Source organism: Zalophus californianus, chromosome 2 (genome assembly GCF_009762305.2).
Source record: "Zalophus californianus isolate mZalCal1 chromosome 2, mZalCal1.pri.v2, whole genome shotgun sequence".
Classification (NCBI taxonomy): domain Eukaryota; kingdom Metazoa; phylum Chordata; class Mammalia; order Carnivora; family Otariidae; genus Zalophus; species Zalophus californianus.
Genome location: NC_045596.1, coordinates 197,371,202 through 197,443,290, shown reverse-complemented (window position 1 = coordinate 197,443,290; position 72,089 = coordinate 197,371,202).

Below are 72,089 nucleotides of genomic sequence, written 5' to 3'. Positions count from 1 at the left end.
AGAGTGCCCTAGTGTACTAAAAAAAAAAAAAAAAATGAATGAATGAAACATTCACAAGTGCCTAACAGTATCCTAGAGAGTTATGTTCACAGAGTGGGCATCCAAATCATTATGATGCTCTGGGACCTTACATAAGATCTGCTTCAGACCTCAGTTGCCCTGTTCTAAAATGAGGGCTTGGAACAAAGATCTCTGAGGACTGCTAAAACTCTAACATTCTATGATTCATTATGCTTTTCTCCTTAATGTATTTTTCCCTTTCTTTTTTCATTAAAGTTCTATATCCCAAACTATTACTTCTGTTTAGAGATCTATTTTTAAAGTCACAATGCCTTGTCCTTCTCTCAAGAAATACTGGAAAATTTAATTAACTTCCATTAACTATTTTGGTAGGAATTTAGGCAATTTGCACTACTGTTATTACAGTATTGAACTGCACTTATAACAGGTGCAGTTCAATGTGGCTGGTGTGGGGGTGTTGGCTTACAAGGCTTCCCGCCCTTTATGAAAGTGATCAACCTCTAAAATGTAGGGCTCTCAGACTTTACTCTTTGCTCTCAGCTGTTACATAATGCATGAGAATATCATATTAATAGGACTGATTTGGTAAGTCTAATAAAAAAAGGAAATGTACTTAATCCTAAGAATACTTGCAATTCAGCTATATTTTTCATAAATGCCAAAATGCTTATGTGTATTTTGGGTTTGTACAAAATAGATTGATTGTACTCCTGATGCACTCTTAAAATCTTATTTATGTACTGTTCTTAGAAAGGAGGAAGAAAATAGGGGGAGACTATGATTAAAGAGTAAGAGGAAAAGCAGAAAAGGCAAGGGCAAGAGAATTAAATGATTTGCCAGACAGCATGTGATTCCATTTTCCAGCCCAAAAAATGTGGGGTGGGTGGGTGGCATATACAAACTGTATACACCTGTAGAGGTAACAAAAGTATCAAAATTAAAAACTTCTATCATATTTAGACTTCAGTGCAAATACAGAGCTGACACAAGGATCTCATAATATTTGTGTTCAAAGTAGACACCAGAAAGGACTGTCTACAAGGAAATTTGGCAAAGGAGAGTCTGAGATTTCCCATCTAACTCTCTGTGCCCTTTCAAATCCCAAATTATAAGTGCCTTGTGACTCTTCATCACCTTCTAGTTAACACTGCCTACCTTAGAGACCCATAAGAGATTCTTTCCAATTTCCTCTCTTGAAGATATTGAATACTTCAAAAATGCTTCTCATTCCCCTGCTCCAATAGAGCCCACATTCCCTGAGGGCATGAATCATGTCTCCTAGGCCTAAGTAACTGAGAGGTGTATGCATTTCCAAAAGAAACATGGTTTGGGCAATAGAATCCTGATGAAAGGTGCAAGTTCACATGGGAACAGTGGGGAATTCTCTGTGGTATTACCTTCTGAAACATCAGCCCCTGATTTAGACTGATCTTGTTAGAGTTTCCATATGTCCACTTCAGAAGGCATTTAATGTGAGCTCATTATGGATAAATGGATTCTCAGATCAATGCAAGGTTTAATCAAAATTGATCTTCCAGTTTTCAGCACTGGACTGAAATGAGACGCACTACTCTCAATTTCTCAGCTCATACCATTGTCTTCATTGCTTCCATCGTGCGTTCATTTCAGAGACCAGAACTAACCAAGGGACCAACCAGGGAGGTGGATTGAATTGTAACTGGATTTTAATTTACAGAAACCGAACAAAAACGGAGGTTGATAAGCAAGAGAAAGGCTGGTTCCTAGAAGTGTGAACACGAGATCGGAGGAAATATTCCAAGAAACCCAGGAATGTTTTAAGAGATGAGCTTTTACAGTCTGTTTCTTGTTGAATTTCCTGACCAAAACCAGACATGAAAGAAACTTTTCCTTCTTTCCATACTTAACAGGTTCATCTCAAGCACTATGAACCAGGGAGGACCTCCTTTCCTTCTCCTGTCTGTCCCTAAGGACTGGGGGACCCCAATCACATCACTGTCATCTGGGTCCCAGAAATGAGAGAACAGAGGCAGTCACCAAAGGACTTCCTCCACAGCTGCTTTGCATTTGCCCACCTGCTGATTAGTCTACATTACCATATTTTAAATGCAGATGTGTCTCAAAGTTCCAGAAGTTCTCTATGCTATCCGGTCAGTCACCTGTGGCCATGGTTCAGTCATGCCATGCATTCTCAAATGGGTGTCTTTTAACTCAAAATCGAAAACTCAGACCCAGCATCTCCAGAGCTGCCTAGCTATCTGCCTCCTACGTTTGCTTTTCAGAGGTTGAAAGCATCTCCCTGGTTAGAAAATGGAGTCAAGTTTTCCCATTCATTCCTCATTGCCCATATTCAACCTGTCAACAGTTTTCATGATCCTGCAGCTACATTCTCTCACTTCTGTCTGGTTCTTTTCATACCTGAGGATGATGTGCTAGTTCAGACTCCCTTTATCTCAGCCCTGAGCTGCCTGACCAGTGTCCTACATCCTAGCTACTCAGAGTACATTAGCAGCCCCTGGATAGCCTGTTAAAAATGCAGACTCCCAGGCCCCACCGAATCAGATCTGCATCTTAGCAGGACTCCCAGGTGTTTCCTGCATGCACAAAACTTTGAGAAAATTGCTGAAGCAGGAGAGCTAGATTCTTATCTCATGGAGTCAAAGAATGAATCTTGCAGACAAAGCAGTGAGTAAAGCGATAGAGTTTTATTAAGCAAGGATACAGAAAAAGCTCTCAGGAGAGAGAAGGGTGCAGACAGGGTTACCACTGAGGGCTTTTAGGGTTGGTCTTTTATTGAAGGCTAAGCAGGGAACGTAAATCTTTTTGACTTCTCTACTGACAGCACCTCTGATTAAGGACTAGTGATAACATCTCTAACAGCTTACTTCTTTTTAGGATCTGTTTATTTTCCCTTGACCACAGGAGACTGTCATAAATAGGATTCCCCCTCAAACACTTCCAGATTTCTGGGATTTCTGTGAGCCTGATCATGTAGCCCCCTATCTACCTCTCCCTACCTAGCCCCACCTGTCCCTTTCTACCTGAGTGACCCTCTGTCTTTCTCCCTCACACTGCTGTCACTTACAGTTTTAAACACATGTCACTTCTAAGCTCTAAAATGTTCAAACCTGGGACGCCTGAGTGGCTCAGTTGGTTAAGCATTTGCCCTCTACTCAGGTCATGATCCCAGGGTCCTAGAATTGAGTCCCGCCTCCAACTCTGCTCAGTGGGGAGCCTGCTTCTGCCTCTGCCTGATGCTCCCCCTGCTTCTGCTCTCTCTCTCTCTCTGACAAATAAATAAAATCTTTAAAATAAATAAATAAAATGGTCAAACCAGACTTCTGTCATAAGCATGACCGCACACACCATGGTAGCTAAAAGCACGGAGGCTTGAGCCAGACCATCTCGGTTCATTTGGTCCTGCTCCATTTACCAGCTAAGTGCAAATCACCTCCCCTGTGCCTGTTTCCTTATCTGTGAAGTAGAGATAGCTGGGCTCAGCTCACAGGGTGCCGTGAGGACGACATGCGTGGAACATGGTGTAGAGGAGAATTTGTCACGTGCACTCTTACCACCACCCCTGCTACTGCACCCGCCTCTTTCAATACCGTGTTCCACCTGCGCCTTAGACAAATGCCGTCAGGACAATGGGCAGAAAGATAAGCTCAGCTTTCAGCTATACTGGGAGACAGGCATATGCAAGGCCCGCCAAAAGTCACGGAGGTGCAGCCGAAGCCCAGTCCTGTTGGTTGAAGGAAAGATGCTCAGTTTCCAGGGGTGACATCGGAAACGACAGCGTGCTCGCAGAAGCTGCAATCTTTACTGCGACGATTACTATGGGACTAGGGCGAGGCAGACCAGCAGGGTGGTTCTCAGGGATTCACCTTGGTTCAGAGAAGAACAAAGGAGAGGCTAACAGACACAGAGGAGACTGGAAGGAATTGGTCCTTCTCTTCCCCCTGGAGGAAGGATAGACCCTCGGCTGGGAAGCCATCTAAGCTGCCCTGGTCCTGCCCTCCAGGGACTTCTGCGAATGGCTGGTCAGGAAAAGACTAAAACAGAAAAGTAGATATATTCATTAAAATTTTTCAAGTACTAAAAAAGATGACAATTCTGTCAACAGATGGACAAATATTCTTACAAAGATGATGTCATACCACAATTAAAAATTAGGAGAAAAATTTTTCTGCCTTTCAAAAAATAATCTTAAATGTAGCAATCACTATCACAAAGCACAAACACAATAACTCTGTGAAGAGATGATGAAGCCCCAGGAGAGGATAAAACCTGAGCTTGCAGAACTGAGAAGAGAAGAAAAACTTACCAGAATTTAAGACAAAACTGGTGAGATCCTAAGGGGGAATCCAAATACTGCAAGAAACACAGTGGCCAACAGAGAAAAGAGGAATGCAGAAAAAAAAAATGAGGGGCGCCTGGGTGGCTCAGTCATTAAGCGTCTCCTTCGGCTCAGGTCATGGTCCCGGGGTCCTGGGATCGAGTCCCACGTCGGGCTCCCTGCTCAGCGGGAAGCCTGCTTCTCCCTCTCCCACTCCCCCTGCTTGTGTTCCTGCTCTCGCTGTGTCTCTGTCAAATAAATAAAATCTTAAAAAAAAAAAAAAAAGAAATGGAAACTCACAGGAAATCATATTGATTAGAATGAAAACAGAAGATGTATTAAAAACACAAAACCCAAACCAGGTGAGGTGATGTCCCTATAAACACCCTGGGGGCCGGAATCGGTATTGTGTTCCATCCATCCATGTCTCCTCCTGTGGGCTTCCACCCTGTGGCATTATCCCGGGTGCTTGAAGATACATTTTTTTTTTATGTGATAAGGTATTTCCCTTCATTTACTTTATTTTCATTTTCCTTTTCATCTTTCATTTTTGAGTGTTTCCTTGGATTTTGTGACTTTTACCTTTTACCTTTCCTTCTGCAGGATATCGAGACCCAGCTAATTTTAAAAATCTGGTTGTATGTGTCAGTCTGGTGTTACATTTATTATTTTATGGAGAGGGACCTGCCATCTCTTCTGGGTGCCTGATTAAAGGTGGCTGCAACCTGATCGAGAAAAGGTGGATTATTAAGAAACAGTCTGTTTGGCAACTAACTAGAGGTATCAGAAAGTGACCTGTGTTATCCCACATTTTACATCAGATTAACTAAAGAGGATCAAAGTTTAAGAGTCGATATTAAATAAAAGCCTGAAAATTTTAGAATGGTAGAATGCATGTAGAATGCTGGAAAAGTACAAGCCCTTCTAACCACTAAGCCAAGTGTATGAGGGCAAGACAAACAAGATGCCATGCACAAAGTCAAACAGCAAACAATCTATTAGGAAAAATACTATTTTCCATTCATGTGATCTTTAAGGGTTTCTTATATTATATTATATTATATATATATTATATATATTATATTATAATAAATACCTTTGAACTTACAAGAACGCTGACTCAGTAAGATGAGACCAAAATGGTGCATAGTGAGTTTACTGACAATAAGCACAGCAAAAATCTCAACATCCAAAATGATGCTCAAATTCACTCTTAAAAACACACGTGGTTATTAAACTATCGCAAGATTACTTTATTTCACCAATCAGAATCTAAAAGATGGGTAGTGTGCTGTTGGTAATGCTATCACATGAGAAGCTCCACGTAGAATATAAATTAACATAAGTCCAGAAATGATAAGTGTTGATAATGATCAAAATTAGAAATTCAGTATCTTTTGAACTCAACAGTCCTGGTTCTTACAATTTATTCCGGAGGTATCCTTGCTACATGCAAACTGATGATTTTACATGGTAACAGTGAAAGATTAAAACCATCCAAACGTCAGTAGGAGACTAATAAATACATGACACAGCATAATACATACTTGCATAGCATTCAGCTTTGACAAAAGTACAAAAAATCTCCAGGATGCATATTATAAGGGAAAAGAGCAAAGTAGCAAAAGGAATGGTGCTACCTTTTGTGTAAAAGGAGGGAAAAATAATGTACATTTCTAGTTGCATAAAGAGCCTATGGGAGGATACACATAAAAACAAATAAAAATGGTTATCTGTGGATGTTGGAGGTGGAGCTGGGTGCTGGGCAGGTGGAAGAGATATACAGTATGTACTTTTTAACACTATGAATATATGCATTATTCGATAATTCTACAGAAGCATTTTTTTAAAGTCTATTTAAAGTCTAAAGTCCTATTACTATAGGACAAAGAGCCAACTTCTGCACTAAATATTCAACTCAAGCCCAATAGTTCTTCCTACCTCTCACCGCCCAGCGTCGCTAAACCAGATGTCACTCCACTGACATGCTCTGTGCATGCCCTTCCATGCTATTACTTAGCCACCATTCTTACTCCGAAACGCACTTCCACTCCTCCTAACAGCCTGATGGAACCCATTTATGTCCCAATACCATCTTGTCTTCCTTGACCGGCCCCTACTAAGGAAGCCGCTTCCTCGGCACTCACCTAAAATCCGCTCTATTTCACATGCTAGATTCATTACACTCTGCCTTACCTAATAATCCTATTGTTCCACTTATATTATTAAAACAAAGGCATTTTTACTATCAATGTGTTGATGACAAATGCGTGAAGAATCTGCAAACAGGAGCAAACTACAGTTATATAAGGAAATAATTTCACAATACAATGAATGATCACAGTCAAAAAAATCCTGAGATGGAGTGGAACTGAGCAGTTTAGATTCACTCACAGCAACAGTGCTCTAGCCCCTTGGATTTTGGAAACCATCATCTACCTTCAGCTCTTGGGCTAAGGGTTTCTACAGCTTAAGAGTAGGTTTAGACTTTTTATTCTTTAATTTTTTATTGTTATGTTAATCACCATACATTACATCATTAGTTCTTGATGTAGTGTTCAATGATTCATTGTTTGCGTATAACACCCAGTGCTACACGCAGAACGTGCCCTCTTTAATACCCATCACCAGGCTAACCCATCCCCCACCCCCTTCCCCTCTAGAACCCTCAGTTTGTTTTTCAGAGTCCATCGTCTCTCATGGTTCATCTCCCCCTCCGATTTACTCACTTTCATTCTTCCCCTCCTGCTATCTTTTTTTTCTTAACATATATTGCATTGTTTGCTTCAGAGGTACAGATCTGTGATTCAACAGTCTTGCACAATTCACAGCACTCACCATAGCACATACCCTCCCCAATGTCTATCACCCAGCCACCCCCTCCCTCCCACCCCAACACCACCGGGCAACACTCAGTTTGTTTCCTGAGATGAAGAATTCCTCATATCAGTGAGGTCATATGATACATGTCTTTCTCGATTGACTTATTTCACTCAGCATAATACTCTCCAGTTCCATCCACATCATTGCAAATGGCAAGATCTCATTCCTTTCGATGGCTGCATAATATCCTGTTGTGTATATATACCACATCTTCTTTATCCATACATCTGTCGATGGACATCTTGGCTCTTTCCACAGGTTGGCTATTGTGGATATTGCTGCTATAAACATTGGGGTGCATGTACCCCTTCAGATTCCTACATTTGTATCTTTGGGGTAAATACCCAGTAGTGCAAATACTGGAGCCTATGGTAGCTCTATTTTCAACCTTTTGAGGAACCTCCATACTGTTTTCCAGAGTGGTTGCACCAGCTTGCATTCCCACCAACAGTGTAGGAGGGTTCCCCTTTCTCCGCATCCCCGCCAACATCTATCGTTTCCTGACTTGTTTAATTTTAGCCATTCTGACTGGTGTGAGGTGGTATATCATTGAGGTTTTGATTTGGACTTCCCTGATGCCAGGTGATGTTGAGCACTTTTTCATGTGTCTGTTGGCCATTTGGATGTCTTCTTTGGAAAAATGTCTGTTCATGTCTTCTGCCCATTTCTTGATTGGATTATTTGTTCTTTGGCTGTTGAGTTTGATAAGTTCTTTATAGATTTTGGATACCAGCCCTTTATCTGACATGTCATTTGCAAATATTTTCTCCCATTCTGTCGGTTGTCTTTAGGTTTTGTTGACTGGCTCCTTTGCTGTGCAAAAGCTTTTTATCTTGATGAAATCCCAATAGTTCATTTTTCCCCTTGCTTCCTTTGCCTTTGGCGAAGTTTCTAGGAAGAAGTTGCTACAGCTGAGGTCGAAGAGGTTGCTGCCTGTGTTCTCCTTTAGGATTTTGATGGACTCCTGTCTCACGTTTAGGTCTTTCAACAATTTGGAGTCTATTTTTGTGTGTGGTGTAAGGAAATGGTCCACTTTCACTCTTCTGCATGTGGCTGTCCAATTTTCCCAACACCATTTGTTGAAGAGACTGTCTTTTTTCCATCGGACATTTTTCCCTGCTTTGTCAAAGATGAGTTGACCATAGAGTTGAGGGTTAATTTCAGGCCTCTCTATTCTATTCCATTGACCTATGTGTCTGTTTTTGTGCCAGAACCATACTGTCTTGATGATGACAGCTTGGTAATAGAGCTTGAAGTCCGGAATTGTGATGCCACCATCTTTGCTTTTCTTTTTCAAATTCTTCTGGCTATTCGGGGTCTCTTCTTGTTCCATAAAAAATGTAGAATTATTTGTTCCATTACTTTGAAAAAAGTGGATGGTATTTTGATGGGAATTGCGTTGAATGTGTAGATTGCTCTAGGTAGCATTGATATCTTCACAATGTTTGTTCTTCCAATCCATGAGCACGGAATGTTTTTCCATTTCTTTGTGTCTTCCTCAATTTATTTCATGAGTATTTTATAGTTTTCTGAGTACAGATGCTTTGCCTCTTTGGTTAGATTTATTCCTAGGTATCTTATGGTTTTGGGTGCAATTGTAAATGGGATCGACTCCTTGATTTCTCTCGCTTCTGTCTTGTTGGTGTATAGGAATGCCACTGATTTCTGTGCATTGATTTTATATCCTGCCACTTTACTGAACTCCTGTATGAGTTCTAGCAGTCTTGGGGTGGAGTCTTTTGGGTTTTCCACATGAAGTATCATATCATCTGCAAAGAGTGAGAGTTTGACTTCCTCTTTGCTAATTTGGATACCTTTGATTACTTTTTGTTGTCTGATTGCTGTGGCTAGGACTTCTAATAATATGTTGAATAGCAGTGGTGATAGTGGACATCCCTGCCGCATTCCTGACCTTTGGGGGAAAGCTCTAAGGTTTTCCCCATTGAGAATGATATTCAATGTGGGTTTTTCATAGATGGCTTTTATGATACTGAGATATGTACCCTCTATCCCTATACTCTGAAGAGTTTTGATCAAGAAAGGATGCTGTACTTTGTCAAATGCTTTTTCTGCATCTATTGAGGGGATCATATGATTCTTGCTCTTTCTTTTGTTAATGTATTGTATCAAATTGATTGATTTGCGGATGTTGAACCAACCTTGCAGCCCAGGGATAAATCCCACTTGGTCATGGTGAATAATCCTTTTAATGTAGTGTTGGATCCTATTGGCTGGTATTTTGGTGAGAATGTTTGCATCCATGTTCATCAAGGATATTGGTCTGTAATTCTCCTTTTTGATGGGGTCCTTGTCTGGTTTTGACCTCAAGGAAATGGTGGCCTCATAAAATGGGTTTGGAAGTTTTCCTTCCATTTCTATTTTTTGGAACCGTTTCAGAAGAATAGGTATCAATTCTTCTTGAAATGTTTGGTAGAATTCCCCTGGGAAGCCATCTGGCCCTGGGCTTTTGTTTGTTGGGAGATTTTAGATGACTGCTTCAATTACCTTAGTGGTTATAGGTCTGTTCAGGTTTTCTATTTCTTCCTGGTTCAATTTTGGTAGTTGATACACATCTAGGAATGCATCCATTGTTTCCAGGTTATCTAATTTGCTGGCATAGAGTTGCTCATAATATGTTCTTATAATTGTTTGTATTTCTTTGGTGTTGCTTGTGATCTCTCCTCTTTCATTCATGATTTTGTTGATTTGGGTCATTTCTCTTTTCTTTTTGATCAGTCTGGCCAGGGGGTTATCAATCTTAATTCTTTCAAAGAACCAGCTCCTAGTTTCGTTGATCTGTTCTACTGTTCTTTTGGTTTCTAGTTCATTGATTTCTGCTCTGATCTTTGTTATTTCTCTTTTCCTGCTGGGTTTAGGCTTTATTTGCTGTTTTTTTTCTCTAGCTCCTTTAGGTGTAGGGTTAGGTTGTGTAATTGATACCTTTCTTGTTTCTTGAGAAAGGCATGTATTGCTATATACTTTCCTCTTAGGACTGCCTTTGCTGCATCCCAAAGATTTTGAACAGTTGTGTTTTCATTTTCATTGGTTTCCATGAATTTTCTTTTATTCTTCTTTAATTTCCTGGTTGAACCATTCATTCTTTTGTAGGATGCTCTTTAGCCTCCATGTATTTGAGTTCTTTCCAACTTTCCTCTTGTGATTGAGTTCTAGTTTCAATGCACTGTGGCCTGAAAATATGCAGGGAATGATCCCAATCTTTGGTACCAGTTGAGACCTGATTTGTGACCTAGGATGTGATCTATTCTGGAGAATGTTCCATGGGCACTAGAGAAGAATGTGTATTCCGTTGCTTTGGGATGGAATGTTCTGAATATGACTGTGAAGTCCATTTGGTCCAGTGTGTCATTTAAAGTCTTTATTTCCTTGTTGATCTTTTGCTTCGATGATCTGTCCATTTCAGTGAGGGGGGCGTTAAAGTCCCCCACTATTATTGTATTGTTGTCAATGTGTTTCTTTGCTTTTGTTATTAATTGCCTTATACAAGTGGCTGCTCCGATGTTAGGGGCATAGATATTTACAATTGTTAGATCTTCTTGTTGGATAGACCCTTTAAGTAGGATATAGTGTCCTTCCTCATCTCCTATTACAGTCTTTGGTTTAAAATCCAGTGTGTCTGATATAAGGATTGCCACCCCAGCTTTCTTTTGGTGTCCGTTAGCATGGTAAATGATTTTCCACCCCCTCACTTTCAATGTGGGGGTGTCTTTGGGTCCAAAATGATTCCCTTGCAGAGAGCATATCGATGGGTCTTGTTTTTTCATCCAATCTGATAGCCTGTGTCTTTTGATTTGGGCATTTTGCCCATTTACATTCAGGGTAACTATAGAAAGATATGAATTTAGTGCCATTGAATTGCCTGTAAGGTGACTGTTACTGTGTATTGTCTGTGTTCCTTTCTTGTCTATGTTACTTTTAGGCTATCTCTTTGCTTAGAGGACCCCTTTCAATATTTCTTGTAGGGCTGGTTTCGTGTTTGCAAATTCCTTTAGTTTTTGTTTGTTCTGGAAGCTTTTTATCTCTGTTTCTATTTTCAATGACAGCCTAGCTGGATATAGTATTCTTAGCTGCATATTTTTCTCATTTAGTGCTCTAAAGATATCATGCCAGTCCTTTATGGTTGCCAGGTCTCTGTGGATAGGTCTGTTGCCAATCTAATATTTCTACCATTGTAGGTTACATATCTCTTCTCCTAAGCTGCTTTCAAGATTTTCTCTTTGTCTCTGAGACTCGTAAGTTTTACTATTAGATGTCTGGGTGTTGACCTATTTTTATCGATTTTGAGAGGGGTTCTCTGTGCCTCCTGGATTTTGATGCCTGTTTCCTTCCCCACATTAGGGAAGTTCTCTGTTATTATTTGCTCCCATATACCTTCTGCCCCTCTCTTTCTTCTTCTTCTGGGATCCCAATTATTCTAATGTTGTTTCGTCTTATCATATTGCTTATCTCTCGAATTCTGCCCTCGTGATCCAGTAGTTGTTTATCTCTCTTTTTCTCAGCTTCTTTATTTTCCATCATTTGGTTTTCTATATTGCTGATTCTCTCTTCTACCTCATTTATCCTAGCAGTTAGTGCCCCCATTTTTGACTGCACCTCATTAATAGCCTTTTTGATTTCGACTTGGTTAGCTTTTAGTTCCTTTATTTCTCCAGGAAGGGTTTCTCTAAGAACTTCCATGCTTTTTTCAAACCTACCTAGTATCTTTAAAATCATGATTCTGAACTCTAGGTCCAACATCATACTAATGTCCATATTGAGTAGGTCCCTGGCAGACGGTACTACCTCTTGTTCTTTCTACTGAGGTGATTTCTTTCGTCTTGTCATTTTGTCCAGAGGAGAATAGATGAATGAGAGAACAAAATGCTAACAGGTTAACAACGTCCCCAGAAAATATACTCTATACAAATCAGAAAAGACCTGAAACCAGGGGAAAAGAAAGGGAAAGAAAGAAAAAAGAAAGAGAAAAAAAAGAAAAAGATAAAAACAAACAAAAACAGAACAAAACAAAAAAAAAAACAGAATATGATCAAATATGATCAGGCTAGTGCATAAATCAGTGCCTCACACTACATTTTGGGTGTATTTTGCTCTGTTAGAAGAAAGAGCCTCCAAAAATTTTAAAGAAAGAAAGACATATATGTACAAAATAAGGGTTGATACAATGAAGGAATGGAATATGACTGTGAAGATGAAAATTATAAAAAATTTTAAAAAAGGAATTGATAAGGTGCTTGAAAAAAGATAGAAGAGGATTTAAAAAAAAGAAAAAACAAGGAGAGAGAATGTGATCAGGTAGATTAGAATAAAGCCATCCACTAGAGATTTAGGGTATATTTTGATATGTTAGAAGAAACTGTATCTCAAAATTTTAAAGAGATAACAACTTACATATATATGCCAAAAATAAGGGTAACTACTATGAAGGGATAGAATGTGACTCTAAAAATGAAAAATAAAAATGTTTTTTTTTTAAAAGGGAATGATAAGATGTTGGTTGAAAAAGGAAAAAAGAAAAATTAAAAAAAAGAGTTAAAAATATTAACTTTGAAAGACTAATGAATCATGGTAAAAAAGCCATGAATTCTATGTGCAGTATTCCCCTAGTGCTGGAGTTCTCCCGTTCTCATTGATCAGTAAACTTGGTCTTGGCTTGCTGGCTGTTCGTGCTGATCTTCTGGGGGAGGGGCCTGTTGCCGTGTTTTCCAAATGTCTTTGCCGGAGGCAGAGTTGCCCTGCCCTTGTTGGTCGGGCTAAGCAAACTGCTCGGGTTTGCTCTCCGGAGCTTTTGTTCCCTGCAAGCTTTCCCTACAGTTTTGGAGGATGAGAGTGAAAATGGCAGCCTCACAATCTCTGCCCGGGAGGAGCCGAGAACTCGGGGCCCCGCTCCTCAGTGCGCCCCCAGAGAAAATCAGTCACTCCCGTCTCCCTGGTCTCTGGCCGCACTCCATGCTCACCCGGCCCATGACCGAGCGTTTCTATCTCTGGCACCCGACCCCGTGTGGAGTCTCCAAACCCAGCAGATCCCTGCGGTGCGCTCCCGCGCCACTCCTCCCGGGGGAGGAAGGGGAGTCTCCCCGGCTCTGCTGCTTGTTGGGTCCCTGCTGCAGGAGCAGTGGCCCGACTGGGCCGTGGATCACATTTTATGGCAACCCCGAGCTGAGAGCCCACGCCTTGGCTCTGTCTCTGCAGCCGGCTTCCCCCGCTCCGATCCCTGGGAGCTCTGCTGCACTCAGGCACCCCCGGTCTTTCTGTGACCCCGAGGGTCCTGAGACCACACTGTCCCGCGAGGGCTCCACCCCCCGCTTAGCCACTGGAGCGACGTCCCTCAGCAGAGCCGACTTCTAAAAGGTCCGATTTTGTGCTCCGCGGCTCTAGCACTTGCCAGAAGCGGCCGACGGAGGCCCCCTCCCCCGCCGTCTGTCCTCCGGAATATCGCCTCGGATTCACTTCTCCACATGTCCTACCTTCCAGTAAGTGGTCGTTTTTCTGTTCAGAGTGTTGTTGCTATTCTTTTCTTTGCTCTCCTGTTGAGTTTGTAGGTGTTCAGAATGGTTTGATCCCTATTCAGCTGAATTCTCGAGACCAGACGAAATCCAGGTCTCCTACTCCTCCGCCATCTCAGGTTTAGACTTTAAACACTGCACGCAGGTATTTTTTTTTTTCACATTTTTATCCCTTCTATCTTCATTTTGGTTTAGTCACCCTTCACAGTCTCTTTCCACCCAGAAACAGCAGGAAGGTTTCACCAGAAGGCAGGAGGTTTATACTAGGTCAAGAAGAAAGCACACTACTCTCACTTCTCAGGGTAACATGCCAACATCGCAGGGCTGCTTATTTCTCTAGCAGCTTAGCACGTTCCGATAGCTTTATAAATTCATGTCTCATTCTTGTGTTTCCTCTTTTTGCTGCATCTCCTTATCTTTAAGACCCTAAGTCTGAAATAATCTCTTGAGCTTATTGATTTAAAAGCTTAGAAAATGATGTTTTGTCCTCCCTGGCATATCTTTTACCCACCTCTCTGTGTCTCCTTCCCTCAACCCAGTTTGACATTCTTTAAGGTTCTTTGTCTTACACTCACACTATCTGATAATCTCCATTGTTAAACTCTGACATGCTCCCTGGCCCACGTCTAAGCCATCAGGACAACTGTCTAATTTTCCTACATGCCCTGGAGCTAACCATATGGCTCCACGAGCAAGGGGTACTTGTCTTAGCATTGTTTTCTCATGTTTTCTTTCTCTTCTATCATGCATTTAACCAAGTGCTGAGTTTTCTGGAGCCCTAAAAATATTTGACAATCAATTTTCCACATCACCATTTAAGGTCCCAGAGGAAGCTGGAACTGAAACCACCTTTGGGAAGGAGACTTGCTCCAAGTTCCTGTCTGAATAACCATCTCAGACCCACCTTTCCCTGCCTAACCCAAGGGCATTTATAACGGATGTTTCTGTGCTAGCTCATGATGTGGTTCCAATTTTCCAATAAGAGGAATCTCTTCCTCAGTGATAAAAGCCCCATACAAATTGCATGGTCCTTTCTTAACTTTCTAAAACACTGAATGCTTGTTTTATGTATATATAGAATTCATACAATTAACATGAGCTATTACTATTGTCATCTTTATTTTTCTACTTGAACACTGATGTTCTACGTCTTCTAATTCCCATAGTAATTTTGATGGAAGTTTCCAATTTCTACAATATAGTGAAATAGATTTTTTTCTACAAAAAAAAAAAAAACACATACTGCATTTAAATATCAGATGATGTTTTCTATGCCACTAGCAGTCACTAACCCCATTTGGAGAAACACCAGAGCAGGTCTGTATTAGTCAGGGCCTCCAGAGAAACAGGACCAATCATGAAGGCTGAAGAGTCCCATGATCTGCCATCTGTAAGCTGAGGACCCAGAAAGCCAATGGTGTCATTTTAGGGACTCAGAGGCGAATAGCAAATCCACCCTCCTCTGCATTTTTGTTCTATTCAGTCCCTCAGTGAATTGGATGGTGTCCATCCACACTGGGGAGGGCCATCTGCTTTACTAAGCCCACCCTTGAAAACTACTTCAGATGCTAACCTCTTTTAGAAACACCCTCACACGCACACCTGATATGACGCTTAACCAGCTATCTGGGCATCCATGGCCCAGTCAAGCTGACACATAAAGTTAACCATCATAGGGTCTCAGCTTATTTATTTCTCTATCTACCACAGATTCTGACCCATGACCACACACAGCAGATGTCCTACAAAAGTAGAAAAAAATGAATGATAAATGGGTGTCAATCAAATCACCCACCGGCCATTTTTCTGTCATTCAGATGACTAACCACCTATTTACCATCACACACCAAGTACCAATCCAAAAATATATATACATTTTTTCCAGAAAAAAAAAATACTCTTTTATCGGTATTTCAACACTCTCTCAAGTTGATTTTTCGCTTTCAGGGGAAATTTTTCTTCCTAGAAAATGTGAAACACAGGCACACCTTAAAAAGATTCTCTCAAATCTGAAAAACTTTGAAGAAGAATTTTCTTGGAAGGGGTGGATGCTGGGATACCCTGGGTGAGACACAACGAAATGGGACCGCATCCTCTCTTTGGCCCCATCAAGGGAGGTGGATTTTAATTTGCTGAATGGGAATCCATACCAAGTCCTCCCTAGTCAGTGTCATGCTGTCTTCCCCGCGTGGAGAGTGAGAGGCTGATATCTCACCTGCCGCTCAGTCATCGTGAGAAGAAATTTCAATTCCAACCTCGGCAGGAGCAGGGCAACATGGTTTGGAAGTCTCCATCTTGGTGGTCCGCACACACAAAAAAGAAAATTCCTTACAAAGGGTGAGATTTCGATTTCTCATTACAGATGGGCTTGCTTTTGATGATTCTACAATGCTGAACAAAGATCCCATAGAGTTTAAGTTTTAGAAACAGAAAAGCAGATTTTCCTCTCTTTAAAGAAAGCATCTCCTAAGACGTATAAAGGATTTTTCTCTTTCTATTGTTAAATGTTTTCCTCTTTCAATAAGCCTTATTTCTCCCCTACCTTTGTCTCCGAGCCAGTTTTCTTTTTTTTTTTTTAAGATTTTATTTATTTGACAGAGAGAGACACAGCGAGAGAGGGAACACAAGCAGGGGGAGTGGGAGAGGGAGAAGCAGGCCTCCCACTTAGTGGGGAGCCCAATGTAGGGCTCGATTCCAGGACCCTGGGATCATGACCTGAGCCTAAGGCAGACGTTTAACAACTGAGCCACCCACGTGCCCCCTGATTTTCATTTTAAGAGGAGAAACAAAAATGTGTCTCAAAGCCAACAAAGAGGCTTAGCACATATATAGCTTTATTCTAACAGGTGTGCTTTACCTCAAAGTATAAGAAAAACAGCATTATGATATACTGTCGGTGAAAATCCAACTCTGTGCAACATCTCTAAAATAAGGATATTCCCCTGCAGCCACTTTCACCATATGAAGGAAGCTTTATTTGGTGTTTGTCATTACAGTGGGGCACTCAGTGAGTTTCATAATCAAAAAGGAAAAAATAAAATCACTGCTGGTTACAAGAAAGCATTAAATTGTTTCGTGCACTCAGCCGTCTACATGAGGGAGGCATTTCTTTCTTTTTTCTTTTCTATTGGACAGTCCTCAGAATTAAGTGAGCCTATGGACAAATCGTTCGTTCCCCAATCAATGGCCCACATATTGGCCTGCTGAGTAATGATGGGTACTTAGAAAAGAAATATTAAATCCAAGGACCTTGCGAGGCTCTCCAAGTTCATAAGAGATATAACTGCTAAGCAAAGTTGGAAAAAACACAACACAAAATATCGTTCCTCTTTCTGGCTTACAAATAATGAGACTTTTTTCCGGGGAAGTCTCCTGGATGTCATCTTATACAACATCTATGAAGTTTTAACGGACCTGCCAAATAAGCTTATTTTTCTTCTCACTACAGACAATTCCCATGGCTTGGTAACCACTACCCAACAATACCTGCTGGGAAAACAAAGACCAGTCCACCTTTAAAACTAAAAGTTGTGTGTTGTGGTTTGATGCATTTACCCGCAGCTGTGTGTCTAGGCTATATGACAGAGCAGACTCATGGTCATCAGTTGAGAGGAGCAAAGTGCAAAGGGAAGGTCATGGGTGGGCGGAGGTCAGATTCCAGTAAGATCTGGGGGGACACTGACTTGCACAATAAAGAGATGGGGAAGGAAGGCCAAAGTCAGATGTGGATATAGCAGGAGGCTTCCCATTTGAACAGACTGAGAAAGGACTTGGAGTCTATGATCACACTGGGGTCAAATCTAGCAGAGGGTGACTAGGAGGAGAGGTCTGGGAATCCGAGTGAGAAGTGCCTCCATCCACTGCAGTGGGTTCTGCTTGGAGGAAGGCCAGTGTCTCTGGGCTGGCCCAGCTGCCTTCAGAGCCTGGTCCTTTGGACCTTCTCCCACCAGCAGGAACTGTGTCAACTACACATTCTCTTTTGAATGAATATGGTAGTGTTTCAAACCTACATACCCTGGATCTAGGAGAGATAATATTCAATCACCCACAATAGTAACACACAATTAAGAAATATATCTACACTACGAGCTGAAAATCACCTCAATAGTTGGTGAGCACTGAAACAGGGTGTCATAAATAAGGCTGGTAGTTTAGTGTTTACAATACATTACACTTCAGAGTCTGTCCAAAGCAATCATTACTCAATGAATGAATTGCCATTTGCATTCTTTACTGTCCACCAAAGAGTACTTCTGTGAGCATTCTGTGACAGTAATCCGCCAAAAACACTACTTGGTAGCTAAAAGCAAGGGTCTCTGGTTCCCAAACAGTACTGCGTCTCTCTCAGGGAGCTCACTACATTATATTAGTGGATTCTTCATTGCAATATTCCACCTGATAATACTGACAATTATTATCTCTAATATGCTGCAAATAGCTCTTAAATAATACACTGCAATAAATGGAGCTGACAGTGTTTGTGGGCTAAATCAGTCTCACTCTCTTGTTAATAAACATTTGAATGGGCAATTGTACTCTTTAGGGAAGGGATCTTAATGGATGGCCAGCCACCAATCAGAATGGGAAGCATCAAATTATGCATCAATAAAACAACTCTGCGGAACAAAACACATCATTCCCTGATCCCCACAGCAGCTATATAGTGTTCTCTGATGCCCAGTTCAAAATGGGACTTAAATGAGAAGGTTTTAATGGGTAGGTTTATTTTATTTCATGTTTTTGCAAATTAACCTACCACAGGAAGCATCTGTTATGGTGCAATCAAAGCCATCAGAAGTGTCCTTGTGCTCAGAAGCAAGCACTGAGTTCCATCACCCTTGTTTCTTTGTTTTTGCAATTCCCCAGGCCAAATATTTCTGTCTGTCTTACTGCAATAGATAAGTGTGTTTGTCTGCTCCTATTGAGCTTTTCTGTCTAGAATCAGTGGATTAAGATGTTAATAATAATGGTGTTTCTGGAATCAGTGGTACAAGATTTGGAGCAATTTGTCCCAACATTCTGTTGCAGCAAAGTCACTTTTTATAAAAGGGAGCTCTCTGAAAAGGGAGTAAACATTTCTCTAATGCACATAATAAAGTTACAGAGCAAAAAGGAATTCCGTACTCAAAACTGACTATGAAAAATTGTAGAATTTAGCTTTATGGATGATAAAGACAAGAATGTTGCAATATAAGCTAATATTCTCATTCCTATAATATATCTATAAAAAATGCCCATCCATAGCACGTTGTAATCGTGTATCCATCAGTTTAAAAAGGAGTGCTTTCATCGCTATAAAATTCCAGTGATTCAATCTAGACCTGCAAGCTGACATGAGCTTCGAACCTGCATGTATGTTAGGAGGGGAGAAAAAAGGATCAGTGTCAGTATCCCACCAGAATAACAGCTCATATCTAATTCTTCAATGAACAGTCACCACAATTCAGTGTATTAATTATTAAGACAGGTTATGTTGCCTGCATTCCTCACTGACATCAGCCATCGAATTGGCCATCTGGTGGAGTTTCTTTCGATAAGTCACATGGACGGTTTCCTCGAGGTAGACCAGAACTTAATATCTAGTCATCATCCCACCACCTACCCCTTCCTCCAGTGTCTGTGCATTTGACCTACCGTCTCTTGCCTCTTAGCACGGGTACTGACGGCTACTATCCACCTACCATCTCTTACCATCCTGAAGATTTACAAAGCCTGAAACACTGCAATTTTTTATGTTGTTAATACTCAGCACACATGGGAGGAGCAAGATGGCGGAGGAGTAGGAGACCTAAATTTCATCTGGTTCCAAGAATTCAGCTAGACGAGGATCAAACCATTCTGAACACCTACGAACTCAACAGAGATTGAAGAAAAGAATAGCAGCAACGCTCTGAACAGAAAAGCAACCACTTTCTGGAAGGTAGGACATGAGGAGAAGTGAATCCGAGGCGATATTCGGGAGGAGAGACAGTGGGGGAGGGGGCCACTGCCGGCCGCTTCTAGCAAGTGATAGAGCCGCGGAGCACAAAACTGGAACTTTTAGAAATCTGCTCCGCTGAGGGACGTCGCTCCAGTGGCTAAGCGGGGGGTGGAACCTTTGTGGGACAGAAAGACCGGGGGTGCCTGAGTGCGGCAGAGCTCCCAGCATTACCCTCATCCCAAATTCAGACAAAGACCCCATCAAAAGGGGAATTACAGACCAATATCCTTGATGAACATGGATGCAAACATTCTCACCAAAATACTAGCCCATAGGATCCAACACTACATTAAAAGGATTATTTACCACGACCAAGTGGGATTTATCCCTGGGCTGCAAGGTTGGTTCAACATCCGCAAATCAATCAATGTGACACAATATATTCATAAAAGAAAGAACAAGAATCATATGATCCTCTCAATAGATGCAGAAAAAGCATTTGACAAAGTACAGCATCCTTTCTTGATCAAAACTCTTCAGAGTATAGGGATAGAGGGTACAAACCTCAATATCATAAAAGCCATCTACAAAAAACCTACAGCGAATATCATTCTCAATGGGGAAAGGCTGAGAGCTTTTCCCCTAAGGTCAGGAACACGGCAGGGATGTCCACTCTCACCACTGCTATTCAACATAGTATTAGAAGTCCTAGCCACAGCAATCAGACAACAAAAAGAAATCAAAGGCATCCAAATCGGCAAAGAGGAAGTCAAACTCTCACTCTTTGCAGATGATATGATACTGTATGTGGAAAACCCAAAAGACTCCACCCCAAAACTGCTAGAACTCATACAGGAATTCAGTCAAGTAGCAGGCTATAAAATCAATGCACAGAAATCAGTGGCATTCCTATACACCAACAACAAGACAGAAGAGAGACAAATCAAGGAGTCGATCCCATTCACAATTGCACCCAAAACCATAAGATACCTAGGAATAAATTTAACCAAAGAGGCAAAGGATCTGTACTCAGAAAACCATAAAATACTCAGGAAAGAAATTGAAGAAGACACAAAGAAATGGAAAAAGGTTCCATGCTCATGGATTGGGAGAACCAACATTGTGAAGATGTCAATGCTACCTACAGCAGTCTACACATTCAATGCAATCCCCATCAAAATACCATCCACTTTTTTCAAAGAAATGGAACAAATAATCCTAAAATTTGTATGGAACCAGAAGAGACCCCGAATAGCCAGAGGAATATTGAAAAAGAAAAGCAAAGCTGGCGGCATCACAATTCCGGACTTCCAGCTCTATTACAAAGCTGTCATGATCAAGACAGTATGGTACTGGCACAAAAACAGACACATAGATCAGTGGAACAGAATCGAGAGCCCAGAAATCGACCCTCAACTCTGTGGTCAACTTATCTTTGACAAAGCAGGAAAGAATGTCCAATGGAAAAAAAGACAGTCTCTTCAACAAATGGTGTTGGGAAAATTGGACAGCCACATGCAGAAGAATGAAACTGGACCATTTCCTTACACCACACACAAAAATAGACTCCAAATGGTTGAAAGACCTAAACGTGAGACAGGAGTCCATCAAAATCCTAAAGGAGAACACAGGTAGCAACCTCTTCGACCTCAGCCGCAGCAACTTCTTCCTAGAAACATCACCAAAGGCACGGGAAGCCAGGGCAAAAATGAACTATTGGGATTTCATCAAGATAAAAAGCTTTTGCACAGCAAAAGAAAGAGTCCACAAAACCTAAAGACAACTGACAGAATGGGAGAAAATATTTGCAAATGACATATCAGATAAAGGGCTAGTATCCAAAATCTCTAAAGAACTTATCAAACTCAACACCCAAAGAACAAATAATCCAATCAAGAAATGGGCAGAAGACATGAACAGACATTTTTCCAAAGAAGACATCCAAATGGCCAACAGACACATGAAAAAGTGCTCAACATCGCTCGGCATCAGGGAAATCCAAATCAAAACCTCAATGAGATACCTCCTCACACCAGTCAGAATGGCTAAAATTAACAAGTCAGGAAACGACAGATGTTGGCGGGGATGTGGAGAAAGGGGAAGCCTCCTACACTCTTGGTGGGAATGCAAGCTGGTGCAACCACTCTGGAAAACAGTATGGAGGTTCCTCAAACAGTTGAAATTAGAGCTACCATTCGATCCAGCAATTGCACTACTGGGTATTTACCACAAAGATACAAATGTAGGGACCCGAAGGGGTACGTGCACCCCAATGTTTATAGCAACAATGCCCACAATAGCCAAACTGTGGAAAGAGCCAAGATGTCCATCGACAGATGAATGGATAAAGAAGAAGTGGTATATATACACAATGGAATATTATGCAGCCATCAAAAGGAATGAGATCTTGCCATTTGCAACGATGTGGATGCAACTGGAGGGTGTTATGCTGATTGAAATAAGTCAATCAGAGAAAGACATGTATCATATGACCTCACTGATATGAGGAATTCTTAATCTCGGGAACAAACTGAGGGTTGCTGGAGTGGTCGGGGGTGGGAGGGATGGGGTGGCTGGGTGATAGACATTGGGGAGGGTATGTGCTACGGTGAGCGCTGTGAATTGTGTAAGACTGTTGAATCACAGATCTGTACTTCTGAAACAAATAACGCAACATATTTTAAGAAAAAAGAAAAAGAAGAAGATAGCAGGAGACGAAGAATGAAGGGGAGTAAGTCGGAGGGGGAGACGAATCAGGAGAGATGATGGACTCTGAAAAACAAGCTGAGGGTTCTAGAGGGGAGGAGAGTAGGGGGATGGGTTAGCCTGGTGATGGGTATTAAAGAGGGCACATTCTGCATGGAGCACTGGGTGTTATGAACAAACAATGAATCATTGAACACTACACCAAAACAAATGATGTAATATATGGTGATTAACATAACAATAAAAAATTTAAAAAAAAAGAGGGCACATTCTGCATGGAGCACTGGGTGTTATGAACAAACAATGAATCATGGAACACTACACCAAAACAAATGATGTAATATATGATGATTAACATAACAATAAAAAATTAAAAAAAAAAACTAAACATCATCTGACCATATGATCCAGCAAATGCCCTCCTTGATATTTACCCACAGGAATTGAAAGCATGTCTACACAAAACCCTGCACATGGATTTTTATAGCAGCTTTATTCATAATTGCCAAAACTTAGAAGCAATGAAAACATCCCTCCATAGATGCATGGATCAACTGTGATCCATCCAGACGATGGGCTATTATCCAGCACTAAAAAGGCATAAGCTATCAAACTGTGAGAAGACACAGAGAAATCTTAAATGCATATCACCAAGTGAAAGAAGTCAGTCTGAAAAGGCTACGTCTTGTATGATTCCAACTATATGACATTCTGGGAAAAATAAAACTATGGAGATAGTAAAAAGATCAGTGCTTTCCAGGGTTTGTGGGGAGAGAGAAATGAATATTTGGAGCACAGAGGAATTTTTTAGGCAGTGAAACTGCTATATGATACTGTAATGATGGATGCATGTCATTATATATCTATGTAAACCCACAAGATGTACGACACCAAGATTGAACTCTAATGTCAATTGTGCACTGAGGGTGATAAAGGTGTGTCCCTGTGGGTTCATCACTTGTAACAAATGCACCCATCTGGAGTGGGGGTCTTGATGTGGGAAACCTCTGAAACTTCCTCTTAATCTTGCTGTGAACCCCAACCTGCTCCAAAAAATAAAGTCTTACAAAAAAGACTGTAAACCAACTACAGAGGGTTATTACAAGGATTAAATTAAATGGTGTATTTTATAAAATACATTGTAAGCCCTTAATAAATAGAAGCAGTTACTTCTAAATCTTACTCATGAGTAAAGACTCTGAGGTCTTTTCATTCTTTTTTTTTTTTTTTTTCTGAAAAAGGTTGAGGAAAGAGCAGAGGGTGAGTGAGCAAGAATCTCAAGCAGACTCCACACCCAGTGTGGACCCCCACATGGAGCTTTATCTCCTGACCCTGAGATCATGACCTGAGCTGAAATCAAGAGTTGGACGCCTACCCAACTGGGCCACCCAGGTGCCCCTTTTTTTCCTTTTTCGTTATGTAAAAGATTTTATTTATTTATTTGACAGATACACGGCGAGAGAGGGAACACAAGCAGGGGGAGTGGGAGAGGGAGAAGCAGGCTTCCCGCGGAGCAGGGAGCCCGATGCGGGGCTCGATCCCAGGACCCTGGGATCATGACCTGAGCCGAAGGCAGACGCTTAACGACTGAGCCACCCAAGCGCCCCTTTTTACTCTAGTCTTGATTCCCTTGAATCATATGCCAAATAAATTTCAATTATTCAGCTCATATTTACTGAGAATCTACTAGGTTCTGAGTCATTCTGAAGGAACTAGAGAGGAAATATTCTGGAATATAACATGCAAACATAGATGCTGTGGAAATGAAGACACACAAGGACCAGAATACACAGGCCAGGGGCGGGAAGACCTAGTCTGGGGCCTTGGCTGAAAAGAAGGAAAGTACTAAAAACAATAAAAATAATTTTTAAAGGATTATTTATCGTTAATTATTCATTTTTTAAAAAGTAAATATTTGGGTGTTAGGCTAAAACAAGTTTGCATATGTATTAGCACCCAAAAGCTAACTTTACAAAAGCTATAAAATATATGCTGGGTATTACAGACTTTCCCTTATGTAGAACTAAATTGTGAAAGGCTCCAGGATAGCATTATGTGATCAATCCAAATGACTTCCTTTAGAGGCTGACAGTAAAATGCTCAGCAACAACATCCCTGTGTCTGTTCCCTAAGGTGATTATGTTCCAACAAAATATGGTCCAATAGGGGCAGTAAGGATAATTATAAATAGTGATTTCTTTACTTCTTTTTCAGAATTAACCCCAACATATTTGTAAATCTAACCATGCTTTGAATTGAGGAAAGATTTCCCCAAACAAATTCAAAACCCAAAGAGCCACTGTATATGGTGGTTCAGGTGACTGCATTGGCCAATGACATATGGACCTGTGCAGTGCTTAGTCTACATGGCCAAATAGCAGGCCCCAAATTCACAGGTTGTCCTGCCACATGCTCTATGCACAGCATCATAAGTAAACTGCACGATGCAATTTTTTACAATATCTTTACTATCATCAAATCTTAAGGTGACACACTCAACTATTCATCTTCTCCAACACTCAGTGGGATGCTTTGCTAGTCATTCTAACTTAAAACAATGTTGCAGTTACTCCTTCTTCATACATAGATAAATTAGAATGAACAGGCTGTAGAGTTGTAGCTTGGGTATCAGCAAATGATGTCACGCAGGCTGAAGTTGGCACATAAACCGACTACAGGCAATGTGGTGCCCAAGTCTTAGCACGAAGCAGGTCCAGGCACCGACCTTCCTTTCTAGTCATTCTGTTTGCATGACAGGACCCCGAACACCTGGAATTTTCTGTCTCTTGATTCAGATTCCCCCAACGTGGTCAAGACAACAGTTTCAGCCAGAACAGCTGATTACTTTTGTACAAAGTCATGAACATAGTGACAAACTCTTCCAGAGAGAGTAAACTCCCATTTGGGGTTTAAAAGATTCTGCTATCCCTCAATGCATTATCCCTGGCCTGCACTACTGTTAATGAGAATATGAATGCCTCAAGACATGGCTTGTGGCCTCTGCAAGTTGACAGACCCTGGCCTTGGTCATTACAGAGCTGGTGTACATCCTTATTTCTGTGTAATGTGGAATTGCACTAAAACAGAGCCAAGATACCAACTGCTGTGCTCCTCCTTTTCTACTCTCTTGTAGGCTGGTATGGATACAAATAATAAAGATCATTGTATCAGTATTATACTAATATTTACTGGGCACCAGATGTGTGCAATGTATTATGCTAAGTACCTTACAGATGTTAGTTTATTTAAGCCCAATATATAGGCTTATTGGATAAAATAACTGAGTAAGAAGAAGTTAAATAAATTTCTGAAGGGGGCACCTGGGAGACTCAAGCAGTCAAGTGTCCGACTCTTGGTTTCAGCTTAGGTCATGATATCAGGGTTGTGCTAAGTGCAGAGTCTGCTTGGGATTCTCTGCCTCTCCTTCTTCCTGCACCCCTCCCCCTACTCATGTGCTCCTCTCTCTTCCTCTCTCTCCTGCTCTCTCTAATAAATAAATAAAATCTTTCTAAAAAATTTTCTGAAGGTGCACAGTTACTAAGCACCAGAGCCAGGATTCAGAACCAGAGCTCTCGACAGAATTTGGTACTCTTTCACCTGCTTGCAACCTCCTGCCATCCGTAGGTCAGCTGTCTCTCAAAGCTCACCCTCTCTACCTGTAATGTGAAGATAAATCTCCTGTCCTATCCTAAGGTGATCCCTGAGATTGAGGAAATGTTTCTAATAGGATCAGCAGCTATGAAAACTCAAGAAATCATTATTCTGAACTGGCATAACGACTGGATCGATTCCGGCACAAAGGGATTGGGCACAACCCACGACTGTTTACAGAACCCAGGGTTTACCTGTCCAGTCACAGTACATGATCACAGTATCACAGAGGGTACCTAAGTGACACAATGCCAGGATGTAGCTGAAAAGTTTAAAGAGAGCAACCAGTCCAGCTGGTTATTTATAAACCAGGGATTCCAAGTGCACAACAGGTGGCAGGCTCACACCTGAGACTTCTGTCCATTACGTCTATGACCCGAAAATAATGAAACTGTGACTGAGTTCCAATTTCTGAGAAGAACTGGAGTTATTTTCTTCATTGAGATTTTTCTTTTATGGTACTCAACAACATAATTTCTTTCCACTGGCCTTGCCTGAGAAAGGATCCCTTTTCTCTTGCTAGTGGCTGGCTGCTAACCTCTGAGAGAACTGATAAGACCACCCTTACATGAGTAACAAACACAGGCAACTCAACTTTTCTCTCTGAATTTTCCTTTGGTGGCTCCATCCTGACCTAATCTGATATTACACTGAAATTTTTAGAGTGGTTTACAATTTGCAAAGTACTTTCAAAATACCCAACTTATAATTCACAGCAAGTCTGTAACATTGGAAGAACAGGTAATAACAACATCATTTCTCAGATGTAAATTCTGAAGCTTCATTCAATGAAGAGACTTTCTCCACATGACACAAACATTTAAAATTAGGGCACCAAGGGATGCTGCTAATTTCATGTTTACTCCATTACATCCTACTGTATGACCAAAAGCAAGAGATAAATGGTGCCAACCCAAAACAATGCCCTTCAGATTCTGCTCTGACACAGAAATAGTATCTACTCTGTGGCTTCTGGGAACTAAGCTAAGTATTAGGCTTATAAAAGTGAACACAGTGACACCTGCCTGTCCTCAGGAATGTGTAATGTATGGAGTGTGAGGGAGACATAAACAGAACACTATAATACGGTATGGTAATGTCATCACAGGGGCCCTGGCAATGATGCTTAGCTAAGATCCAGTGTTTGCTGGAGCAAGTGAGAAGCAGGAACTCAGAACAGGAGGGCCAAATGTAGAGGTAGAGAGAGCAGAGTCTAATTCCTAGAATTAAAGAGTAGAATGGGGGTTTAGGTCTGGAGGCAGGGGGGAATGGGGAGTTAACAGAGAAGCTAATCAATGGGCATAAAGTTTCTGTCAAGGAAGATGGGTCAGCTCTAGGGATGTGCTGGACAACATCATGCCCATAGTCAACAATACCATACTGTGCACTTAAAAATCTCCTAAGAGGTTAGATCTCATGTTAAGTGTTCTTTCCATAAAATAAAATAAAATTAAAATTAAAATTAAAGAATATAAAAATTAAAAAAAGAAAAGAAAACATGAAGAGCTCTTCAAGACAAGGGAAGAAACCGGCAAGACAACTGAGAAGCTGGGAGTGCGGAGAGCCGTGGACACGGCTGGAGTCCAAGTGAGTTGAAAAGAGGACCCTACAAAGACAAAATCTTGTAGCCACCACCCCACCTGTCCTGCACCCTCTCCTGTTTGTCACACCAGAAATGGAAAACCCACCTGCAAACAGGGCCGGAACAACATGGTGGAGGCAAGCTAACTCCACCTCGGGGAGGGGTTGGGGGAAACAGGAACGGTTTGGGAGCAACTAAAGCATTACATCATATGGGATGATACTGAGTGGTGATTAATTAAAGAAAATACTGAAAATAAAAGAAACACAAGAAACGGGGCTGGACGGAGCTAAAGAGAAGAGATGTTACGCAGGACCTTGTACCAAGTCTTCACTGTGGCTGGAGAGAAACTGACAGAGACAGAGCGAGACAGAAGGAGAGCAAGTCCTGAGACTGGAAATGCCAGGAGCAGCCAGCAGGACATTTCTGCATCCATGAAGACTCAGTTGTGTCTCGATGAAACTGGAGAATGCTGGGAATGCCCACTCCCTGAGCTGTCCTCCTTACAGAATGCTGAGCTTCCGCCCAACGATCTTCCCTTTTCCTTAAGCATTCCTTTACCCTATGTCCTCTGTTGTCTTGATTATAAAAATGACAACACGATTCTGATTTGTTTGCATTTTCTGGAAATCTCATTGGAGTGATACTGCTGTTTCTTTCCTGGAGACTCCACTGCTGACAATGAACCCCTGACATCTCTGGAGAGTGGGTCAGGGATGGTCAGGAGGGCGAGCCTAGAGAAGGCAGTGACCCCCCAGCGAACAGCTGTCTGCACACGGGGTAAGTGCTGCTGTAGCAAAAAGACGGGCTGAAAGTGACTTCAGCAAGCCCCTCCCTCACCATAATTTCCTAAGAATGTCAATTCTAGCTGTTCTATACTTATAAGTGCAAAACAATATTTGCAATGAATAATCATTTAAAATTCTGGGGAGAAACAATGGAAATGCCCTACCTCTACTTTAGATTCATTCCCATATGATCAATGCCCCCTCCTCTTCTCTTTTTATAACCTTGCCTTCAAACAGTAGGGTTCCCGGTCACCTGAAATTCAGCCAGCATTACATATGGTACATACATTATATACCAGGTATTATGTTGAGTAATGGAGACTCCGAAATAAATAAGTAGATAGACAGATAGATAAAAACAAAAACAAGCCCACACAAACAACACTCTGCCCTTGAGGATGATACTAGTCCTCAGGTCACCCAACAGCCCCCCTGCACCCCGCTCTGTCTGTGCTTTTCTGAAATAATATAAACAAAATGCTATAATCAAAATAATATAAATATCTAAAGTAAAAGTGTTCAGCATCTTCATTTTTCCTTTTAATGTACAAATGCTGCTAAGACAAAGAAACAACACAGAGACACACACTGAGGTAGACCAGCACTCCCTATGTTTACCCAGCATATAGGTTAATAGGGCCTGAGCTCCAAACTCATGCTAGACCACCTTAGGAAACTGACAGATTCCACAACTCCTTTTTCCTCCATCTGCCACAGGGAGTTAGCCATTTACCCCCTTACACACCTTACCAGTAAAATGTATCTGGTATATTCCTTTTTTTTTTTTTCAGATAATCAAAAGAATTTTATTTGGCTCAAGTAGTTCAAGGTGACAATCATAAGTTGATAGCATATGTTTTCCTTTTTTTATTTTATTTTATTATGTTATGTTAAGCACCATGCATTACATCATTAGTTTTTGATGCAGTGATCCATGATCCATTGTTTGCGTAACACTTTGTTAACTGTCCCCACTGCTAGCCTCCCTCCCCCATCAACTGCAGGAGATGTCATGGTGTCTTTGGCCCCAGCGTCCATCCACAGCCTTTCCCACACATCAGGGAGCCACCATAATTGCACTTCTTACCAAACAACTTTGATAGGACCCCCACTTGTATTTTAAGACCAAATTCTCTGACAGATATGGACAGTCAACCTTTTGCCCAACCTTAACCCAATGGCACACATTTGGGTTTATTCAGGAATGCCCATGAGCTGAAGACTGCCCTGTCCCTCCCTATAACCTTGGCACAAGCACCCTCTTATGAGGGAAAAGTGGCCAGTGGTTGTATGTACTTCCTTTTAATGACACTTTCAATAAGAGCTATTGTTGTTCTCCTGACTATATTATTTCCAATGACACAGATTTTTTAAATTGCAATCCGTTTCAAGATTAATTCAGAACAATAGATTAAAAGCTAAAGAAAGTGAGAAGCAAATAATATTGTGAGTCAGATAAAATCCACTCTTAGATGGTAGACACATGGATAATGCTGGGCTTCCATAGTCAGTGATAAAGCTAACTCATTACCTCGACGTTTACAAAGGCTTAAGAGTTTTGTGGAGAAAATAAACCTTTCTTTCAAAGCACATGTGTGAGTGGGAAGTAGAAGTGGGGGATCTGTCCCATCTCGTAGAAAATGTGATTCCAAACTGCAAGAGTTCATCTGAATCTTATAGGCGTGACAACACGTGATAACTAATCTTATGCCCCGTAGCCCAAATGATCTGGGGGCTCTGAAGAGAAATCTGCTTTCTTGAGTCTATTATTCTGCCTACTCAACCCTAGTATCCCTCTCTTTTAATGTATTTCTCTCCCAAATGCCAGGCTTTATTATCTCTTTACTCTCTTGCTCTCTTTTCTCTAACGACTCTTCGTACCTTTCCCTAGCATTTAACCTTAACTGTCAGGATAGGGAACTCAAGTATTTTTCAGAGTAAATACACTTGTTAAATTCAGGTTGTTTTTCCTTGTGTGTGACCCACAATTGATTTTTTCCTCCTGACAGACAGTGGAGCTTGATTGAAAAGAGATTTTCACTACAATTCCATAGAAAAATCCTGCAAGAAACGCATCTGTTGGTTCCTTAATACTGGTATATTTTGGTAAGAGTAACCTAATCTGAAAAGATGGTTAAGTCTAAAAATTGTCTATTTTTCTCTTTCAGGATGGCCAGGAGAGATCCATGGTGCCTGCCACCCCTGTGTGATATATCAGCTGGTCTACCTAAAATAGCAAAGTGTCAGACAGAAGCATCCCTTTCCTTCCGTTTTTTTTTTCCCCCAATTAGTAACTGTTATTTTTTTAAAACAGTTTTCTATTCACAGAGTACTTGAGCAAAAAGTATAGAGATTTCCCATATGTCCTCTGTCCCCACCATGTGCACAGCCTCCCCCATATCAACAGGCTTCACGAGAGGGTACGTTTGTTATCATCGGTGATCCTACATGGGTACATCATCATCCTCCAGAGTCCATACTTTACCTTCAAGGTCACTCTTGGTGTCGCACATTCCATGGGCTTAGGTAAATGTATACTGGCATGTGTCTATCATTATAGTGTCTTACAGAGTAGTCTCACTGCCCTAAAATCTTCTGTGCTGCACGTAGTCATCCTTCCCTGCATCCCTGGCAACCACTGATCTTTTTACTGTCTCTCTAGCTTTGTGGGTGAGGGACTCCCACTGGTGACACACATGGTTAGCAGCAACTGGGGATCTGAGCCCAGGTCTCTGCATGGCACCTCTGTTTCACTCCCAAACTCAGCCTCTCTGTGCCCCTCCTGCACCTTCTCTGTGCTTTTGATTGTTCATAGCTCTGATGAGTTTCTTAAAAGAGGAGACTGTGAGAACAATGATAGAGTACAGTTCTGTGGTTTTACGGAGCATCCAAATATCTGTGATGCCCCAGGAATTTTGCTTAACTTTTGCTCACTGTTTTCTTTTTGTTTGTTTTCCATGTTTCCTTTGGATGTTAATTACCAATGATATTCCTACCCTACCAGTATAAAAAGTAAAAGGCAGGTGTGTATATCTAGTATAAAAAGCATAAAAGCTTCTTAAACTTTAGGGATACAAGATATCGTTCATCAGGGCAAATGTAAGCATGTTCTTTCAGAATCTGACTAGAGATATCAATGTACAGTCATCAAAAAACCACTGTTTCTCAAGTTTCTCTGAGTACAGTGAGCAGAGATCTCCCTGTATATTTAGCTCCATAGGTTCCTACCCTGTGGATTCTCAGCTGGAGGGTCCCAGATGGAGCTTGGGGATGTCCATATTAGGTTATTCTCAGCATCAGAAAATTTTGAGAAGCAGGGCTATAAACAACATTATACCTGCATTACAGACACCTGGTGCATGCAAATCAGAGATTTCAAGCCAGAAATTATCTGCGCCTTCTACCAACAGATACGAGTTGCTGACACTCAACTCCCAAAGACCCATAGGACTGACACTTTTCCCAGAGAAATAAGAAAGGTGTCAGAAATGGAATCAGCTGGGCTGCGCTCTGGTTTGGCTGCATGCAAAGAACCCAGAGCCCACCACAGGGAAGCCTCCTACACCAACTGTGACGATTCTGTTCCACCCACATGCAGGTGCTGGGTGATATTCTCTGTTCCACACTGAGGAAAACTGTGATTCTTATTCTCAGTAATTGTTTTTTGGCTACAGAACTGGAAGTTGAAGATGGTAGGAGAGGTGAGTTCTTGGCTAATGTCCAACTTCCCAAACTGTGCATCTGGCCCCTTGCAATGTTTGTTCCATTTCCAACACAGCTGAGAGTACATACATACCAAAGGACTGACACCCAACAGGAAAAGTTCCCCAACTCCCTCATGGAAGGGTGAAATGTCACCTTTGTAAAATTATAACAGTTGTGAACTGAGCAGTTGCATTTCAAACATGAATGAGCTTCTTTTACCCTTTTATATTACAAAAAAAAAAAAACTGAAACAGATTACTTTTTAACACATAAGATTGTAATATTCACCCAAAAGACGATTATCGTATGAAGATACACATGGCCAAGAGGGTAGCTCATGGACACAGAACCCCACTCAAAAGAAATTCAACCACACACACCTTAAAGATTCAAAAATGCACTGTGATTAATGAACACAAACTTCAGTAAGGACTTGGCTCTGAAATTATTATATTACGCTACATTCTTTTATGTGATCGATAGATATGTCACATTTAAGACAGAAGAATCCACATCAGACAAGAATGGTCTCCATAACAAGGTTAATGGTTTAGACAATTCATTCTCTTTTAAGGAGCTAAGGCCTCAGCATGGGTATGAGCACATTTCACTGCCATGAGTCAGAAAATGGTAGAATTAGAACCCCCCAAAAGACAGAGCTCACATCTGGCCCTTTGATCTGTGCACCAAGGTCTCCCCTAGAACCATGCGCGGGATGTTCAAAATCTACCCCATGTCCATCATCTCTGTGCTCACCATTACTAATAAGAATATCCCTTTTCCTAAAGAGGTTCCTTCCTGTTCTTATCACTTCATAGGTCTTCCCTTTCTGATTCTGATTCATTTTTTATGGCTTTCTATTTTGACCTTTGTTTTCCTATCATGGACAGATTTCCTCCAATATCTGTTACTTTTTTTTCCTAACATATTAAGTGAAGCCTGGAAAACCCTAAAGCACTGTGACCCTTACAACTGTCACTGCTGGGGACTATTTTGCTTGTGAGACCACATAATTAGAGACCAGGAAGAATGCAACACAGTATCTTGCATGACTATAAGTCATCAATCGATTTTTTTTAAGATTTTATTTATTTATTTGTCAGAGAGAGAGAGCACAAGCAGGGGGAGCAGCAGAGGGAGAGGGAGAAGCAGGCTCCCCGCTGATCAGGGACCCCAATGCGGGACTCAATCCCAGGACCCTGAGATCATGACCTGTGCTGAAGGCAGCTGCTTAACCAACTGAGCCATCCAGGTGCCCCACCAATCGATTTTTTAAGTCATCATCTACTATGTCAGTAACCTTGCCCCACACTCCTGGATGCCCTTGGCACATGGCTTTCCTCAATCATCCCAGACAGCACTTACAAAGACAGGGATCCCATACCAGCATGATGGTGCACACTCCCTTCACTGTCTTGCCTTCGACACCTGTCATTTGTACCGAACCCAAACAGATTTCCCAGCTCTTCTTCGGGTTTTTCAACACCCCCCTTAATCTTGGTCTTCATCATCATCCAAAATCCTTGAGCCTCCACTGCAGATATCACTGCCAGTGATATCTGGCAGAACGCACACGGTCTCTCATACTCAAACCATGCACAGTTCTTTACCTTCTTCAGCACGTCCATCTTATCCACTGTCTCTTGTCCTGATCTAATGGCAACTGTTTGGCTCCACTCCCCTCGCTCCTTAGACATTGCTCCCAGCTCTACTGTTTCAGCTGCTCACTGGCACCTTCAATTCCAGAAATCACATTAACCTTCTTTACCAATAAGCACTGCATGTCTGAATTGTAAAAGGATCACACATCTTAAAGAATAGTCCTTGAACAAAAGTAAGCGCCACAAAACCCAACAGCTTGGAGGTAGTATAATAGGGTAATGTTCAGGGATATTTTAATAGATTTTTCCTACTGTCTCTATGACTTTTTCTCATAATACAAAGAACCACTAGACAGAATGAAATAAGTAACTTTATGAGAGAGAGAGAGAGAGAAGGAAAGTTTGGATCAGTCATGAAAAATGTCCTTTTCCCAGAAGTGCAGCTGAAAGATTTTATTTTCTTCAGCCTTCTCTCTCCCTCCTCTCATAAATCTCTAGGGTTTCTGTGTTCAAAGGCTCCAAGTTACCACCTGCCACCTTTGATCAACCTGCCTGCCTCTTGAGCACTGCTGCGGAGCCCACCTGGCTCTCCTGGTGCCCAAGCTCTGCACAGCGGCTCTGCTACCCTCTACAAGTTTACTTCCAAGTAACAGTTTGACAAGTAGTTATTATGTCTTCTACAGCCAACTCTCAAAACTACAGAAAAACACAGGAAAAATCTGTCTCTTCCTACCCCCAGAGAATATCCCCATTATTTTTTAACATACTTGGGCATGTCAAAACTTATATTACTCATAAAGCAAAACGCAGGGGTTTGGTTTTGCTTTGCTTTTAGGCATTTTTGGTTTTGTATCGGTTCTTCTTCCTGAATGATGGAAGTTACTAGCATATGGGCCAAAAATGTTTTCTCTTACCAACAGCTGACCCTGCCCGACGTTTGCCATACTGCACCGATCTCAATCATGGAGTAAAAGAGACCATAAAAACAGAATCAAACTGGCATTTCTCGTTTCATTCAATAATGTCATTTTTGAGAGTACTTCTGCTTACTAACTTGTTGATCTCAAACTGGGAACAATACTTCTAGCTTTTATTTTTCCTATAACAATAAGTATTGAGCAAAAAATAATTACTTTTACTTAAGCAGCATAATAAAATTCTGGTACCTGCCAAAGAATTTCTGACCAGAGTGTTCTTCCCCTTTGTGTTGAAATATGTTGATATTGAAATGGAACATTTTAGTTAGATTGGCCAGAAAATGTGCATTCCTATTTGAGTGTTTGGGTTATCTGAAATAAAGAGAAGCCTTATTAAAATCTTTATGGAATCACATAGTTGTGTGTAGTCCCAGTAAGGGATGCACTGAAGTAAAGGAAATGGAAGAACACATAGATTTCCCCCTTAATTACTCTTGCATTTATTCTTGGTTTCCTTCCTTGTGTATGTGCTACCAGGATATCTCCACCTAGGCACTAATAATTATTCACTCATTCATTTTTTTAAAGATTTTATTTATCTATTTGACAGAGAGAGACACATCAAGAGAGGGAATGCAAGCAGGGGGAGTGGGAGAGGGAGAAGCAGGCCTCCTGCTGAGCAGGGAGCCCAACATGGGGCTTGATCCCAGGACCCTGGGATCATGACCTGAACCGAAGGCAGATGCTTAACAACTGAGCCACCCAGGCACCCCTATTCACTCATTCATTAAGTATGTAGTGTTCTTTTGTGATATGCCAAGCACTCTTCTAAGACCTGAGGATATGAACGATGAACAGTGAGTGAAACAGAGTCTCTGTTCTCAGGGACTCTGCCTTCCCTCTGGGGGATAGGTAAGGCAGAGGAAATCAAAGAGTCAGATAAGAAGAAAAAAGAGGTAAGGGCTGCAACATCCAATAGCATGGTCAGAGAAGCCTCTCTGAGCTGCAGCCTTTGAACAAACACCTGAAGAAAATGAGAGGGTGAGCTGTTGATTTATCTGAGGACAGAGCTCGCCATGCCGAGAAGCAGCAGGTCCAGAAGTTCCAAGGCAGGAGGATGTTCAGGTTGGTGGAAGACAGGATGGAGCTAGTGTTCCACAGTAGAGTTGGCCAAGGCAGAGTATTGGAGGAAGAGAAGGTGGAGAGAAAGCCATGGGCATCAGAACCTAAGAAGGACTTGGGAGGCAAGTACATTCTAAGAATCATGGAAACCAAGGGTCCCAAGTCCATTCCTTTGGCTTCGACCATTCGGTGAAGGTGAAATCGAATGATCTTCTTTTTCTCAATAATTACATAACTAGTTATTGTATGTGAATAAAAGATTTTAATCTTGAACCCAAAAATATCATTAATTTCCCTCTAATATATTTTAACACAACAATAAAATTTCCATGCCAAAAGTTTTCTTTATTTTCAAATTCTGGTCTAAAAACCCCAAAGAAAGTGGGGAAGACAAACTCTCTTGATCATCCAAAAAACATTCAGGAGTTATGACCAGCAAGATGTTATGCCCACAAGAACCTTTGAATTGCCACAGTTTCTGGGACAGACAGATCGTGATTTGGTACCAGGCCATACACCAGTTAGCATAGCACGGGGTTGATTTTACAGAACAATACACCGGTTTAAAAAAAAAAAAAAAAAAAGAACAAACCAAGAGTAGAAAAACATTAAGTTTGCTTACCTGAGCTGCATCTCAACACGACTGTCTCTCAAAGGTTGCCTGGCCACAAACTAGAAAGTAGATGCACATCACTTGCAGGAACAAGCACTAAGAAGGAAGACCCCATTGCAAGAAATAGTTAAAATATGGTGAATGGAAGCTAGGAATTGAGATTCTTGTCTTACTGCTCAACTTGAATCTACCATGTAATTTATTTTCCACTTCTTGGAGCAGGGAATCTAGAGGATCTATTTGTTATCATGGGTGTGAAGAGTATGAATCTTGACTTTTAAAGTCACCATGCAACGTCTCTTTTCTGACTCCTTTGGACCCTGAAGCCAAGACTTGTACTCAAGGAAGAGGCATGACCCCAAATGCCTTCTAGACTATAACCAAATGAGCATAGGTATTGAATCTGATTCACTCCTGTAATTCCAAAGTCAAAATAGTACTTTACCTGTGCTTAGAATTCAATAAATATTATTTGAAGGAAAAAAGAACAGAGAAGAACAAAGATGTGTTTCCTTAGTAGTAAAAGCAAGGATTCTCTGGTCCCACTGTAGAGACTATTACAAAGTCTACTTGCTCCTCTCACTGCAAATGCTGTTCTAACTATAAGAAGATGCCCTACTTGTTAAACGAAAGGGATTCTTATTCAAGAGATGAAAAGCTGTTCCCTAAACATCTTACTCCTATAAAAATAGGTCGATACAAGTGGTTTCCTTATGACGAAACACCATGTTATTAAGATATTTTCTCTCTAAAGATATAGATACCTAACTTCTTAATTTCTACATAAGAATGCATTACTGAGTTACAGAAATTTATCTGGGCCCAATTTACAGATGTGAATTATACCAAAACTCTAGCCCATAAATTTCCTTGACTAGTTCATTCCATTCTTAGAGGTACACGGCATTCATTCAAGCAATCTCCCACTTGAATCTTCCAAAATAACTTTACAGGCAACCTATAGTTTCACCAAAGCCATTTTTACAAGTTGTAATTAATAACTTACATTATACACATGCTAGTCTGGCTTTCATAGAGTTCAACATAGAATGTTACAATATTTTCAGTACTTAGCTATATGATTGTTAGTCTGTCCAAATACAAATGGGATTCATTGTTTCTATCTAATGGACTTTGAATTCAGTGACATCCTACGACACATATTAGTTACTAGATTCCCATCCTTCTGTTAGCTTGGGAGCGCTCCGGGGAAGTAATCCACGACAGTAACAGTAAAATAAAGCAAAACTAAACAATTCACTTGAAAGGTGACACACATTTCACTTTAGCTAAGAACAACTATGAGGAAACGTCACCTAAATTTTTAAATGGATGTTTTATTTACTAGTCTCACACACCTGCATTTCAGTAATTAGCAAGTGTTTTCACTATGTCCCCTGGCATCATTGTTTCTTGACAAGTCAGGTGCACATTGGGTGGAAAACTGGTAACTGAATTCTCTGTATTGATACAATCTGTGTACACTCTCTATGGTAATTACATAAACCCTGTTAAAACACTGAACTTTGCAGTTTTAAATTCTCTCCCAGATTTCTCCTAGGGGAGAGCACAGATATTAGAAGATGTAGCCAACTGAGTTTGTTCTACTCATCCATGGCAAAATATTCCCTATGTTAGAGCAAAGCAGAGCACAACGTCAGCAGGTATCACCTGTCAAATACATTGACCTAATTTCCAGCTTTGCCACATGTCAACATAATTTGACAGTTTTTTCTTCCCTTTCCACCACCTTGTGCTAAGTTTAGAACTCGGTCTGGAGCCTTCACATACAGTCTTTCACATATACACGATTTCATATTTTGTCACAAAGTCCTAATTAGCTTATTTAATTAATGGCAAAATGTTGTTCTGAGCTCATTAAATGGACTCTACAGTCTAGAATATTTCCTTTCTTGTCTACAAGAAGCAGAGGTAACATGGTCCACTGAAATAGATCATGAATTTCCCTGGAATACCTTAGAATTGCCAATATTTCAACTTCCTGATATATCTTATGATAATGACTAAGAAGAACCAGAAAGGGAAAATCTAAGAAAGCTACCTTAAAATACCTCTTAGGTATTGAAAATTTTATTTTCCATTCTTAGACAATTTTTGGAACAATTCAAAGTCAAAGTCACAATAATTCCTTAGGGGTAGAAGTAAGATGAATTTGTATAATATCAAAGAAAGAAGGAAAGAAAAAAAAAGAAGGAAGGAAGGGAGGGAGGGAGGGAGGAAGAAAAGATCCTAAGACCCAAAGAGATGATTAGTTTTAGACTACCACATTGTTGCATTTTTAATTTTTTTTTTTTTGCTGACTATGTGTTTCTCAACAATTTCCAAAACACAAACACAAAGTATGTGTGTATACTTTTTCCGTCTTTCAGTTCTGTAATTACAAATTTACTGTGGTTGGACCAATGAAAGTGTCCTAGATGAAAGTCACTTTTGTCTTAAAATTATAACTATTAGAATGATTTTGGAATATTAAGAATATGCTTAAATGAAAAAAACATATATATTCGCATCATTTCATCACAATAGACAATCGACATATTAAGAAAACTAAAATGTAGAAGGTCACACAGAAGCACCTTTCCACTTCTCTCACGTCCTGAATGTTGGCTTTGCCATGGAAACTGAATAGCGAAACAAGACTGGTTTCTGGCACACAAATTGTAGTTGCCTTGAGATTGCAGTCATTTTCAAACCATCCTTGAAAAATACCCACCTATTTATTTTTGCAACAAAGTGCATGGGGATTTAGCTCTTCACTAACTAATATCCCCTTTCTGCTGACAGCCCTTTATTTGGGATTAGGCAGCACCATGGGTACATAACTTCAATACATGTGCTTATTCATAGAGGAAAACAGTTGTGTGAGTTACCAACATTATATTCTTTGCTCTGATAAGAGCACTTAAGATACCAGAGGGAAAAAGTATATTTGGAAATGACCTGGAAAACTTTCCCTTTGTCTGTGATATTTATAGGCAGGTGATTAGTTTCTGCTGACTATTAGCTGTTCACTCTCATGGCAATCACTGTGGGCAGCCCGGTGTGGTCTAAAGGGAGCAGATCAGGAACAGGAGCTCAGTGGCCAGAATAGTAACTCCAGGTTAACTGACGCCTTCAGTGACCTTGGAGGTATGGTGGTGTGGAGGGCAGAGAAGTAGATACTCATGACTACTCTCCGCATTCTCATCTGAGCATCCTCAACTGGAAAGATCCACTCCACAAATGTTTGAAATGCAGGTTGATTGGCTTGCCACATGACTAGAGATGTTATTGGTGCTACTGGCATTTACTGGATCTCTACAAGGGATACATACTAAGCATTCTCTATGTGTAGGAAGTCTTGCATGCACAAACAAAAAAAGCAATCTAAACTAAGATTATTTCTCGATCTGGAAATGTTCTATGATTCTAACATGAATTTTTTTTTAAAGATTTTATTTATTTGACAGAGAGAGAGACAGCGAGAGCAGGAACACAAGCAGGGGGAGTGGGAGAGGGAGATCATATCTATGATCATCAACCTTTATACCCCAGATCCTAAATTCTAGTAGAATCTCCCTGAAAACCAGAGAGAAAATAATAACCCTTGAATTTCAGATGCCCTATCAAAATTTGCTTTTCAGAGCTTGATAACTTATTTCTGTCAGAAACTTTTAAAAAACTACCTACTCAATAATGTAATAAAATTTTTCCCAATATTGTTGGTCTTTTATTACCAAATCTGTGTCCCAGATTGCAAACCATGTTACTGAAACTTTTATTTGTAAAATATTCAGGCTAGTTATGTACTAATTACATGTAAAAATATACAGATTAATATACCATCTTGAGGGGCTTGACCTCCCATTAGGATAGCAGGAGAACTGTTTTGAGGAAATGTGTAATTAGGACATCTTAGAGAAAAGGGTAAATATGGTGAATTCTTTTCTAGCACTGTCCTCTCACTGACTTGAAGTCAGTCCAAACATGAGGTAGAGATATTTTCTCTGGATTTCTTGCAAACTAAACAAAACAAAATAAAAACCCTCAAATGCAGATCCTGAAAACAAATAGAATTAAGATAGCTTGAAATGAAGCAACATTTTTAAAAACTTCAAAGTTTATTTATTATTTTTGGAATGTAGGATTTGGCAAATCATCCACTGGAGGAAAAAGATTGTAAACCTTGGTATCTTTTCTTCCTTCCCAACCAATAATCCTACTTGCACCATTTCAACATCAAATCACCATGGCTCTAAAAGGAAACAGAATATTGTAACCATTGTTCTGTTGGAACCAAGGATGGAAACAGGGAGCATCTAGTACTGAAAAAGGAAACATTAGTCAATTCTCAGGAAATATGAAATAGATATCAAAAGGGAGTAATTATAGAAAAATTGCCCCTGCTTAAGACTATTGAAGGGTTTCATGTGTGAAATTATAATGCTTAAGTGATATCTTACAACATGAAAAAACATCTTCACCAACTTATCTGGTCCTCAGAGGATGCCCTAAAGTAGAATGATTGATCTTCCATCTAATTTTATCTCAGTTAATGGGATCTCCTTGTTTAATCCTTGTTTGAAGATTTCCAAGTCCTAATAACTTGTGGCAGCGAGTTCTACAGTTTAATTATAAGACATCTCATTAGCCACATTTATCCATTTCAGATATGTTTCTTTTAAGTCTTCATTTTATAATCTCTTCAAACAGCAGCTACCATGAAGGCCTTCTAGGATAAATGAATTAGAGAACTTTTATAGGACAAATCTGGGGCTGCTGCAAGAAACAGCATGCCAAAGAAGACAGAAGAAAGTGGACGCATGCACTTACTTTCCTTTGCATATTGGAAAGACCTCAGGCTAAGTGCTTATTGAACAGGCCACACACATTATTATCTTGCTTCCTAAGGATGCACATCCCCAAGTACTCTGTGGTGGTGCTTAGTCATGTTGGGAGGTATGCCTGGGAGCTCATTTTCACTTTTGATATACATGATTTATGTGCTTCCCATTGCATCATTGACCTAACCTATTAATATCTACAAATTCCACCTATAGATTATTTCCCCAAAAACCGTGTTCTGGGATTTTCCTTGTTCCAACCAATTGAAATAATCATGGAAAATATTGTTCCCTAATGGTACCACTATATGTCTTTTTCCCCCCAAACACTCCTGAATAAATATCATTATATTCCTCTTTCTTCTCCTCTAATGCTCTCAAACAAATGAAACTTTTTGCAAAAAAAGAATTAACTTGAGAGAATATAGAATTTGATCTGGCCACAGGTGGGAAAGAAGGAAGACGGAAAACATAATACTTACAAGCACTTACTGACCTGTCTGACCTTGGAAGTTTAACATCTCTAAGCTTCAATTTTCTCATGTTTAAAATGAGGATAATAGCAATTACTACTTCATAGTGTTTTGTGAGGATTAAATGAGATGATCCATTCAGAAAGGCTAGCATAATGCCTGACAGACAATACCTCTTAGTCGTTATTACCATTATTATTACTCGCAGTTTTTCTGTAACCTGGTTCAAACAAATGCAAGCTACTAAAAGCCCTAACTACCCATTATACAAGCCATTTGACTTCCTTCTGCTTCATATTTTCCGAATTAAGATACTCTTCCTAAAAAGAGCACCAAGTTTTCATTCAAACACAAGCACATACTGGTATGTGGCAGAGATGTTGATAGTAGGAGCTGGTAACACAGGTCTCCCAGACCTTCCTACACACACAGTGCCCTAATTTAGATTCATTCTTGACAATACTGAGCAGAGGCAAAAAAGAGGACGGGAAGAGAACATGAGAAATAGCTCTGCTGAGAACTAGAGAAATCCTCCTCCCTCCACTCCAGACACTCAACATTTGACTACACAAACTGATCATGTATGTTCCAAAATGCTGTTCCCAAGGTTCTGAACTATGGATGGGATGTTGCCCAAATATCCCTTTCATGGTTTCCAGTTTACCAGCAAGGTTTATAATACATGCTTCCTTTCTACTTTCAAAGTGATGAGGATGAGATCATATGTTGTCTGCACATCTACCCTGGTATACGCTATGTCACCCATACATTTATTTGGTGACATTTCCCACCATGCAGTCCATCAGGAATGTAGAGTATTATCCAGATCCTTAGATGTCCTCCTTAAAAATGGCAGTTAGGTTTTAGTAGGCGAAGCTGAGAGCCTTCCATGGTTTTTCTCATGGAAATCTCACCACTGTAGATTTGTTGCTTCCATCCCAGAGGGGAAATATTCTCATGGACATTCATTCATTTATTGACATTTTTTAGTACCTGGCATGTCCCAGACACCTTGTGGAGTGATAGAGAGTGAAAACAGACATGATACTATCTTCAAGCCTCGTGGTAGGGGGATAAATCTAATCAAAGCATCAACTAAATACAGTTCACCACTAATTATACCTATCAGTAGAGTTGAGTTATATGGCACTACGAGAATATATACAAAAAGTAATTAACCAGGTATTCAGGAACCAGCGCATGCTCACCTGAGAGAACATGGATTATGCAGAGATATAAAAGATAATATGAATCAACTGAACAGAGAGGTTGGAGAAGACTGTTCTAGACGGAGTGACAGAGTATCATCTTTTTTTTCGTCCAAAAGCCAATGGAAAGCCCCTGAAATGTTTTGGCAGAAGAGAGGGCCCTGATGAATGCTGACTGCAGATGCTCTGTGGAGAATGGGACGGGGTGGGTGTTAACACAGTAAGAGACCATTATTTCCGGGAGGCTATTATCCTAACTAAATTAAAGATCATCATGCCTTGGACAATCAACATGCATGTAAATTCAGTAGAGGAATTTGAAAGAATTTTAGGAACAAGTTTTTTTTTTTTTTTTAAATGACTCCCAAATTCTGGCTTCCAATAATGACTGCCTATTTTTACTCATGGAGACAGGGAATTTTCAAAAAGATCCGTGTTGGAGCAAGAAGATTCTGAATTCATATATCCAGCCCTTTCAATATCAAGTTTACCCTTTGATTCTCTGGCAGAAGGCTGTCAGCCCCACGTAGCTGACCATGTTCTCAGAACACAGGTGCCTCTTTAGGAAGTCAGGATCAGAGCTGGCTATGATGCCCCAAGAGTAACTCCAACTTCATGAGCGGAAACGTGAGCGTAAGTAAATTCGCTTCTCCATGGCTTTTTGAAGCTGTGATTCTTTGTTTCATCCCCTTATATCACTGGACTTGTTAGCGAAGCAGATTTAATTCTGTATTAGTTTCTTATCACTGTAGGTCAGAAGTCAAGCACGGGTCCTGGTGGGCTAGAATCAGGTGTTGGCAGCCTGCATTCCTTTACAGAGGCTCTTGCAGGAAATCTGTCTCCTCATTGTTTGACTCGGCAGAATTCACTTCCCTTAAGTTATGGAATCAGGTCCCCAATCACTTGCTTACTGGGAGCTGAGGACCATTCACAATGTGTATACTCTATTAATCTTTGTCTCTTGGCTGTCCTTCTCCATCTTCAAAGCCAGCCACACTGCTTCTCTCTGACTTCTGTTCCATAGTCAAATCTTCCATTAACCACAACTAGGGAAGGTTCTCTGATTGTAAGGACTCTTGTGATTAGGTGAGTTCCACCTTGTAAGGTAATATATTCACAGGCTCCATGCATTAGGGCATAGACATCCTTGGAGGATGGAGGCATCATTTTTCTACCACAACTTCTTACCCCCTGCCCCCAAATAATTCTTCCTTCCTTCCTAAAACTATGCAGGTTTGCAGTAAAGAGCAAGTAAGTGATATAAACTGGTGACACGGACTCAGTCATCTACCAAATCCCAGGTTTTGCCCCATCTTTATGTATTGAAGGTATCAGCTCCTGGATCACTGTCACAACTCACATTGTACTTCTTGATGACAGCAATATCTAGGCAGAAGACCCCTCCCGTGTTTTGTCCACATGGTACCTGGACCTTGTCCTTTAAATTGTCTTGGCACAACCTTTTCTAAGCCACCCAACCCTATGGTCACACCCTATTTATTACAGCCAAATTCTTCTATCCCTCCATGAGCTCAATGTCAAACATTATACTCTACCTCTTCTCTGTTGAGCTCATTCTTATAATTTTTTACTGAAGCATAATTAACATACAGCGCTATATTACTTTCAGGTATACAATATAATGGTTCTGCAATTCTTTATATCACTCAGTGCTCACTGCAGTAAGTTTCTCTTGAGCCCATTTATTTCACCCATCCCCCCACCCACCTCCCCTCTGGCGACCATCAGTTTGTTCTCTGTAGTTAAGAGTCTGTTTCTTGGTTTGCCTCTTTTTCCTTTGCTCATTTGTTTTGTTTCTTAAATTCCACATATGAGTGAGATCATATGGAATTTGTCTTTCTCTGATTGACTTACTCCACTTTGCATCATACCATCTAGGTCCACATATGTCATTGCAAATGGCAAGATCTCAGGGTTTTTGTGCGGGGAGGGCTAATATTCCATTCTCTATATATACAAATTCTTTATCCCTTCATCTGTGGATGGACACTTAGGTTGCTTCCATAACTTGGCTATTGTAAATAATGCTGCAATAAGCTCAGGGGAACATACATTTTTGTTTTCATTTTCTTTGAGTAAATACCAACTAGCAGAATTACTGTTTCACAGGGTAGTTTTATTTTTAACTTTTTGAGGAAACTCCATACTGTTTTCCACAGTGGCTACACAATTTTGCATTCCCATTAACAGTGCCAGAGGGTTCCTTTTTCTCCACATCCTTGCCAACAGAGGTTGTTTCTCGGGTTTTTGATTTTCAACATTCTGACAGGTGTGAGGTGATAAGCTCATTGTTGTTTTGATTTGCAGTTCCCTGATGATGAGTGACATTGAGCATCTTTTCATATGTCCATTGGCCATCTGTATGTCTTCTTTGGAACATGTCTATTCAGGCCCCCTGCCCACTTTTAATTAGATAGTTTATTTCTGTATTTGTGCACTGAACTGCATATGTTTTTATATATTTTGGATATTAGCCCCTCAATTAATGTACGATTTGCAACTATCTTCTCCCATCCAGTAGGTTTCCTTGTCATTCTTACTTCCCTCGTGACTGCAGCAATAAGTGCTACCATCCCTCCATTGCCTCTTATCTCTCCTTTCTCAGCCTAAATTTCAGAGAACATTATTACAAGTATCAACTTCCCTCTAAAACCCTTGCCCTCACCAGCTCTGCTGTTCTTGTTTAGCAAGATCTCAACCCTCGCTAAATAGAGTTTTCCGCCACTCTGCGCCAATACTGATGCAGCTGCATGTGAATGGAGAAAATGCACAAGTGCTGACATCTAACTTCAAACCTAGGACCTAACCTCACTGATTGGATGAGGCCCACCCCCATTATGAAGAGCAATCTGCTTTACTCAGAGTCTACTAATTCAGATACTAACTCTCATTTGTCTGACCAAGTGCATGGGTACTGTGGCCTAGCCAAGTTGATAAATAAAATCAGCCACCACGTATCCTATTGAAGAATACTGATCCAACAATATACCTGTCTTCTGAACCAATTTTTCTCATTAGTTAAGAAAATTCTTTGACCCCCATTTCCTCTTCCACTTATTACTGTCCCATTTCCTCTATTACCATTGACAGTAAAATCCCCTGAAGATTTGAATTCCTTTGCTCCTTTTCTTTCTCCCATCTGAATTTGGCTTTTGCCCCAGCATTATCCAAAACTTCTTTGTGCCAAGGTTACCAGCATCTTGTGTTGGTAAATCAAAAAGTCAGTTTCCAAGCTTTATTTCATTTCACCAGGGTTTGACATGGTTAAATACTCCTCTCTGAAGCACTGTCGCTCTCAGGTTATCCAGGACAACCAGAGCCTATTGCGTTTTCCTCCTTTCTTGCTCTGGCAATTCCTTCTTAGTGTCTTTTGCTGACTCCTCATTTATCTGACTTCTCAATGTTGAACAGCCCCAGGCTAAAGTCCTTGGCCCTTTTCTCTAGATAAACTTATGCCTTTAGTGAGCTCATCTAATTGCTTGGCCTTAAAGACCAATTATACGGTGATGACTCCCAAATTTACATCTCCAGCCTGGACTTCTCTTTGAACTTTAGATGTCTAATAGAAACCTCAGCAAGCAGCAAGTCGGCTTCCCCATTTTGGCTAAGGCCAGACACTTTGCAGCTCCTCTAACTTCTGTCTTTCTCTCTTACTTCACATCTAACTCCAGCAAATCTTGTCATCTAAGCCTTCTCCAAAATGAAGGGTCAAGGACAGCTTTTCTATCTTTTCAGAGGTAGTACTGTCCCGGCCATATTTAAACCATTGGGAATTTTTGCTGCTCTGTTGCATGCAATAAAACATATCTCATATTAAAAATCAAGCAAAAAATAATATAGCAGTCATAAAAGACTTTTTAAATAAAATTGGAGAAACTTGAATATGAATTGAATATGACATTATGTCACCATTGATAATTTCCTATGTGTGGTATTGGCATTTAAGTCATAAAGGAGAATGTCTTTTTCCTCAGGAGACACTGAAATACCTATGTACAAGCTACTTTCAAATGATTCCGCTCTATGTTTGTGTGTGTGTGTGTATGTGTGCAAAAGAAAAAGTCAAAACATATGTAGCAAAATGTTACAAATTAGTGAATGTAGGTAAAGGGTATATAAAGGTTATCTAGGTGTTTAAGTGTTTGCTTGTTTCAAAATAAAGGGTTGGAGTAAAATGTATGCAGAATCCAACCACCTCTGAAACCACTATGAATATCACACTAGTCAAAGGCACAATCAACGGTAGCTAAATTTACAGTAAAAAGCTCTTGTCTTCCTTCTACTACCCTTGCTTTTTGTCAGTTAATAATTACTCACTGGGACACCTGGGTGGCTCAGTCATTTAAGTATCTGCCTTTGGCTCAGGTCATGATCTCAGGGTCCTGGGATCCAGTTCCGCATCAGGCTCCCTGCTCAGCAGGGAGTCAGCTTCTCCCTCTGCATGCTGCTCCCCCTGCTTGTGTGCTCTCGCTCACTCTTTCTCTTCTTCTTCCTGACAAATAAAATATTTTAAAAAATTATTATTCATAACAATCATACTTGTAAAATATGAACCACATAATGTAATTCCTCTGCTCAGAGCCCTCCAACTGACAAGCCACGTTCATGATTACAAAGTTCAGTATAATCTGCTACCACCATCTGTCTGTCACCTTTTTGAGCTAACCTCCTGCTTCTTCACCGACTCCGCCCAAGCCATACTATTCATCTATACTGGTACATACTAGACACATGGGCTTCAGAGTCTTTAGATTTCATATCCCTTCTGCCAGATACATTCCAAACATGCTCCAGAATTCTTCCCCTTTTTTAGATCATTTCTCCAGTTGTTCCTTCTTTCTATAATGTCCCAACACCCATCCACTGGAAATCATGAGTTTTTCCCAAACAGCCCTTAACCTCTTCCCCTGATTTAGTTTTCTCCATAATACTTATCATCAACTGGCATATTTTATAGGTTTGTTTGTCTACTCACATTGTAGAATGTAAGACATTAGAGCAAGGATTTTTTTTTTTTTTAAGTTTACTTTTCTAGCCCCAATGTCTGGAACTATGCCTGGAATCTAAAGAAGTGCTAAGTGTTGAATGGAGATGTGTCAAATGTATAAATCCTTCCATATAAGGGTAAAATTTGGTTGGGTTGGAAGGAAAAACAAAAATAAAATAAAAACAACCATGCCACTAACTCTCCTGGGACATCAGTTAAAGAAGATACATTCTGGGTCACAAGTTCTCAGAATCCAATCACGATAAATCCTTAAATCAACTCTAAACATTCATACATTAGTGGTTTTCATTGTACTTTTGTAGGCCTTCAGTAACACTTGAAGTCCATCCAGCAAGGTTGTTGAGGCTCCTGGGCTTAACGTAGCTGAAAAGTATGTGCCATGTTTTTCAGAAAGGATGAGCCATTAGGGGCATTTAAAAGAAAGAAGTGTATAGGCAGCATCTATGACCAGGATCAGGAGGTGTGACGCTCCATTCCTGTCCCCTCCCCTACACACACACACACACACACACACACACACACACACACACACACACACACACACACACACACACACTACTGCCTAAAATCTGGGGTGTCCTGGGATGCAGGTGGTGATTTACTTTACTTGGAGCCTTTCTTAGTGAATCACTTTCATAGTGAATCTAGATCAATCCAACAATGCAGGCCTCTGTGAGTAGTAATTAGGGTTTAGGGTTGTCAGTTCAAGCTATATAGACGGTTAGGGTTTCTAAACTTACATATCCCCTCTCTGATTCATATGTGGATGGAGGATTTGTGTGGCTCATGACTCAATTCAGAAATGGCAGTTTTCTGCCTGGCAGAATGGGTAGGAGTTCTGTCTGATTCACTCCCCTTCCTATGGAGCTTCCTCAGCTTTTCTGGAACTGGTCTAGGAATGCCAGCCAAGAGCTGGAAGGCTGTGATGTAATCTCTCATAGATCTTGCCCCTTGGCAGAGAAACTATCTTTTGGTGAGCTTCTTCTTGTCTCCGTGGGATGTCAAGGCCTCCTTGAATCACCTGCTAAGCTGCCATCATCATGTCATGGAGGCTTACACCTCTTGGCACTAGAAGATGCCAAAGTAGTTGAATTACCCTTCATTGAGCTCATTAAAAAAATACAGTAAAAATAATAATAGTGATTACAGAATTGTTTCCTTAATTAACTAAAGGAGAACAAATTATATCAAGATGTCCCCACTAGACTTCTTCTGTGAAATAAAAAGCTAAGTCATGCAAAGACCAGATATGCCTTGTATTGATATAATCAGTTTTTGAGACAACAAGTAGATAACTTAGGGCCTTTTGTACCCAAAACCTTTTATCCACTAGGATAAACAAGTTGTCCCCTTCTAGCATAGAAAGCAGGGTTTCATCACTTCCAGAAACTATCCCCAGTGTAGCCCAATGGCTAGATTAGAAGTGGCAAGCTCAGGTGACACAGATGAAAATACATTGTCCAGGAACCTTAACCACAGAGGCCTGTGCTCCAGAAGCATCAAGACTTTAGGAGCCTGAGCTGGGCCCTTAAGCTTCTAGGTAAGCTGAGCCATGGCATAAGTAGAAGGTCAACACCATCGGTGTTGAATGGCTAGCTCCCCAGTCTCTTTTTTTTTTTATTTTTATTGTTATGTTAATCACCATACATTCCATCATTAGTTTTTGATGTAGTGTTCCATGATTCATTGTTTGTGCATAACACCCAGTGCTCCACGCAGAATGTGCTCTCCTTAATACCCATCACCAGGCTAACCCATCCCCCCACCCCCTTCCCTCTAGAACCCTCACTTTGTTTCTCAGAGTCCATTGTCTCTCATGGTTCATCTCCCCCTCTGACTTACTCCCCTTCATTCTTCCCCTCCTGCTATCTTCTTCTTTTTCTTTTTTCTTAACATATGTTGCATTATTTGTTTCAGAAGGACAGATCTGTGATTCAACAGTCTTGCACAATTCACAGCGCTCACCATAGCACATACCCTCCCCAATGTCCATCACCCAGCCACCCCATCCCTCCCACCCCCCACCACTCCAGCAACCCTCAGTTTGTTTCCTGAGATTAAGAATTCCTCATATCAGTGAGGTCATATGATACATGTCTTTCTCTTCCCCAGTCTCTTTTAGCTTTGGAAGGACTGTCATGTGCAAGAGACATCAACCTTGTTATAAGACTGCAAAGAACAGAATTAGGGTCAAAGGGTGGAACAGACTGGAGAGAGAGATGGTGTTATCTGTAACCTCGTATCTTCTGATATTAAGACTTTAAATAGTAAAGATCTAATACCTTAAAGTATAACTCATAGTGTTTTAGTTATCTATCTTCTGAATCAATTTTTTTTTTTAGCTTTATTTGTTTGAGAGAGAGAGGGGAAAGCATGAGTGGGAGGAGGGGCAGAGTGAGAGAATCTCAAGCAAACTCCATGATGAGCATGGAGGCCTATCTCATGACCCTGAGATCATGACCTGATCCAAAACCAAGAGTCAGACACTCAACCCGCTGAGCCACTCAGGCGCCCCAGGATCAATTTTCTTAAGTGGAGGCCAATGGTGTATTCCCAGATGTTGAAGGGTTCTCGTGTGTCTCAGTCTCCCCATGGCCAGTGCCTTCAAATATTTCTTAAATCCTGATACTAGTTTCTCAGTTTCATTGCTTAGTTCTGCAAATCCTCCTAAGTAGAATTCAAGATTCTGAAGCAATTATAGGGTCTGAGCTGAGGTGAGGAGCTGTCCTTTGCTTCCTATTGTCTCGTTCTTCCCTAGTGAAGACATGGAACACTCTACTGAGGTTCCCTCCTTAGGAACCTTAAACTTCCCAATGTGCTTTCTTCTCAAAAGATCTGAGGCTTATTTTTTCTCTGTTATCTATTTATTAATTCACATTCTTTCTCAATGCATCCATCCTGTACTTTGTTCTAGGAGGTAAGATAGTTTCCAACTATACTGTCAATTGCAATACTGTCCCAAACCACCCTTGACTTCAATGAGAATGACTGTACAGAGGTGCAAATGTGGTAAATCAAAAATCCACACAACTACTTACACCTTATAATGCACACAGTATTGTACCTCCGAATGGTGCCTAAAAAGAAGCTTGCATCACAGGGTTTTCTTGTGGAAAAAATAAATTAGACTTTTTTGGCTACTTCTTCATGGCTTCCAGACTTCAGAGAAAATCACTTTTTATATCTTTGCACACTGGAAGAAACAGGTGGAAACTCTACCCCCACCACCTCATTGATTCCATAGAGACCAAGGATGTGCTCTTGGCAGGACCGTCCCAGCTCAGCAGAGCTCTTAGCGGCCTGACAGCTCAATCACCTTCTCTTATTCCAGAACATTTGCTTTTCCCTCTGTAGAGTCTATTAATATTCAGCTCTCTCCAGCCAATCTTTCTGGCTCCTTGATTACCCACTACAAATCAGCATATGCTAGCGTTTGTATAGACATCGGAAAGGAATATTCTGTCTTAGGGACTCTGAGAAGCCAAATGTAATCACGGGGATTTCCCTCCCTCTGGCAGTGGTAGGATCATTTTAGTCTTGTTGCTCTAGAGGGGATGGCACACAATATCCCCCATTCCACTGAAAATATTTTTCCAAACAGAAAAGAAAGATGTAGTTGAATCTGTGGACAGCCTGCAGAAACAGAAGAATCCATGAAGAATTTCTGGAAGCTTTCGTTCCCAGCCATTCAAAGCCAGTTCTCTGGCTTGACACTGCCTTCAATGTCATTCTCAAGATATTGAAGTCACACTAATATTAGGTGCTATCACTTGAGCCATAGGACCTACAACAGAGTCAAAGAATGGAAATGGGCTCCAGAAGACAATGCTACAGATAGCAATCATTGCACCATTTTTGTTTTTTTTTTCAGAGATGGGTGAAGATGCATAATGTTTATTCAGGAAAAGAAAGACAATGGCTGACGCAATAGTTGCCCTCACATAGAGAAAGACTATTATGTGAAGAAGAGCTTAAATTTTCTCTCGGTAGCTTCAGGGTCAGAACTAGAGTCAACACAGAAATTAGAGAAGTGGGTGAAAGCCATTTGATGAATGATTAAAAATATCAACCTTACCTTTTGAATTACCTGCCAATGGGCTCACTTAGTGGCCACTTTGTCACCACGGGCATTTGGGCAGAAGTCTGAAAACTGTTGTTGGGGATATTATAACTAACATCCTTCAGTATATGTAACCTCAGATCAAATATTTATATGAGAATACACATCTCCTTGACTTTATAATTCCATTCATCCCACTAAAATCAATGTCCCCAGTGCATTTCAGGAACTGTTTTTGATGAACCAGTATCTTTTCCATTTCACTGCAGATAACAGTGTTCAGAGATAGTTTGGGAGGAAATTCTGAGTAAATTTTATTAGAGAAATTATCATCTGCTCATAGTCATATCTATTTTGGCTTCTACTTTCCCTGCCCACTCATCATTGTACGTAGTATTAGAGTACATCTCCCTAGCTTCACACATTGCCCATCTGCCCATCTAAGTTCTGAACGAGGGACACCAAATCCCACAAGTCATTATATCACTGTCCCACACCTGAAGACAGTATGCATTGTATGCGACTTTCATGCTACAAGATATATTGTGATACGACTGATTTCACTTCTTGTCCGTCAGCAAAATGAATGGCTCTTCCTTTGCCTCAAGACTCTCTACTCCCCAAGGACCAGAGCCATGCCACATTACCAACTACTGCATCAAGCCACGCTTAAGACAGATCCAAATTAGTTACTTGGTCTTACATGAAAATTCTTAGATTCATGTTTAACACTCTTCCAAAACTTAGTTAGTTCAAAGCATCTCTAAATGACAGATTAATGAGTAGGTTTATTTCCTCTACAAATTTTATAAGTGTAATTTTTGATAGTCTCCCAAACTCACTTGTAGGATATTGCCTTTTTGAAAGAAATGTTTCTTTTGTTAGAGACTGGTTCCCCAGGCAAAATTTTCCCCAGGTAAAATTTCGACTTGAAAACAATAAGAACAAAAATAAAATACACTTTCTTTTTTTTAAAATCCCTTCCCTCTTAAAAGAAAATGCATCATTATTTGAAGGCCTCTGGGACTGTGTATTCAAATTAGATCAATAGGTGGAATTCAATAAACCACAGGAGGGTATAACAGCCCTTTAGGAAATGTGAATTTTTTAGATGTCCAACTTAAAAGGGTAGGCACAGGACACTGAGAAGGTCAGGAGACCATGGGTATTAGAGGGAAAACACATGGTTCTGCCAAAAGCCAATAAACTGCAGGGTTGGGAGAGGCAGTATAAATAATTATAACTAATTTAGAATTCTTTCCTCCAAAATCTAGGACCAGACCTTATGCCTTAGAAGGTTCTAACAGGGAATTAGTAACAAAAGCTGCCTTTACTGACTTTCTTATTGGGCTTAAACAAAAACTATATATGACACTAAAATGTAGCCATGATATTAGTGCATTTCTTGATATATACATAGATATACACAGTTATTATGTGATATATATTCTGAGATTTTCTTCCACATTGTTTGCATGGTATATTTTTTAAGTATCTACTTTCTGACATTCTCTCAAAAAAGAAAAAAGAATTACTTAAGAGCACAACAAGGAAAATGAAAGGAGAAGAAAGAGACTGTCTTCAATCACATTAAAAGACTTTTCCAGTTGGGAACACAGTCTCTATTGTTTACTCCAGTAAACTCCCCCCAACCTGTGGACAGATTTGATGGTGCAAGTAATAGATTCCACACCACAACTCTGCCCAGGCAACCGGTAACAGTATGGAGAGAAAAACTCTCCCTTCTCCTGAAATGTATGACTCTACACCTCAGATCAATAGCTGTAATTGCATCTGCCCCCGTGTTGCTGGGGGGTGAGGGGGGGATGTTTAAGGCAGTGTGAAGTCTGACACCTGTGCTTGGTGGACTTGGGCAGTTTCTTCAGGATGGACAAGCCACTGAAGAGGAAGGAGATGATATTTGAAACAGTGTACGACTCGCCACACTCATGCAAATACTTTTGCCCACATGCATAGGTCTTATTTGTAATTGAGATATAATGGGCATAAGATATTGTGTACATTTAAAGGATACAGCCTATTGACTCGATACATTTATACACTAAAATATGATTACCACTGTAGTGTTAAGCTAACACCTCTATCGTGTCACATAATTATCATTTCTTTTTGTGGTGAGAACAATTAAGACCTAGCCTCTTAGCAACTTTGAAGTTCATGATACAGTATTATTGACTGTAATCACTATGCTGTGCCTTAGGTCTCCAGTACTTATTTACTAGGTGTAGGTATGTGCCCTTAAATAACATCTCCCCACCCCAATTCCCCTCCCTCTCCCGCCCTCCCTCCACTGCCTCTGGGAACTACCATTCTACTCTCTATTTTTATTAATTTAGCTTTTTTACACTCCATATGTAAGGGGGGTCATACAGTATTTGGCTTTCTCTGACTTATTTCACTTAGCATAATGCCCTCAAAGTTCATCCATGTTGCTGCAAATGGCAGATTCCCTTCTTTCTTATGGCTGAATAATACTCCACTCTATATACACAGATACATATTCCTTACCCACTCACCCATTGATGGACACTTAGGAAACATACATATATTTTTGAAGCCCAGTGAATGCTCTTCTTTCCTACCTGTTCACTGATGCTGAACTTGCTTCTCTGATCCCTGATCATGTACCTTGGCCCTTCTTCATGTTTTGGTGGGGTTTCAGCTTACCCACTGGCTTTGCATGGGCCCCATCATTGCTGCTTCTGAGATGTGGGTTTCTGGGTAATGACTGAACTGGTTGGTAAGTCCATTGCATCACTTACTATACTTACACTTACTATAAGTTGCATTGCTTACTATACCCACGTGTGAGTTCATGTCAAGGTACACACAGCTTTTTTTTCCCTGACACCAACATTTACTCCTATAATTTCCTTATAAGCAGCCTTCTCTCAAGCCACAGCAAATTGTTTGTAGATATTTGATGCCACTGAGCCTTCACGTATATGCCTTTTCCTCTTCCCAGAATGTTCTCCCCCCTCCTTTTATTTATCCTGTCTCAGCTCCATTGTCACCCTCTCTATGAAGCTTTCCCTAACCCTCCTGAATCCTATCCACACCTGTGAACCCATAGGCCTTAGCACATTTCCGAATCATCATTCGTAACACACTGCACTGAGTGTTGAATTATTTTGGCTATCCCTACTCGATATCAAGAATCTCAAAGTCAAGGATTATGACTTCTTTGATTTTTATACCAAGTGTCATACACTAGGTATTCAATATGCTTATGGAGTGGGATTAACTTCTATGCACTCAAGTCTTCAACCATAAAATGGGAATGAGGACACCTAGTTTGATGGTATGAGTATATAATAAAATAATACATGTAGAAGCTTTTCATATATAGATCTGAATACATACTAGATCCACTATAAATGTTAATTCTCCTATCTTTTTCTTCTGGCAACTTTTTAAGACTCCCTCAAGCTTAGTTTACAACAAGTTAATGTACCCAACTGGCCTTGTCTTTGCATCAGACTTCCCGGTCCTCTGACAAAAGATATTTCTTTCTCCTACTCAGGGCAAATGGCAGCGGGAGGGCACATGCCTGAGGCCTCCCACTTGCTCAGCATACTTATCCTCATCAGGAGCAACTTCCCCTGGTCTTATTTCTTCTTCAAAGGCCCCCTCATTCTGCTTTTATTGTTTCAACTTAGAATAAATATGACTTTAAATAGGCATTTTGAGTCAGATTGTGGTGCACACATACTAGGATGAAAGAAACAAGCACTCCCAGAATATTCTTATGATGTAGCACCTAGAATTTTTTGCATGTGCCCATGCTGTGAGGTCACAGGGGAGGCCTCAGCTCATACTGCCCACAGGCAGGAACATATTCACAGATGCTGTGCGCCTGGCTCTGGCTCTGAAACACATGTGAGGTTCCTCCAGGAAAAAAAAAAGATGGTGTGAAGACTTCTGTATGCCATTCTGAGGATTCCTTTAGAGGAATGATTCCCAACACTTCCAAAATCCACAGAAAATCCCTTGGTTCCCCCCTATAAACTACAGATTAAGATATCTATTTGACAACAAAATTAAACTTTCAAAAAAAATTATCAGTGTTCTTGCTTGGGATTAATCAAATGTGTGTGTGTGTGTGTACAATCAGAGCTTCTTGTTGGAATAAAATTAACCAGTGTTTCTATATGCAAATGATATATTTCCACCCAAAGTGAAGAAATGTAATGTTCCTCTTTAATTTTGCTGTTTTATCATAAAGAAAGTATAATTCTCGAATTGCCTAGAATACACGTGTATCCTAATGATGAACTACTACTTTAAGTAAAAGGATTTGAGAAAAATTGCCAAAATAGAGAATAACAAAATCATCCTGATGTGTCTTAAAGACACAAGGATGGCATGTATAGCGTGGGAAGACTAGATCATGGGGTGCCGGGGGTCCAAGAGCTCTGAGAAGAGGCACGGAGGACTGGGATGGAGGCACCATGTTGCGGGTCATTTGTGCCCTGCCCCAAACAACTGGCAGCTAGTTTTAAGATAAATCAATAACCTGGATGAAAATTTGAGATAACTGATAAAACATACAAAAAGAACGCCAAACTATTTGTCCAAACTGTGTGGAGCAGGGACAGAGAGTCAAGGTGAAGGAGGAAAAATCAAAAACACACAAAGGAACAGGGGATACACACTCACCCTTACAACAACTGGAACTCTGTAAACATTTGTCCAGCGAGGGAAATGAAGAAGTGGCATTGTGATTTCAAATGAGGAAGGCAGCCAAGTGAAATGAGTGTGTTCATGAGAAAGTCTGAGATGTGGCCCAACAAGGCCACCTGGGGAGGAGAGAAGTGGCTCAAGGGGAGGAGACAAAGAGCAGAGAGGAAGGCAAGCTGTGGGAAGCAGCCCAGCCTTCTTGTGGCCGCCTCTTCCGTCCTGAGGTTTGATGTTCTGTGGAGCACGGAGCCTGCTCACGGCTTTGCTATACCAGGGACTGTTCCCATGAAAACATGTCTGTGATTTGGGAGTGGAGGGAAGCAAATACGGTATATAGCATTTCCACAGCAACCCACAGGTTATTTCCCCCAAAAAGATTATTATTATTCGTAACACCGAATGAATCATGAATCTTTGCCTAAAAACTATATTCATTTTTAGTACTAAATGTTTCTTTTGGTTGAAACATTGGGTTTTCCTATTCAAGGAATCGTCTTCATTTTTCCCAACTGGTTTCACTTTGGGTATGTTGAAAATCCAGTTCAGTTTCCTCCCTTCATTTATTTGCTAATTCATTGGTTCATTTATCCAAAAATCCAATGAACATTTACTGATCATGTACGATATGCCAAGTCCTTTGCCCTCTGTAATGTACTAAGGGCCATTTCTCATAGTGTGTAACTCTAAGGAAGAAGCCCTGGGGGGACACATGCCAGATGGGGACAGTGGTGACGGGGGAGAGGCAGGGTGACTTTGCCCCAAGGGAGGGGGTTTTCCTAATGCCTACGATGTGCTATGCAGCACCTCCCTCAGGGAGAATGTTCTCCTGTCATTAGCTTCCATGATGATAGAAGACAGAGAATAAAACAAAACCTGGAATCTGGACTAAAAGCCATCAGTTCCTGTCTCAGTTCTGCCACTTACTATCTGTGTGACGTCTAGAGGGTTATTCAGATTCTGCCTCAGTCAGGGGGGCCTGCTTGGAGCTCATTCCAGTACTCTATGAATGTTAGTCAGTTTTCTGACTCTCCATCAGATGTCTTTCTTCCAAGGTCATGTGGCCTTGTCAGAACTGGGAAGCCACGGGGGCCACTCTTGTTGCCCCACCCTCCCCCATCCCAAACCCCAGTCAGATCCAGCTTGGGACCAAGGACTAGAAAGAGAGATCAGAAACAACGAAAGAAGAAAGACAGATAGTCTGAAGCCACTATCCAGAGACAGCCTGGCCATTCCTGCCTGAATTCCTAGAAAATCTAGATGTGAGGAAAAACCACCACATTCTCCTCTATTTACTGTGGAGTTCTGCAGTACAGGGGCCAGACATGCAAAGTACTGCTCCTAATAATAAAGTACCTCAATATCAGAGAAAGTGTGTCGATATGCAGATAGACAGTCTGGCTGCACATTCCTGGGCTGTGTGATCTTACTGTGATATCTCCAAGCCTATCTCCTGCTCCTGGCATGAGAAGAGCTGCCTACCTCCCCGCGGAGGAGGCAAACTTAAAAGATGAGTGCAATCTTTTGAATAAAGTGATCACCACTGTCCCTGCTGTTATTTTCAAACAAGGTCAAGTACTCTGTTTACATTTGTCAGTTACACGCACACCACCCCTGAAGCTCATTTGCCCCTTGTCTGGGTGAAAAAGGATAGCATTGTAAATACTTACCAATTCCGATAACTTTGGGTCTGAAAATCCTGGAATAACCTGCCAAGTTCTACCAGCAGGTAAGGATTCAATTTTCCCTGTAGACCTATAGTGGAGGCAGCTGGATAATCACTTTTAATCACCTAACAATTGATTGGGTTGCCTTTTGTTAAGCACTGCAGAGAAAAGCTCTGGGGCTGAGGGCAGGGCACAGCCGGCGTGAACGCAGCAGGAAGGAGGCAGCTCAAGCCATTTCATTTCAGTTTATTTCATTGTACTTAATTTTTAAATTGTGGAAGAAGACTTACCATGAGATCTACCCTCCTGACACATTTTTGAGTGCACAATATGGTATTATGCACTATACGCACAGTGTTTTATCGCACAACTCCAAAACTTATTTATCTTGTATAAATGAAACTTTATACTCCTCAGTCACTCCCCATTTCTCCCACCTTCCTGCCCCTATAACCAACATTCTCCTCTCTGTGTCTGTGAGTTTGACTGCTTGTGATGTTTCATCTAAGTGAGAAAATGCATGAGGTATTTGTCCTTCTGTGACCAGCTTGTTTCACTTGGCATAATGTCCTCCAGGTTCATCCATGTTGTCACAAATGGCAGGATTTCCTTCTGTTTTAAGGCTAAATAATATTTTTTTGGATGTATATACCAGATTTCATTTATCCATTCGTCCATCAATAGACAGTTGTTTTTTCCCCGTGTCGTGTCTACTGTAAATAATGCTGCAATGAACATGGGAGGGCAGAGATTCTCTTTGAGATCCTGATTTCACTTCCTTTGGATAAATATCCAAAAGTGGGATGGCTGGATCACATAGTAGTTCTATTTTTAATTATTTAAGGCACCTGCATACTGTTTCCATAGTGGCTGCACCAATTTACATTCCCACCAACAATGCACGAGGTTCCCTTTTCTCCACATCCTTGCCAACACTTACTATTTCTTGTCATTTTGATACTAGCCATTTTTTTCAAAGATTTATTTGTTATTTTGGGGGAGGGGGGCAGAGAGAGAAAATCTCAAGCAGACTCCCCACTGAGCATGGAGCCCAATGTGGGGCTTGACCTCAAAACACTAGGATCATGACCTGAGCCAAAATCAAGAGTCAAACACTTAACTGACTGATCCACCCAGGTGCCCCTGATACTAGCCATTCTAACTGGCCTAACTGGTGTGATATCTCATTGTGGTTTTGATTTGCATTCCCCTGGTGTTGAGTGACTGAGTGATGCTGAGCATCTTTACATGTACTTGCTGGCTATTTGTATGTCTTCTTTGGAGAAATATCTACTCAGTCCCTTTGCTCATTTTTCTAATAGGGCTTAAGTTGTAGGACTTGCCTACATATTTTTTATATTAACTACTTCTTAGTTTGTGGACACTTTCTCCCATTCTTTGGTTCCATTTCCACTCTGTTGGCTGCTTTCTTCGCTGTGAAGAAGCTTTTTATTTTGATGTAGTCCCACTTGTCTATTTTGCTTTTGTTATTTATGCTTATGGTGTCGTACCCAGTGAACCACTGCCAAGACCAGTGATGGAAAAAAAAAAAAAGACAAAACAAATACATGGAAAAACAACCTGTGTTCACAGATTGGAAGACTTGGTATTGTTAAAATGCCCAAAATACTCAAAGTGATCCACAGATTCAATCCAATTCTTATCAAGATCCCAATGAGATTTTTTTTTTATCAGAAAAAGAAAAAATAATCCTAAAACTCATGTGGAACCAGAAAAGACCCAGAATAGCCAAAACAATCTGGAGAGAACACAGCTGGAGATCCCACACTTCCTAATTTCAACATATATTACAAAGCTACAGTAATTAAAACTGTGTGGTACCAGCATAAGACAGACATATAGACCAATGGAACAGAATAGAAAGCCCAGAAATAAACTCAAGCACATATAGTCAACTGACAATGCCACAAATACACCATGCGGAAAGAACAGTCTTTTCAATAAATGGTGTTGGAAAAACTGGATATTCACATGCAGAATAATGAAATTAGATTCTTCTCTTATACCACACACATTCAACTCAAAATAGATGAAAGAATAAAACATCAGACCTGAAACTATAAAACTCCAACCAAAAAACACAGGCAAGATAGCTTCATGATATTGGTGTTGCCCCGAGCCATTTTAGAACCACCTTGTGGATACCTGTGAAAGTAGCCACACTCCTCGCCCCCTCTGTCGTTTCCCAGCAGAGCAGGGATGGGGACAGAAGCCTGCCTCGCCGGTCAGTTGTGCTGTGTGGCCTGAGAGGCACAGTGAAATATTTAAGAAGACACAGTATGAAGGAACCTGTATTGATTTGTATTAATGGTCTAGATAAAGGTTAGCACTAAACAATGTAGAAGAAAATTTGTTCTAACAAACATCAGAAACAGACCTATAAATAGAGAGAACACACGGACGGCTGCCAGAGGGGAAGGAAGAGTTGGGGGTGGTAAATAGGTGAAGGGGAGTGGGAGGTGAGGTCCAGGTTTCCAGTGATGGAAAGAAGAAGTCCCTGGGATGAAAGGTACAGCACAGGGAACACAGTCGATACTTTGGGGCTAATGCTATATGGTGGCGGAGGGTAGATACGCTGTGAGCAGCTCGTGAGCTGAGCATAACATACAGAGCTGCTGCCTTACTATGTTCTACACCTGAAACTAATATAACATTGTGTGTCACCTATACTTCAACTGAAAAAAAAAAGAGAAAAAAATGTTGTTTTTTAAAAGTGAATATATTTGTACTTAGGCTATTGTGGAATTTTTCTATTTAAGTGCAAAGTCTGAGACCAGAAAGGTGGAAAACTAGTTGGATTGCTTAAGAGAGTAGAATTGCATGAAGAGGTGTTTCTTATTTTATTTGGTACACTCTTGATTCACTCAACACGTACTTTGAGGGACTTCTCTGCTAAGGAGGATATAGATTAAAAACAACAAAAGAACCTCCCCCACCACCAGTGCTCATGATAGGCTGTGATGCGGGTTGGCATCAAAGTGAACGTCGTGGTTACAGAGTGCAGGGGAGGGTGCCTCTCACCCGGGAAGAAAGAGGGCATGCACGGGCTTTCCCAGCAGAGGTGGTGGAGCATGCATCCACCCAACAGTAGAGGTCAGTCAGATCAAGGGGGAAGAAAAACCCGGGAGAAGGAGATAGCACACAGTCTTTGTGCACACACCAATGTCCACATACGTGTACACATGCACACACACACGTATACTACGTGCCTACTGCTTGTGTCACTGCAGCACAGCAACGTAGAACAGGTCCCCACCTCCCTACCACGGAAGATTCGGTACCCACACAGCAGATTTCTCAATTATTCACTACGTGATCTCCCACGTGCGGCAGACTATACTCACCGGAATAGTGCTTCTCATCTAGCTTCGACATCAGGATGTCAACACCCACCCTTGGGGTGTAAGACAAGTCAGAATGGCTCTTCCAAGCTGTCACTCTTTGGCACAAAGACTCACCAGCCAGCTGATACATTTCAGTGGCTCCTGCTAATTTGACAGCGTTCACTGGAGACCCCAGGCGCGCGTCAGGATGTTATCTGAGCCAAAGTCCCATCAGAAGGATGGCACTGAAGTCTCCATCCTCTGTGTCACTGGAGCTCTGCAGCACCACCAGTATCAAAGATGAAAAGGCAGGGACAATTTATTTTTAATCTGCTGTCTCTTCTCAGCTCTGCCCCAAATATACCAATGGTTTCCACCACATTTGTGAAAACTGTAAAAGGTGAAGAGGACCGTGCCACTTTAGGGAGAGCTGTTGCTTGCCAAATTTAAGTTTCTAGACGCCATTTGGCCACAGAAAAAAGGAATCAGTTCAGAGGGCAGAGGGCCCCTGGGGGAACCCCCACCAAGCCCAGGGACAGGGATTTGGAGCAGAACCAACAGCTGCAGTTGAAACGTTTAGTTACAAGCTCTTCTGGCAAAATGAAGAGCATGACACAATATCCTCATCTACAAACAGAGAAACTGAGACATTTGTTTACTTGAGAATCAAGTAGTATCAGAATTAAAATATAATTCAGTGCAGGGGTGGGAGACAAAAACATTTGATTAAGATACATCTTGGTACATCAAGTAGCCAAACAGACCTATAGATTCACTCACAAAGGAGTCCTTAGCAATGACCTTTGGATTAATGGCAAAACCCAAAACCCCCGAAAAGACCTGGCTTTGCCTGCCCAGCACCTACTCTGTTGTCTTCTGGTCACTGTGACCGTGACTTCCTTTGGGAAATACCCTTCCCTCCCTCTAAGTCCAAGAGTTTGGGTAGGACAGAGGCCCCCAGTGCTCTGGTCTCCCAAAACCGCACTGCCCCAGGCCCAGCCACACCACTTACTTTTCTCCCAAATGAGGACAAGCCACGCACGTGCGTGTGTGTGTGTGTATGTGTGTGTGTGTGTGTACACAGGAGACACCAAGGAGACTCAGCTCTGGTACCTGGATGAGAGATGCTGATGAGAGACAGTCTGTCCTGTGGAGTTGCTCCGTGTGTAGGATAGAGCCTGAAGGTCCCAGTGGCCACCCTACAGGGAGCTTGTCTGACAATGAAGGCAGCACAAGGTGAGGCAGAGAAAGGACAGAGAGACAGGCAGTGTCCTGAAGCAGTGTCCCTGGGTCTGGCTGAAACTAGTCAGATGTATGAGGATTTTCTTTTAAAAGAAATCCTCTCACTCCAGGTCAATCCTGATTGGGTTTTGTCAACAGAAATAACTCCATCATAGACTCTGGTGGGCAGCACTGTGTCCCCCCACCCCCCATCTCATGCTTGTGAATAGGATTCTTTACATAACAAAAGGGACTTTGCAGACAGAAACAAAGCAGCTCACCAGCTGACTTCAACATAAGATAAACTGGTTCTGAAACTCAATCTCTAATGTGTGTGTGGCCAGGGACATGGGTCCCACACACCACATAAGTGCAACACCAGCTAAACTCCATTCTGACACTACCTACCCAGAGTTAGCATCAGATTCCACAGGTCGAGGGCTTAGTCCTACAAGGCCATCCCTACCTCCACTTCAGAGGTGAGTCACAAGCCCGGCTTGTCAGGGGTACTTCTGATCTGCTGGTTACAAAATCAGAAGTTCTTGCAACTGCATCATCGGGGTAGATTAATCTGCTAGAGCAGCTCAAAGAAACATTTCACTTACTAGATTACTGGCTTGCTGTAAAAGGATACAGCTCAGGAACAGCCAGATGGAAGAGACGCTCAGAGCAAAGCAAAGAGAAAGCACCAGGAGCTTCAGTGCAGACTGAGCCACTCTCCCTGACCCTCCACCTGTTCACCAACAGGAAAGCTCTGGGAACCCCACCCTTGTGGGTTTCTACGGAGGCCTCATTACCTAGGCAGGACTGAAGAAATCATTGACCACTGCTGATTTATTCAAACACCAGCCCTCTCCCCTCCCTAGAGGTTGGGGATGGGGCTGAAGTTCCAACCCTCTATTCAAGGTTGGCTCCTTTAGCAACCAGGCCCCATCTTGCGGGACTTCCAAGAGCCCCCTCATTAACATAACAAAAGACCCTTCATTGCTCTCTTTTAAGAAATTTCAAGGGTTTTAGATGCAATGTGCCAAAACACAAAATCTCTATTTCTTATTATAAATCACAATATGATAAAAGATCAGACTGGATTACACAGGTGAGCCCAAGGGAATCTCCCAGCCCCTACAAACCTGAGAAGGAAGGAAGAGAGATGTAAGGAAGAGAGACCACAGAACGGGAAGGACCTAACACTTAGGCAGTTGCTGTTTCAAACTGAAGGAGCTACTTACAGGGAGAGGAAATGGCCTCTAGGGGCATGAGCGTCTGGAAGGAAATGCAGCCTTGCCAAAGCCTCCACTCAGCTGGCAGCAAATAAACCAACCAAGCCCAGCAGACTTCGGACCTACAGAACAGTGAGAGAATATATTTGGGTTCTTCCCAGAAACTGATGCTGTAGTAGTCCGTAGGGCATCAGTGGAAAACAAAGCCACACAGCCATTCTAACACATACTCACCAAGTCAAAAATCCTGTTCTGCAGTGTGATTGTTCACTGTTGAAACGCTGTTTTGTTTTACATGTGGAACACTCAGGAAAAAGGGTTTTAAAAATGCTAAGGAAACTATACCATGGGGCTCTGATGTTGAGACTGCCCTGGAGCCACAGCACAGGTTTAAATACTGTAAACAAGCACGCATTTTGCAAACACAGTCATACTATGGGGAATGTGTGTGGGAGTCAGAGGGAAGGTTGGGCCTTTTCACTGTAGAGACACGCATGCCCCTTGGGCTGGGAAGTGGACTTTTGTCCTCAGATGATCAGTCTCAGGTCACTGTCCACAGATATGGGTTGCAGAGTGTGCTCTCAGCCAAGAGAAATAGTGACCTATTGCTGCTGTGGACTGTGATTCTCCCAAGCCTTTCTTTCTCACCTCCTTGTAGCTTCTAGTACCACGTGTAATGACAAACACTTGCAATGTCAGTGACTCAAGTCTCAATTTTCCTTATTCCCTGGGGTTTAGTTGATATTTTACTTCATCAACCCTTCCTCCCTTATTAGTAACTACAGCTAACTAACCTACCATGTATTCAGACTGACCAATCAGCAAGGGGTTGGCCAAAAGCCATCTGAAGGGCCAAAGTCCTTTTACATAGAAACTCTGGAAATGAACGAGCATCCCTTCTTAATCCAGAAAAGGGGTCATTGATGGCTCTCTTTCATTTGCAACCTAAAATGTGGAGGCAGAGCCTTCAGCAAAAGCGTGTTGAGAACAAGGAGGAACGCTGGGTTCTCTGCATCTGTACAGGCTCCTGTGCTGGCCTGGGGGGCCTGCCGCTGACGTACGGGGTCATCCTGATGGGGAAAATGGAACATAAATGCAAGAGGAGGGTGTGCCATCACACAATCCCAAAGAGATATCTCAGCCCTCTGTTTGTCCCTTCCGAGCTCTTGACAGTCATTGCCATTTCTCTTAAAGGAAAACACCATAAACCAGGTATCCCCCAAATATTTAGCAGTTTGTTAACACTTAACTGGAAAGAAAATAGCAGAAATAATTGATTTTTCAGACCTTCACCATTTGGACAGGGGCCAGGGTGGGTTTTAAAGGGCTGACCAAAACCAAACTTGTCTTATACCATGAATACATCAGAGCAGACCCAAGAGCTTACCTGACTAATTAATACTGGATCAGGAATATGTGTGTCTGGTTTTTACTGCGGGTGGGAAGGGGTACAGTATGCATGTGTGCATGGGGGAGAGGGTCCTTGTTTTTGTGTGTGTTTATTTCTTACGGAGTCACTTGCTAGGGTGATATATCTCCCTTTTTTCTACTTATTTTACATTAGTTACCTCATTTTTATTATTTTTTTAATGTAGGCTCCATACCCAACATGGGACTTGAACTCACAACCCTCAGATCAAGAGTTGCAAGCTCTACCAACTGAGCCAGCCAGGCGCCCCATCATATTTATTTTAAAACATTATTGGTGTCATGTCTTAGGCATTACATAATGGTTTCTGAGGGGGCCCAGATCTTCACTTCTTCATCTTTGTCTTTATCGCTTCCAATATTTTAGTCAAAGATGGAAAACGATCAGTACTAACTACAGAATTTGGTGGTTGTCCTGCAGGACTCTAAAACCATCCCCATCACGTGGTCCTTTTAATGTAGCTCTCTAAAGAAATGCAGGGTGAGGAGCACTGGATAGAATGGCTTCTTGCAGGGAGCCTGGGTGGCTCAGTCAGTTAAGCGTCTGTCTTTGGCTCAGGTAATGATCCCGGGGTCCTGGGATCGAGCCCTGCATTGGGGTACCTGATCACAGGGAGTCTAATTCTCCTTCTGTACTTCCCCTTACTCACGTTTCCTCTCTCAATCTCTCTCTCTCTCTCAAAAAAAAAGTGACTTCTTGCAAATGTGTCTAGACCATCATACTGAACAATTGCCAATCAAAATGTTGAAATCATACTATTTGAAGATGCTACTAATATGCCAGATGCTACATTAGTAAGAATTTTGTATTGCTAATTGTACATATTCAAACTAAAACAGACATACAAAAAAAAAAAACAACAACAACAAAACCTACAACTAATATGTATAGTAATGTTAACTTCACATGTAACTATGAAAGTTCCTTTCTGATCACCAGAAACCACAGAGGGCCCATCCAACTCATCTGTATGTGTGTGGACGTGTGTCTACAGACCATAGACAGAAAGGGCACTTGTCCCTGCAATGTCCCCCTCACTGCTCCCCCACATTCATGTTTCTAAAAAAGGCATCATGAGGATGCCTGGGTGGCTCAGTTGGTTAAGCGACTGCCTTCGGCTCAGGTCATGATCCTGGAGTCCTGGGATTGAGTCCCACATCAGGCTCCCTGCTCGGCGGGGAGTCTGCTTCTCCCTCTGACCCTCTTCCCTCTCGTGCTCTCATTCTCTCTCTCAAATAAATGAATAAAATCTTTAAATAAATAAATAAATAAATAAATAAATAAATAAATATAAAAAGGGCATCATGAAACAAAATAACAAAATGAAATCCAAAGTTTATACAGTAAAGAGAATAGGGAAACATTTTACTATTGTTTTAAATTGGCAAATACTCTCATGGCAACCCACGGAGTGGACAGAACAAGCCCAAGGCCTCGGATAATGGCGGAAAAATCTGCAGTGGGCAGCCAGGGGTGAGGGGAAGAATGCATGCTTTGGAGGCAGAAAAACCTGGGTTCACATCTCAGTTATTTAAAATACAAACTCCAGGGAGTGGATCAAGATGGCGGAGGAGTAGGAGACCTGGATTTCGTCTGGTCTCAGGAATTCAACTGAAGAGGGATCAAACCATTCTGAACACCTACGGAGTCAACAGGAGATCGAAGAAGAGAGTAGCAACAACTCTCTGAACAGAGAAGCGACCAATTACTGGAAGGTAGGACGTGCAGAGAAGTGAATCCGAGGCGATATTCGGGAGGATAGACGGCGGGGGAGGGGGCCTCCATCGGCCACTTCTGGCTTCTAGCAAGTGCTAGAGCCGCGGAGCACAAAATCGGAACTTTGAGAAGTCGGCTCCACTGAGGGACGTCGCTGCAGTGGCTAAGCAGGGGGTGGAACCCTCGCAGGACAGTGTGGTCTCAGGACCCTCGGGGTCACAGAAAGACCGGGGGTACCGGAGTGCGGCAGAGCTCCCAGGGATCGGAGCGGGGAAGCCGGCTGCAGAGACGGAGCCGAGGTGCGGGCTCTCAGTTCGGGGTGGCCATAAACTGATCCACGGCCCAGTCGGGCCACTGCTCCTCCAGCAGGGACCCAACAAGCGGCAGATCCGGGGAGACTCCCCTTCCTCCCCCGGGAGGAGCGGCGTGGGAGTGCACCGCAGGGATCTGCTGGGTTTGGAGACTCCACACAGGGTTCGGTGCCAGAGATAGAAACGCTCGGTCACAGGCCGGGTGAGCACGGAGTGCGGCCGGAGACCGGGGACACGGGAGTGACTGCTTTTCTCTGGGGGCTCACTGAGGAGCGGGGCCCCGAGTTCTCAGCTCCTCTGGGTGGAGATTGGGAGGCCACCATTTTCACTATGGTTATCCAAAGCTGTACCGAGAGCTTGCAGGGAAAAAAGTTCCCGAGAGAAAACCCGAGCAGCTTGCGTAGCCCGGACCGACAAGGGCGGGGCAATTCTGCCTCCGGCAAAGACATTTGGGAACCACGGCAACAGGCCCCTCCCCCAGAAGATCAGCCGAAACAGCCAGCCAAGACCAAGTTTACCGATCAAGGAGAACGGGAGAACTCCAGCACTAGGGGAATACTGCACATAGAAGTCATGGCTTTTTTTTAACATGATTCATTGGTTTTTCAAAGTTTAATTTTTTAACTGTTTTTTTTAATTTTTCTTTTTTCCCTTTTTCAACCAACACCTTATAAATCCCTTTTTTTAAAAAAAACTTTTTATTTTTAATTTTTAGAGTCATATTTTATCCCTTCATAGTAGTTACCCCTATTTTTGGCATATATATATAAGTTGTTCTCTCTTTAAAATTTTGAGATACAATTTCTTCTAACACATCAAAATATACCCTAAATCACTAGTGTATGGCTTTGTTCTAGTCTCCTGCCTGATCACATTCTCTCCGTTTTTTTTCTTTTTTTTTTAAATCTTCCTTCTTTTTTCAAACAACTTCTTATCAATTCCTTTTATACAATATTTTATACTTTTCATCTTTACAGTCGTCTTCCATCCCTTCATTCTATCAACCCTTATTTGGTACATATATAAGTCTTTCTTCTTTTAAAGTTTTAGGAGGCACTTTTTTCTAACAGAACAAAATACGCCCAAAATCTAGTGTGTGGCACTGATCTATGCACTAGCCTGATCATATTTGATCATATTCGGGTTTTTTTGTTTTGTTCTGTTTTTGTTTTTATCTTTTTCTTTTTGTTCTTTTTTTCTTTTTCTATCTTTTCTCTTTCTTTTTTCTTTCTTTCCCTTTCTTTTCCCCTGGTTTCAGGTCTTTTCTGATTTATATAGAGTATATTTGCTGGGGACGATGTTAACCTGTTAGCATTTTGTTCTCCTATTCATCTGTTCTCCTCTGGACAAAATGACAAGACGAAAAATAACACCTCAGTAGAAAGAACAAGAGGTAGTACCATCTGCCAGGGACCTACTCAATACGGACATTAGTACGATGTCAGACCTAGAGTTCAGAATCATGACTTTAAAGATACTAGCTGGGCTTGAAAAAAGCATGGAAGTTATTAGAGAAACACTTTCTGGAGAAATAAAAGAACTAAAATCTAACCAAGTCGAAATCAAAAAGGCTATTAAAGAGGTGCAATCAAAAATGGGGGCACTAACTGCTAGGATAAATGAGGCAGAAGAGAGAATCAGTGATATAGAAGACGAAATGATGGAAAATAAAGAGGCTGAGAAAAAGAGAGAGAAACAACTGCAGGATCACGAGGGCAGAATTCGAGAGATAAGCGATACGATAAGACTAAACAACACTAGAATACTTGGGATCCCAGAAGAAGAAGAGAGAGAGAGAGAGAGGGGCAGAAGGTATATGGGAGCAAATAATAGCAGAGAACTTCCCTAATGTGGGGAAGGAAACAGACATCAAAATCCAGGAGGCACAGAGAACCCCTCTCAAAATCAATAAATATTGGTCAACACCCCGACATCTAATAGTAAAACTTACAAGTCTCAGAGACAAAGAGAAAATACTGAAAGCAGCTCGGGAGAAGAGATATGTAAACTACAATGGTAGAAACATGAGATTGGCAACAGACCTATCCACAGAGATCTGGCAGGCCAGAAAGGACTGGCATGAGATCTTCAGAGCACTAAACGAGAAAAATATGCAGCCAAGAATACTATATCCAGCTATGCTGTCATTGAAAATTGAAGGAGAGATAAAAAGCTTCCAGAACAAACAAAAACTAAAGGAATGTGCAAACACGAAACCAACCCTCCAAGACATATTGGAAGGGGTCCTCTAAGCAAAGAGAGAGCCTAAAAGCAGCATAGATCAGAAAGGAACAGAGATAATATACAGTAACAGTCAACTTACAGGCAATACAATGGCACTAAATTCATACCTTTCAGTAGTTACCCTGAATGTAAATGGGCTAAATGCCCCAATCCCAAGTCACAGGCTATCAGATTGGATTAGAAAACAAGATCCATCAATATGCTGTCTGCAGGAGACTCATTTTAGACCCAAAGACACCCCCACATTGAAAGTGAGGGGGTGGAAAACCATTTACCATGCTAATGGACACCAAAAGAAAGCTGGGGTGGCAATCCTTATATCAGACAAATTAGATTTTAAAACAAAGACCGTAATAAGAGATGAGGAAGGACACTATATCCTACTTAAAAGGGTCTATCCACAAGTAGATCTAACAATTGTAAATATCTATGCCCCTAACATGGGAGGCAGCCCAATTATATAAGGCAACTAATAAAAAAAGCAAAGAAACCCATTGACAATACAATAATAGTGGGGGATTTAACACCCCCCTGACTGAAATGGACAGATCATCTAAGCAAAAGATCAACAAGGAAATAAAGACTTTAAGTGACACACTGGACCAAATGGACTTCACATACATATTCAGAACATTCCATCCCAAAGCAACGGAATACACATTCTTCTCTAGTGTCCATGGAACATTCTCCAGAATTGATCACATCCTAGTTCACAAATCAGGTCTCAACCGGTACCAACAGATTGGGATTATTCCCTGCATATTTTCAGACCACAATGCTTTGAAACTAGAACTCAATCACAAGAAGAAAGTCAGAAAGAACTCAAATACATGGAGGCTAAAGAGCATCCTACTAAAGAATGAATGGGTCAACCAGGAAATTAAAGAAGAATTAAAAAAATTCATGGAAACCAATGAAAATGAAACCACAACTGTTCAAAATCTTTGGGATGCAGCAAAGGCAGTTCTGAGAGGAAAGTATATAGCAGTACAAGCCTTTCTCAAGAAACAAGAAAGGTCTCAAATACACAACCTAACCCTACACCTAAAGGAGCTGGAGAAAGAACAGCAAATAAAGCCTAAACCCAGCAGGAGAAGAGAAAAAATAAAGGTCAGAGCAGAAATCAATGAACTAGAAACCAAACCAACAGTAGAACAGATCAACGAAACTAGGAGGTGGTTCTTTGAAAGAATGAACAAGATTGATAAACCCCTGGCCAGACTGATCAAAAAGAAAAGAGAAATGACCCAAATCAACAAAATCATGAATGAAAGAGAGACACAACCAATACCAAAGAAATACAAACAACTCTAAGAACATATTATGAGCAACACTATGCCAGCAAATTAGATAACCTGGAAGAAATGGGTGCATTCCTAGAGATGTATCAACTACCAGAATTGAACCAGGAAGAAATAGAAAACCTGAACAGACCTATAACCACTAAGGAAATTGAAGCAGTCATCCAAAATCTCCCAACAAACAAAAGCCCAGGGCCAGATGGCTTCCCAGGGGAATTCTATCAGACATTTAAAGAAGAATGAATACCTATTCACCTGAAACTGTTCCAAAAGATAGAAATGGAAGGAAAACTTCCAAACCCATTTTATGAGGCCACAATTACCTTGATCCCAAAACCAGACAAAGACCACATCAAAAATGAGAATTACAGACCATTACCTGTGATGAACATGGATGCAAACATTCTCACCAAAATACTAGCCAATAGGATCCAACAGTACACTAAAAGGATTATTCACCATGACCAAGTGGGATTTATCCCTGGGCTGCAAGGTTGGTTGAACATCTGCAAATCAACCAACGTGATACAATACATTAACAAAAGAAAGAACAAGAATCCTATGATCCTCTCGATAGATGCAGAAAAAGCATTTGACAAAGTACAGCAAACTTTCGTGATTAAAACTCTTCAGAGTATAGGGATAGAGGGTACATATCTCAATATCATAAAAGCCATCATGAAAAACATACAGCAAATATCATTCTCAATGGGGAAAAGACGAGAGCTTTTCCCCTAAGGTCAGGAATGCAGCAGGGATGTCCACTATCACCACTGCTATTCAACATAGTATTAGAAGTCCTAGCCACAGCAATCAGACAACAAAAAGAAATCAAAGGAATCCAAATCAGAAAAGAGGACGGCTAACTCTCACTCTTTGTAGATGATATGATACTGTATGTAGAAAACCCAAAAGACTCCACCCCAAGACTGCTAGAACTCATACAGGAATTCAGTAAAGTAGCAGAATATAAAATCAA